Source organism: Schistocerca americana, chromosome 2, assembly GCF_021461395.2.
Source record: "Schistocerca americana isolate TAMUIC-IGC-003095 chromosome 2, iqSchAmer2.1, whole genome shotgun sequence".
In the NCBI taxonomy this organism is placed as follows: Eukaryota; Metazoa; Arthropoda; class Insecta; order Orthoptera; family Acrididae; genus Schistocerca; species Schistocerca americana.
Genome location: NC_060120.1, coordinates 521938145 through 522010233, shown reverse-complemented (window position 1 = coordinate 522010233; position 72089 = coordinate 521938145). Strand labels below are relative to the sequence as shown.

At 40.5% G+C, this 72089-nt stretch overlaps 3 protein-coding genes and 1 long non-coding RNA gene across 4 annotated transcripts in view; all 4 read right to left on the bottom strand.

Moving 5' to 3' along the window:
* Nucleotides 1–75, bottom strand: part of LOC124594144 — a 5435-nt gene extending 5360 nt beyond the window's left edge. Inside the window, exon 1 of the mRNA XM_047132499.1 lies at nt 46–75. Coding sequence (XP_046988455.1) covers nt 46–73 — 28 coding nt within the window. The 5' untranslated portion in view covers nt 74–75. The remainder of the gene's footprint in view (nt 1–45) is intronic.
* Nucleotides 76–17495: 17420 nt separating this feature from the next.
* Nucleotides 17496–21223, bottom strand: LOC124596269. The gene is made up of 3 exons (XR_006978287.1): nt 21166–21223; nt 18357–18581; nt 17496–17690 (listed from the first exon to the last, which is right to left on the bottom strand). It is a non-coding gene; the product is annotated as an uncharacterized LOC124596269 (long non-coding RNA).
* An 18808-nt stretch (nt 21224–40031) lies between these two features.
* LOC124596253 lies at nt 40032–44107 on the bottom strand. The gene is made up of 3 exons (XM_047135325.1): nt 43992–44107; nt 41183–41407; nt 40032–40511 (listed from the first exon to the last, which is right to left on the bottom strand). Exons 1-3 carry the CDS (start codon nt 44017–44019, stop codon nt 40450–40452), a joined length of 315 nt encoding a protein of 104 aa, XP_046991281.1. The 5' UTR covers nt 44020–44107; the 3' UTR covers nt 40032–40449.
* Nucleotides 44108–62154: 18047 nt separating this feature from the next.
* Nucleotides 62155–69605, bottom strand: LOC124596075. Its single transcript, XM_047135059.1, has 3 exons — nt 69548–69605; nt 66731–66955; nt 62155–62634 (listed from the first exon to the last, which is right to left on the bottom strand). The coding sequence occupies exons 1-3, from the start codon at nt 69573–69575 to the stop codon at nt 62573–62575; spliced, it is 315 nt and encodes a 104-aa protein (XP_046991015.1). The 5' UTR covers nt 69576–69605; the 3' UTR covers nt 62155–62572.
* Nucleotides 69606–72089: the final 2484 nt, after the last annotated feature.

Below are 72089 nucleotides of genomic sequence, written 5' to 3'. Positions count from 1 at the left end.
AATGTTTGTGGTAAACGAAAATTTATATATCCTGGCAATACTTACCAGCAACAAAGAACAGAGCAGCCTTCATTGTACTCGATAAAAAAAACTACTGCTCTTGGTCTTACATTTTCATTTATATATGTTTAAACACCCGATGACTTCAACGTATGTTGTCGTACTGTTCCTTTCTGATTTTCCGTTCCAGGAACTGTGTTTGCAGTAGATTGACTTTCCTTGTTTTTGGCAAGATACATTATCGTTCACTCTGTCATATTTATTACCAACGCTATTTCAACAACTACTGTCAAAAAGACGGGTTATCATACTGCACCGGTCACTTTCTTCTTACTCGATGTAGCCGCGCTGGGTAGCCGCGCGATCTGAGTCGCCTTGTCACGGTCCGTGCGGCTCCCCCTGTCGGAGGTTCGAGTCCTCCCTCGGGCATGGGTGTGTGTGTTGTCCATAGCGTAAATTAGTTTAAGCAGTGTGCAGGCTTTGGGACCGATGACACAAGTCGTTTGGTCCAAAAGACGTTACCACAAATTTCCAACTTTCATTCGATGTCATTGTAAGAAGACGGGTATCCTTAACCCTTCTCTTATTCGGTGTCATTCTAGTAGGGCCGAGAAAACAAAAAGAGGTGTGTCCACGTAAGACAACTTCAGCAGTTCACCAACACAGCTGAGTAGATATCTGACACGCATCTTACAGGCAGTACTTGTTAAATGTGCAGTGAGAAGAAAAAGCTCTAGTAAAAAAGTGAGTTCCTACAAATAACTCATAAAGCTTTCTTTTAAATTAATAATACATAGTTTAGGCACAGGCTCGAAACGAAGATTTTTTTCTGTCAACGAAGCTTCTGATAATGCAGTACGGCTCAAATCCTGAAGAAATTAAATGTACAGATGCCACTGATCGTGCACTTTGCGATCAAAACAGCTTTCCATTTTGAAGGTGAGAGCTCTGTACCTAGAGGATAGTACACCTACGACTGCGCTGCGCTACGATATTAAATACGTACAGTAAAGCGCCAAAGAAACTGACGTAGGCTTGCGTATTAAAACACAGAGATATCTTAGCAGGCAGTACGCAGCGCTGTGGTCAGCAACGCATGTATAAGCCAACAAGTGTCTGGTGGAGTTGTCAGATCGGTTACTACTGTAAAATAGCAGGTTAGCAAGATTTAACTGAGTTTGAAAGCGGTGTCATATAGCCGGCGCTTATGCGGTGGGACGCCGCATCTCCGAGGTAGTGATGAAGTGGGGATTTTCCAGTAAGACCATTTCACGAGCGTACTGTGAATATCAGGAATCCGATGAAAGATCAAATCTCCGACATTGCGGCGACCGGAAAACGGAAACTGGAACAACGACTGAAGAGATTCTTTCAGCGTGACGCCACACTTCGGCAAATTGCTACGGATTTCAGTGTAGGACCATGAACAGGTATCAGTGTGCGAAACATTCAACAAAATTCATCGATAAAGCCTTTTGGAGCAGAAGACCCTTTCGCATACCCTTGTGACTGCACGGCACAAAGCTTTACGCTTTGCCTGGGACCGTCAAAGCTGACATTGGAAGGTTTATGAGTGGAAAAATGATGCTTGGACGGACGAGTCTCGTTTCAAATTGTGTGGAGAGAATCTCATGAATCTATGGAAGCTGCATAACAGCAGGGGACGTTCAAATTGGTGTAGGCCGTGTAATGGTATGGTACGTGGGCAGTTGCAGTGATATGGGACGCCTGATACGTCTAGAAACGACTCAGTCTAATGCCGTGTACTAGTCACCTGCATCCATTCATGTCCATTGTGCATTCCGATGGCCTTGGGAAATTCTAGCAGGACAATGCAACTCCCTACACGTCCAGAATTGCTACAGCAACGCTCCTCTGAGTATAAACACTTCCACTGGCCACCAAATGCCCCAGATATGGATATTATTGAGCATATCTGTGATGTCTTGCAACATGCTGATCAGGAAAGATCTGAACCCTCTGGTACTCTTACGGATTTACGGACAGCCCTGAAGGTTTTACGGTGTCACTTCCATGCAGCAGTACTTCAGACATGCCATGTCGAGTTGAGGCACTTTTGCGTGCGGGGGGGGGGGGGGGGGGGTGTCTCCACGATATTAGGCAGAGGTACCAGTTGTTTGGCTCTACACTGTAATATATATATATATATATATATATATATATATAGATTAAATCTGTGAGCACTCTGTCAGAGTGTTAGATTCTGTCAGAGTGTTAGATTCTTTTACACACCTATTTTGCCTGTAACGGGAATGAAACAGACGCTTTCTGTCAACACTAAGCGTCGCATGTAAGTAGAGACGAGTACCACTCGTTTAGGCTGATTCCAAGTAAACAATCAAAAACGTAATTGCAAATATCAGTAGAAAAGCCGTAGATAATACTCTTCGGAGATCAGTTACATACAAATTTTAAGCGGCGAATCGATAGAGCGCTCCTAGATTTAATCTAGTGCGACACCTTTTTTAACAATATGTGTTAACAGGGTCTTTGAAACTTGAAGAACAGCAAGTGCCTGAGCAGCGACAGCATGGCCCTGTCATGCTTGCTGGCCGCGGTGGTCACTGGAATGAACGCTCGTAAGGAGACTAGGTTCCTGACCATCGTGTTTGGCGTATGGCTGGGGTATCGAACTGTATGTGCGTCTGCAGCAGCAATTTGATAGTTGGTAATGCAGTGGTACAACGAACTGTTAAAAATCAATTACTTAAAGAACAGCTTCGAGCTAGACGCCCTCTGACGTACATTCCATTGAACCCAAAACACTGTCATCACCGAAATCAGTGGTGTGAAGCGAGAGATAACTGAAAGCAGGATGCAGGTCTATTACGTTTTCTGACGGTGAATGCCGTTGCCAACCGGTATGCATACTAAACGCACTGGGTCTATACTGGGGGTTATGGTCAGGGGTGCGAGTTCGTGTGATAGCGGATGCACTCTCACGATTAGCCCACGCATCCAGAATGAAAACTTGTAAGTAATTTGTTGATTCGGCCAGTTGTGCTACCATTAATGAACAGCATTCCAGTGTGTGTTTTCCAACAGAATAACGCTCGCCTAGATACCGCTTTTGCACCACAGCATACTATACATACTGTCGTCTAGCCCTGGTCTATCACCATATCCGTCTCCAATCGGGCACCATGAGACACAAACTCCGGCTTCATTCACAGCCAGCATTAACCGTCTCTGTACAGACGAACCAAGAGCATAATGCAAGCACGTTTGCGTATTCGCATTCAACATTCTGGCTGTTACACCGCTTTTTAATGTACCAGCAATGGCATATCTCGCGCTTACGTTAACCTGTGATCATACGAATACAGTCACTTCCATACGTTGTCTATTCAAATGTATTCCAGAATTTTATATACTCTACTTTAAGATTTCGGGGGTTGCGATTTAAGTGTATTCCAGAGTTTTCGATACTCTACTTGAAGATTTATGGGGTTGCGATTTTTTCCCTCACTGTATATTAGATGTTACTCCAATAGTAGATCATTATTTTGTATATAGTTTGGAAAAGCACGGATTTTGTTCATCGCTTATATAAAGGTCTTTCGCATTTCATTTATCGACGGAGCGTAGGCGGATTATTGGTCGTATGAATCTCTGCCAGCAGACACGACCTTCACTTTATGCTCAAAGTATCTGCGGCGATACATATAGGGATGGCAGACATTCACAGATTCTTTTCTATCCCTACATAGGAGTGACTAGGTTTCCACGGAAGTCCTGGCGTCATTTACAGAACATTTGCCAGCGGAGACTAGTGCAGGAGGGTTCTGAAATTCACTGATTATTTACGCCACCTTTCATTTATGTATTATTGACAAAACTCTACCACCTGGTGAGCAAGATGTATGAGACAGGCGAAATACCCTCAGACGTCAAGAAGAATATAATAATTCCAATCACAAAGAATGCAGGTGTTGACAGATGTGAAAATTACCGAACTATCAGTTTAATAAGTCACAGCTGCAAAATACTAACGCGAATTCTTTACAGACGAATGGAAAAACTGGTAGAAGCAGACCTCGGGGAAGATCAGTTTGGATTCCGTAGAAATGTTGGAATATGTGAGGCAATACTGCCCTTACGACTTATTTTAGAAGAAAGATTAAGGAAAGGCAAACCTTCGTTTCTAGCATTTGTAGACTTAGAGAAAGCTTTTGACAATGTTGACTGGAATACTCTCTTTCAAATTCTAAAGGTGGCAGGGGTAAAATACAGGGAGCGAAAGGCTATTTACATTTTGTACAGAAACCAGATAGCAGTTATAAGAGTCGAGGGACATGAAAGAGAAGCAGTGGTTGAGAAGGGAGTGAGACAGGGTTTTGGCCTCTCCCCGATGTTATTCAGTCTGTATATTGACCAATCAGTAAAGGAAACAAAAGAAAAATTCGGAGTAGGTATTAAAGTCCATGGAGAAGAAATAAAAACGTTGAGGTTCGCCGATGACATTGTAATTCTGTCAGAGACAGCAAAGGACTTGGAAGAGCAGTTGAACGGAATGGACAGTGTCTTGAAAGGAGGATGTAAGACGAACATCAACAAAAGCAAAACGAGGATAATGGAATGTAGTCGAATTAAGTCGGCTGATGCTGAGGGAATTAGGTTACGAAATGAGGCACTTAAAGTAGTAGAGGAGTTTTGCTATTTGTGGAGCAAAATACCTGATGATGGTCGAAGTAGAAAGGATATAAAATGTAGACTGGCAATGGCAAGGAAAGCGTTTTTTTAGAAGAGAAATTTGTTAACACCGAGTATAGATTTAAGTGTCAGGAAGTCGTTTCTGAAAGTATTTGTATGGAGTGTAGCCATGTATGGAAATGAAACATTTCGATAAATAGTTTGCACAGTAAGAGAATAGAAGCTTTCGAAATGTGGTGCTACAGAAGAATGCTGAAGATTAGATGGGTACATCACATAACTAATGAGGAGGTATTGAACAGAATTGGGGAGAAGAGGAGTTTGTGGCACAAATTGACAAGAAGAAGGGACCGATTGGTAGGACATGTCCTGTGGCATCAAGGGATCACCAATTTAGCATTGGGGACAGCGTAGAGGGTAAAAATCGTAGAGGGAGACTAAGAGATGAATACACTAAGCAGATTCAGAAGGATGTAGGTTGCAGTAAGTACTGGGAGATGAAGGAGCTTGCACAGGATAGAGTAGCATTGAGAGCTGCATCAAACCAGTTTCAGAGCTGAAGACCACAACAACAACATTTGGTTAGACGTCGTCTGGTAGGACGACCTGATATGAACAAGTGCTCATGCCTATTAAGGTGTGCATTTCATAATCCATGTGCAAAGGAATTTTATTATTGTTTCCTTCCATATAACCATCTCTCAAATATGTGGCAATGACCAATTCTTTTCCCCATTTCCTCCACTTGGGAAATCCCGCAGACTTCCTGTACACCCCTTCACATAGCCCTCTTGTCTCCAATCGGGATATTAGTGGGAAAAAGACTCACTTTGTCCTGAGAGAGGGATGTAAGATAGCGTGTTTATTTGTTTGCTTTATTTTGGGGGTGTTGGGTTGTCCTCCACAATCCTCAGCCCCTCAACCCCATCCTCACATATTCCAATCATTTGTGTATCCGGAACCTCAGATATGAATGCAACACCCCCTTCCACCACCACATGTGAATAGGCGGTAAATTGGATGGAGTGGAAGGTACTGTCTTTACTTTTGGTGGGAAATGTGTTCAGTTAAGATGTTGGTGATGGACAGAGTGGATTTTAATACGTGTATTACCAGTAAGCATACAACTGCATTCTAAAATCTTCTACGGAACGGATGGAAGGAACCGATAATGAATGAATATAGTGGGAATACCTTTCAAGAGGAATAGGACGATAGACTGAGAATGTATTTCGCAACTCATAAAGAATACTGACTGTGCTAGAACTGCTCGTGTTTTTTAAAATGGCCGGTCAGTTCACAGTGTTTAAGACAGATTTGTCCTTTTCCACTACCACAGACTGAATGAAGCTCGGGTGCTCACCTTGGAGTGTGGGCTCAACTGGGGACGCTTGAAACGGATTTTCTCTCAATTTCGTGTGAATATACGTTCACTTTGCTGTGGACTCTAATCCACAATACTAGTCGAAATTGGCGGGGAAGTCAGAATAATTATCTCCAAACGATCTAAAAATGTGTATCGCCTAGGGAAGTTGTATACAGACCCATACATACGTGGTAAGATCGGACAGGACATCAAAAAGCCACTAAAGTGTAGGAGAGTAGCTTCCTACCGATCTACAATTGTATAGCTACTCAGAAACTTGTACACAGACACATGTTAAGAAGGGATAGAATAGCTGACTATCATTGAAGTGTAAGAACGCCAATACACACTACCACAACTCGTAGAAATAGTTCACTTCTCAAATTACTAACAGAAATTGTAATAAAAAAACCGTCACTTGTGAACAATATGTCATAGTGCAACATATGCACTAATTGTTGAGTAAAATCGTTGCAATAACACATCTACTATAATAACTGAGCGTAAAATATATCGCCAGGACAGATACGGTTTAGTTGCACATGTGTTCACCCGAAAGTGAAGATCGACTCTGAGGAAGGCATTGAAAAAAGGTGACATGTTTGTCACGAGACACTGTGCTGTCAATGAAAACTCTGTCACCATTACACTGTCATATTTCTGGCGTAGTAACCATAGAAACATAATAAAGGAGATTAGGCCACGTATAGGGTGACATTTGTAGGCACTCATTCGATATCGATGAATTGTAGGTGCGATGTGTCTGAATTCCTTTGTACAGTCCACATATAATTTACATGGCTGTGACTATCATCCTATAAGACAGTGCAGTAGTTTTCTAGTTGTGGTAGCTTTCTACATAGTCAGTGATGGGCAGAGGACTAGACAGCCTGCTGAAATAATTCAAATGGCTCTGAGCAATATGGGACTTAACTTCTGAGGTCTTCAGTCTCCTAGAACTTGGAATAACTCTTACTCGTTTACTCGTTGAAATCAGGTGGATTCAAACGTTATATATCAAAGACAAGAAGAAACTTGAGCTCGATACCGCTTTATTCGAGGTTTGTGAGTAAACTAATTACAGCCTCTGACATACCTCTCATGAACTGACTGCAGCGAGAAAACTGGAGGTTCACATGACGTTTTCATTGAGAGACGATCTGCAGCAGATGTTCTGTCTTTTGTATTCTTGATAAATAGGAGACAATATATTTCCATTGGTTTCTATTGATCTGACGAAGACTTAGGCAATACTTCCTTAATAGGTTTTACAAACACAGCAGGATGATTTTTTCATGGGTTGTGATAACCTCGAACTGTCGCTGCTTCAATAGACATTCTTCTAACAAAACGGCAACTCCCACCCTGTATGGAACACAGTTATGTGACACATTTATTTCACCACTTTGCATTCTTTCAGACAGCGCCAGACTAATATAGTCACCACGCCCTACTAACTGATGGCGACATGTCATGAACCATTTCTTTGACAGCAGACAATACTAGCTTATATCACTAATTTGAGAAGTGGTATTGAAAAGCCATTCAGGCAACTCTTTACTTAAATTAGCTTTGATTTCATTTAACTTTGACCTGAGTGGTTCATCTGAAGTTCCTCTCTCAGATAACAGATCAGAAGAGGACCTTTGCCCAACAAGCTGTAATTCTTAATATAGTTTTTCATTCACCTGAGTGCCTATATGCAAAATCAGCTTTTAAAAGTACTGTGAATAATTTTTCCCCCTGCATGTGAAACTGTTTCTTTAACTTATAACTTTCCCTCTACTGTTCTAACTGTTTCTTTAACATAACGTCTTTTCCAGAAGTGAACTTATCGGCTTTTCCATTTACCTCCTGAACATATCCTTTTATATAACTTATTCCACCTATTAATTTTCGTGTGGCCTTGGTATTGCCATGGTATTCAAAAATCGTTTTCACCATTGCCTTTAAACTTCGACATATTGCCGTAAATGGGTACTGAGTATGGCTAGCCAATTTGTTCTCTCTCAGCCTTTGACTCCAATTCACGCCCCTGACGAGACAATATTTTTGCCGGTCGCATCAACGAATTCACTACCTTCAGGGTATGATTCTACGTGATTATGTTTTTCAGATTAAATTTTTATTTTTTTTCTATTTTTACCATAATACGGAGATGGCTATAATTACATGGGCAAATTACATATATTAGTGTAATAACAGCACACAAGCGATGTTAATTAAAAATGGGCACCTTTCACTAAGAATTTCAAACAATGTAACAGCACTGTACCATGTTGCATATTCGCTACACATAGTCAGCTAACTTGCACAACATAACTATGTAACAGTGGCAATTAATTCACAAATAACTCAAATAATGCAAGTTTGATTGAAAATGGGCTGTCAATGATTAATTATATAATTAATTATATGCATAAATTAAGTAAATAAATAATGTTGTTCTTACCTCGAACGTTTTGACGTAAAGAAAAACACATAATTTCAAAAAATTATAACATCTTTTTCTTCGACTTCAGTCCGTTTCCGCCAATATTTCAGAGTTTTCGTTCAGTACAAGAAACAGAGAAAAACAAGTTTTAATAACGTAATGGCAATAAAAATTCGTATACATAATATTTATAAACTGTGCTGTAAGACGGTCCACAGTGTAATATATCACCTCTCTTCCCCCCCCCCCCCCCCCTGGGTTTTGTTATTTTAAGATTGTTCATTAGACCTAAATGTTATTAAGAAAAGCATACATCACACTGCGAAGAAGAAAAGAGAACATGTAATTATAAAATTTTGGAAGATGACGTTGATTCTTTCACTTTTTTCTTACTGTCTAATAGATCCTGTAAGATATTGCGAGTTTGATTTCGTTTTCATGAACAATTAGCAGCAGACCAAGAAGTAGTCGTTGGAATGAAAAGAGTTTGATGACAACATATCGTCTTGGTGTTAACTGACAAAGTAAACTGATAGTTTTTGTAATAATAACGAAACTTCGTTTACAAACATAGATTGCAGTTTCAACTTACTATGTTGAGTTCAGAATACGATAGAGCGCTTCCTGGGTCCGATCGTCATGTTACTAAACAGGCTGCCTCAATCTGAACAGAATGCAGGACTATGCACTATACTGCAAAGTAAATAGGAAATAAATCAAGTAGAATTACTGTGTCACAGTATAACTCAAGTTACAGGAATGACACAACCCTCTGGCAGCAAGGAAGAAAGAAACCACTATAATCTATTACTTTAGCAAAACAAAATATCAGAATGTTTTTCTCAGGCAACGTGTGTACAAAGATGACATTTATCATCACCGATTTCACTGTTAGGCTAAATAATTTGCTGCAGATGCTAACAGAAAAAAAAATCAAGGGACAAACCCTCACAAGAGCTTACTACCGAAATTAACTGACGACATTGCAGGACATTCTCAAGACAAAACTTCGCAGGTTGAATTTACATAGGTATCTTCTTTTAGTTAATACAACTTCGCTCTCCTCTGGTAAAATCCTGATATGGTAAGCAGTGTCATGTTTCTCTTCGTTCGGATGAAGAAAGCGTTTTGCTGCAGGCATTTCCAGAGACACGACGAGAGGATTTTCGAGGTGTTACCGTTTCATGAACAGCCAAAATGCAGACTTCTACAACCATACATCCTAGGGCACACTGTGTCGCAGATGTAGAAGACGAACACAAAGTTCGAAATCGCAGCATAACTTGTGCTCTTCTTGTAGCGAAGGATTGTCGCGCTGTCTTGGGAGCCTTGTAACGGTCCATGCGGCTCCACCCGTCGGAGGTTCGAGTCCTCCATCAGGCATGGGTGTGTGTGTTGCCCATAGCGTAAGTTAGTTTAAGTTAGTAGTGTGTGGGCTTAGGGACCGATGACCTCAGCAGTTTGGTCCCATAAGACCTTACTACAAATTGCCAATTTTCGACTTTGTAACTGATAACTGTACTATCGTAGTTGCTGTATCCTGCGTGGAAACCAATAAATATCAGGACAGTTCAATTGCTGTAATATAGGCTATATGCTATTTGTAAGAGTATATGTGGATGCTTTGTTACAGTAAGAAAATATTCCTGTCTTTGTGCCAATACAAACAGAAAGAAGTATGCTAGCAAATGAATGGACAACAGAAGTAGCGTTATATAGTAAGAAATGATATCAAGTGTCAGTTTACATTTCACACATTTTAGATACAGTACATATTCATTCCAAAGACGTATTACAAGTTCTGTTAGCATCCTGTCACAAATCCCACTATAATATTCGATGTTGAACACAACGACACATGTATTTTCACCGTTCCCAACTGGTGGACTGCGTGTCTGAGTGAGACAGTGTTGTCTCCTGGATAGTTAGCCTTGCGGGTCTGTTTCGTAAAGTAGGTCAGTGACTTTGTGTTGTGTTAAGATGCCAAATTACCCATTGGAATATTTGTGCGTTTGTGTACATCACATGCCCATTCAATGAGCACAATTACGTTTTCGGTGCGACTGTAAGGTTATATAATAAAATATTTTCAAATCATTGGAATTTCCTTGCTTTTATGTTCCAGTGTTAACCATTTTACACCGAGCTGTTCTTTGTTACTGGTAGCAATTCATTGCACTTTGATTCAGAAATGATGTACATGTCGCTGAGTTCTTTCTACGATCCACAAGACGCTAATTGTACTGTAAGCAATCATCTCTGTTCTTCTCAGCACACTAGGGCACAATATAAGTCAGTTGTTGTTAATGTAGGTGAGGCACCGCTTTATGTTTTCATATAAAGTCTTGTATTGTAAACTACGATAACAATCTGAATAAAACCTGCCTCGTGCACAAAGCTGAGCTATAGCCGCAGCTACGTATATGTACTTCAAGTAAATTCAGGTGTTTATTGCAACTTGTCGGTTCTGTGCACATCAATTAATTCGTTACCGTGTCCATTATAAATGCGTTGCGCAAAGTGAGTCCCTCTCGTATCAGGTCATGTTTAATTGATGATTAATTGAGGCCACGCTAGCACATAAATTCGTGGGTCTAAGCTTTCTATAAGAGTTTTAGAAGACGAAACTTATACTGTTTAGCAAGTCATCGACTTATCTCTCATATGAGATAATCAAACAAGCCCTAGGCAATGAACATTTTGCCCAGACTGTATTTTCCATAAATGAGAATGAAAATAACTCCAATACTTTGCTTCTGATCGACCGGGTGTTCAGAAGGTTTGCATTTTTCACTACTGGACAACGCTTTGGTACACTTTGTCGTCTCGTGATATTTGTTCTAAGTCAACTCTGCTCCACTGTGTGTTGGATGTCTTACAAACTGCCCACACTACATTGCAGAGAATAAAATCCAAAGGAAAAAAACTACCCTTCCTGGGAGTGAATGAGGCTTTCTTTTTAAAATATGTCTTCCGTCGTTCTAGATCACTAAGGCCTAGGGGTAGAGATTTTCGCTAGAAATCAAAGTATCTTTGGTTCTGGTTTCGAACCCAGTCAGCGAGTAAAATTTTGATGAAAATCATTAGCAGAGACGGCCACAGATTTCCAGTGTAAAAGTCAGCATAGTTCTGCCAACAGCATTATAAAAAGTGGGCGGAGAAGAAAAGTGAGATCTGGGCAACCTCTTGTGTTTTGGGTGGAAGCTGTCCCTAAAAGGCTGAAGAATCAGCGATGAACAACGGCATAAGAATGGAGAAGCCAATAGAAACCACTACGTTATGTACGTCCACAAACACGTCGCCTGGAATTCAAAGAGTGTCATGATAATCTCTCCATCGGCAAGATATTCTAGAGCAGTCGCTTATGAGTCGGAGCGTGGAATATCAGATGTTTGAACATTGTGGATAGGAAGCCTAATTCTAGTTACAGTGAGGATAAGTGAAGAGAACTGCAAACACGAGAACAGTGTCATTTCAGCGGCAGCAGAAAATGTTATCAAGGTAATAGGTTTCATCATGAACAGAAAGGACTATTCTCATCAGAATCAATAGTAATTAAGTGTCAACAAAAATATTTCAGGTATATAAGACGACATCGCAAGAAGAAGAAGGAGAGACAGTAAAAGTATATGAGGGCTTTGAACAGGTAATCCAGTATGTAAAGGGAAATTAAAATGTAATAGTCATGGAGGGCAGCACCGCTGTAGTAGGTAAGGAAAGACAAGAAAGAGTTAAAGGAGAAAATGGGTGTGGTAGTAGGAACGTGTCAAGTGAAAGCCCGTCTGACTTCTGCAATCAATATCAGTTTGTAATAGCTAATACCCCGCTCAAGAATCACAAGTGGATTGACTCTAGTTGAATTACTCATGGTACGTTGAGAAGCTCCAGAAATCAGGTATTAGATTCGAAGTGTACACAGGAGCAGATATACATTCAGGCCGTAATTTAATAATGGTGGATAGCGCATTGTACTTTGAGCGTAATGGTCGCAGAAATCGAGGTTGAAACAAGTGGTCTACTGAAGTACCGGTAGTGAGGAATGGTGTGGGTTTGGAGTCAGTGAGCAATGTATAGTTCTAAAATTGGCAAACGCGGAAGTAGCACCAACACAGATACAAACAAGGGAACTGTAAAGAGACCGTAGGTAAGACAAAAAATCTTCTTCTGATCAATGGAACAACAAAGTACATAAATGATCTGGAAATGGCCACACTGTAGCAAAATTACTGATTTAGCAATGAAAGAAATGGCAAGTGCTGGGGAACTGCGGAGAAACGTCTGCAAGAAATATGTGGAGAAATTGGAAAAGAAAATGTCGTCAGAAGGACAGCTGTCACATCCAAAAAAGTCATAACACCCCTTGTTGTAATTAAATACAATACCAGTAACAATAACATGAAATGGAAATTCTACACTTAAACACAGAGAGAAGAGCAGGTACGTCGAAAGACTACATTTATCCCTCGAGCAGGTGCGCCTGTGTATAAAGTGTGCCAAGAACAAATAATATTGTTTTGTACGACCCATTGTTGTTTTATAATTGAGAGCCAATACTTTTTCCTTCATTATTGCTTCACGTAACACAGTGATAAACTATGTTGTCCTACAACCAAGTGAGGAGTCTTAATATAAAATAACAGCGAGCTAGGCGCGAAAAAAATTACGGTCCGTGCAAGGAAATGTGCCAGGTACACAGCTAACATCACAATACCATAATGAGACAATTTTCTATGAGATAGTAACTGATTAGGCGTTTGGCTGAGATCTGATGCAATAGCATTGTTTAATGCTCAGAGTGGTTTATTAATGTGGGGTAACACATGTACACAGCAACACAATTATAAAATGATAGTTCCTTTTAGTATCGTTAGGCTTAACAGCGATTTGTCTCATATGTTTATTTTATCTTTGTTCAGTGAACTAAAATTAAAAAGTGTTTCTGTTCATACTTGTTAACCTGAATAACATAAAACAGATATTCTACACATGTGTACAAAGTTAGCCAAGCACCCCTTTGTCTAATGAAATACAGCATGCCAGCACGAGGGTTAAGGCCAGTAATTCGAGGCAGGATTGTCTGATGTCATAAAAGAAGAGAGGGTAGTCGAAATGGGAGTCGAAAACAAAGTTACTTGCTAGACTAATGAACTAAAGAACGGAGATAAAAATTGAGGAACTGTTAGACGACAACCAGTTTGGGTGTATGGAAGGTAATGGCACCATTAGAAACGATATAAGGAAAGGGTGCGTTCTTTCTCTCCTACTGTTCAGTCTATACATCAAAGATACAATGACGGAAATAGAAGCAAAGTTCAATAGGAGGATTGAAATTTAAGACGAAAGGAAATCAATGCCAATACTCACTAATTTCATTGCTATCATGAGTGAAAGAGCAGGAGATTCACAAGATCAGTTGAAAGGAATGCACAGTCTACTGCGTGTAGAATATGGATTGAGAGTAAACCGACGAAAGACTAAAGTAATAAGGAGTGGTAGAAATGAGATTTGCGACAATCTTCACATCAAAATTGCAGACTACAATGGAAACAACCTGAATTAAGTCTGCTATGTGGAAGGATATAACAAACGACCGATAAAGCAATTAGGACACAAAATTGAATAGTACAGGTAAGGAGGGCATTCCTGTCCAAAAGAAGTCTACCAGTACGATACAGTGGCATTACTTGGAGAAAAAATTTTATGGAATGTATATCTGGATAACAGCAGTTTATGGAAGTGAATCATGGAAGTTGAGGGAACCGAAAAAGAATCATTTGCGACCTGGTGCTGTAGAAGCATATAGAAAATTAGGTGGGCTGGTAAGATAACGAATGAGGATGTTCTACCCAGAATCAGCAAGGAAAGGAATGTGTGGAGGACGCTGACATGATGGACGGTACGAGGTCTGCTATTACATCAGGAAATAAATCCCACCGATCTAAATACAGAGGGTAAAACCTTTAGGGGAAGACAGAAATTGTAAAATACACTAAATCTAATTGAGAACTTTGTGTGCAAGTAGTACTCCTCAATAAAAATTTTGGCATGGGCTATAGAAGGTGTGCATCAAACCGGTTCTAAGGCTGATGACCACAAAAATATGTGTTTCGTTAACCGCTGTACAATACATGAAAAGGGGTAGTTCCAACTGTTATCGTGTCTGTGGTTTCCTATTACAAGCTAGGGAGAAATGAGAATATTCCCTTATAGGCATCGCCTGTTTTATTTTGCCGTTATGGATCCTACACAGCTTATATGATGGGGGCCAGACGTACTTCATTGTCTACGTTAGATATTAGAACAAAAAATTATAAATCAGTTACGTGGAGTAGTTAGAAACCATATTATGACATTGGCCTGCCTACTGCCAAGTACACCATGTTGTGCTTAAGACAATTTTATGGAGCAGGATCAGGACATCGCTATGAGTTAACCAACAGCAGTTTATGAGTATACCACTGAGATCCTCAAGCGTCCTGGGTATCTGCATATCCTCGGTATAGACTGCCAGGAAATCAAAGACATCCGTTCGTATTTTATACGACAGGCTTCACATGCGCATTCCATTTCATATATAGAAATTATGGTACAAAAACAAGACTAAGATGCCTGAGCCTAGACTTTATAATATGATAGGGCATATTTTTTACCATTACGTTTCCCTTCAGGTATTTATAATTAAGCCGAGATGCCACCAATTGCACAATGTCAATTGTTGTTTATATCGATCTGAAGTTAGTTGTTGTTTATATCGATCTGAAGTTGTTTATACTATTGGTCGGCACAGACAACTGAACACTCAACAGACGCTATGAGAGGGTTCTCCACATTGTCTAAAACATGGTTTATTAATTTTGCATTCAGACCTCAGTCTTTCAAGTGTTTTGATGTTTTCCATAGCTTCATCGCCTCTGACGCTTGTCGCTCGAATCTACCAGACTTTATTAACATTCTACATCATTATTCTTCATATATACGCGTTTACTCCTCAACATAGTCGCCCTAAAGACGAACACAGTTCTCGCAACGAGAAACCAGTATGCTAATACTATCACTGTAGAATGTCTGACATTGTCGACGTTAGTACTACCTTGCCTGCACCACTTCATTGCTATCAAAGTGAAGTCCTCAAAGGTGTTGCTTCGGCTATGGAAGCAGATGATAGCAGACTGGGACAAAGTCGGAATTGAATGTATGATGATGGATGACGATGAACCCGAGGCGTCTGCTTGTTGCAGACGCCGCTACGTTCGTTTCTGGTCTGACTCTGTCACGCTGAAGGGGAGGGTGCTCTGCGTGTGGACGAACACTTCGAATTCGTGATTTAGGTTTTCTGAGTTTTTTCTCAGGCACCGACGAGGTTACGTCAGACAACGCCATGTTACACTTCACAATTCGATGTCTTTTACCGGCAGTTTGAGTGATCGATCCGGAAAAGTCGACTAAATGCGTGATATGTATTTCTTCAGCCGATGTAGACAATAGAATAAAGAATTGTGAAGAATTTCTTTTCAGCAAGCCCTCGTAGCAGAAAATTATTCTGCATCTAGGGAACGGTTACCATTCTGAAATGTTCCGCACTACTCGCGATGAATTTCGTAAATTCATTTTTTTTATCATTTACATCGCCATATTCAATAAAGTCTTAGCATTTTGTCTACTTTGCATGGGTTTCTTGTCTGCTTGATATACCGACTATATCACAACCGCCAATAGTCTGCGCTATATTTTTTTTTCGGTTTTTATCTCCAATAACATTACTGCCCACGTGGTTCAGAACTACCTGAGCATGCGTTTAAGCAGTCTATATCTCCTGATATTCATGGGCTATCAGATGTGTATTTCTATATTCTAAGCCTGTAATTAAGGTCTACTTCATTTTTGTCAGCCTTCAGTTAAGTGTCACTGAGATTACATACAATTTGTTCATATACAGTTACAGTTGTCATAAAATGCCTTCCAAGAGACAGCCAACTGAAGATTGTGATGCAGCTGTGATTGCTTCCGTATTCGTCCAATGGCATTTATTTATATAACAGCTGAAGAGTTCACATAAATCCCTTATAAATACAACAGCATTAAGTTTTCGTTAATTTCATAAACAGTCATTTAAGTATAGTACTTAAATATATGTGAAATGTAAAGAGAGAAATGTAAACTGGACCGCGGTCCCTGCCAAGGATGGGGGATGTGGACAACAGCAGGGGAGGCTCCTGGTGAAGATACAACGACTCTTTGTTAGATTTTTACTAATTCATAGAGCGCAGACATTCTTATATATATACCCTCCATTTTCTGGCACGATGCAGCGTCCCCTACAAATATTACGGCATCGCAACTGCAGGTGTATACGTCTTTAGTTTGCGAGGCGACTTCAGATGGCAGGATGTGGCCGCGTTGCTACCACGGGTGGCAACCAGGGGTTCTGTGACGCTGCAGATGGCGTCGTTCCAGTGGCACGGCGATGGCGTTGCCCAGAGTGCAGGTCTGGCCATCGGTGAGGAGCAGGAGCAGTCGGATGTCCGGCCAGAGAAGACACCATTTTTTCTGGCTTTTAACTATTTCATGTGTTATCCAGGAAAGGCAAGGACAAGCCACTGTGTCAGTCATAAGTCTCCGCAGTGTCCATCGCTGTCATCGTTCCAGTTAAAGTGTTAAGGCAGGAACAGGGTATTTGGATGGTCCATGGTTAGCATGTATGGATGTTGTGTATTTTGTATAATTAATATGCAGTTATACTTTGCCACTATTTATGTAAAGCTACAGATTAGGAAATGTGTTCTACAATTGATATACAACAGTTGAGGATATGAAATAACAGTTTTAAAGTGTCAGAATAAAACTATTACAAGGCCAACAGAAAGATACAACAGGCTAAACCATGTTTAAAAAATAATTCTTCCACTCAGTTTGTAGCCTGATTGTAAAGCTGATTTATTGCATATCTTGAAGCAATCAGAAAGTATCACAAAACAAGATATGTTGATTCCACCAGTTTTTCTTGCTAGTGAAAGAGGTAAGTTCTACACTCTTGGAATTTACTACTTTCTGTGAAAATTGTTGATGTCTTCAGTCAACAGCTCAGCCATCTCGTCTTCACTCAATCCTAGATGAGTCAGCTCCTCCAGGATGAGCCGACACACTTGCAATACTCCTAGTTCTTGGGACAGTCGGACAGGACTGGTTTACAAAGACTCTTTGGTTTCACCACGTAAACTACAATAAATAGAAGAAATATATTTTAATAGAGTTAGAAACTATGAATAGAAATATATACCATTATACATTTACTACTGATAACACAATGATAAGTCATCAACTACTTACATGGCATGAATTTCATTTTTCGCTCTCTTATGGTGCCATAACAGTGAGATTTTGGAAGACCTCTAGGTACCAAACAGGCAACACAGTACTGTCAAAATAAACCCCACAGCACGAATATCAATTGCCTATTAAAATATCTCTTCGCTAAATGTTGAGACCAAAGCCCATGGAGAACTTCATGTAGCTTTATATAATATAATTCGGATAGTAGAACTCAGATTCTACATCGTAGAAAGACAAAAAATGCATCACATTTAAGAGTCTAACAAATAACTGGAAAAAAGGGTTAAATATGCGCTGGAAATTGCTATGAATAGTTTTGGTGAAGAATGTTAATGAGTTGCATTTTCGTAAAGTGCCGTATCTTTCATTGTTCACGGAGAGGTAACATTTTACCGTTAAAGTGTAACGTAAGGATAAACATTTTCCCTTGATGGTTTGATTTAACTCATATTCTCACATTCACTTTGGAACCCTTCAAAAATTTTATAGCCAACAGTTTGTGGTTATCTTGTCAACAATGGATACAAAATCGTGCTATGGAAAGTAACTTACCCTTCGGTAGTAGGTTGTAGCAAGAATACAGCTTCAGTGAATTGGCATACTAGTAGAACTTGTTGTCTGCCTGGACACAAATGGTATCGTCGTCTTCTTCCGCGTACGACGCCGCCACCAATGTTCTCACAGACGGGATGGTGGCGGACGGCTGTTCCTCACCCTGGATGGCGGCAGTGGTCGACTCTTCTGGTCGTCCGTATACCGCCGCAACTGCGACCAATGCTATAGAAAACAATGAACATTATTACAGATTGCAGCTTTGTCTACTGGCTGTTGGTGCAACTTTACCATCTAGCGCTCTGATACTATTGTCAGGTAATCTGATTGCCATGTGCTAGCTTGAATATACGCAGATAAAGTGCAACTCAAATGGCTAGTGCCACAATTCTGCCACTTGCAAATCTATCTCCTCTGGATGGTAATGGTACTCTGCTGTCTGGTAGACTCTATGTTGTACATATATCCTAAGTAACTGTTATTAGGAAAGCCGTAGCAGCAGATTACGGCATATTTGTGACACTTGTGTAGAATGCTAAAAGATGTTTTGTACCACAACACGAGACTGTTTTGGTACCTAATTGCTGATATAACTCAACATGTTGCTCTTAACAGAACAAAACGGATACTGGGAAAGATAATGTCAAGGGTACGACGAGGAAGTGTCACATGCCCACTACTGATCACAATACACTCGATATAAAAGAAGTGCTGCATACTTAGAGAGGTAGTTTGGATCAAGCCATTAGAAATGTCCAGTACAAATGGGCTTAAAACGCTTTCCGTAAGAGCTATGAGCAGTTTGGGAAACTGTAAACCGTATTGATAGTTCTGGGTAGGTGCAGCACATACATTAATTCTAACTGAACCAGTATGTGTTTTGAACAGCTTGTGAAAACCATTTACATTGTGGTTTTTTCTCTACTTTTGCCATAATAATGGTAGCCTCTTATTACAAAGGCCAGTACCAAACACCATATTGAGCATGACCTTTAGCGACGACTCACAAATGCAGGTCATAGGTAATACCCGAAGTCTCATGTATTTTTCAGCTACTTCCTTTCATGAGTTTCTCGTAACTACATCTACTTATGAATTTTGTCATTAATTAAATTTCATCGAAATATAATGTATGCTGCATGAATAAATAAGAAATAATTACATAGATCGTTGTAATAAATAAGCTGCCAGAGACAAAAAAATTATGTTCAACTAACGCAAAGAATATATTTCACGGAAAAATAACATCGTTGTCGCGAACGCACGCAGTCCTAGAACAGAGGGCAGAGATGAGTTGCGAAGCGTCTATGGTGCGGTGGAGACATGTGTGACGGTCCGCAAATGCCAAATGGAGATTGTTATCGAAATGGTGTTACAATATGTATGTGGGCAGGCAAAATATAATTAAGTCAGGACGTGTATGGACACACAACGTGATCGCAAGAAGATGTTGGAATTAATGAAGACTGCTGTACGCATAAATTTTATTCAAGCTGCTGACTAATCAAGAGGAGCCTACCGCCAATAATGAATTTCGTAATAAGCATTACATCAGAAGCAACGCATCGCAAAGTAAGATACAGCCAGTATTTTTATAGCTCCATAACAGGTATGCCAGCGCAATAGTAACTTTTTGGGACATTCTTCAAAGCAAACTTTACAGACCCAGGTCGATCAAACTATCTGACAATAAGATCAAACTTTAAGTGATTCAAATTCAATTCATATTTTATTGACAAAAGTATGCTGGCTAACTGACAGTCAAAGAAAGTTTACGAGTTTATGTTGTGTTCTGTAAATGACTTTATTGCATATGTGTACGTAGCATTAGCATTAGCAAATAACAGTTGGCATAAATGACGGTTTCTATGGCATCATTTTCGGAGTAACCGGTAAAGAACTGTACTCTGTTTTGGCCACGATTTAACATATTTTAAAACAGACAGCATTATCACGAATTACGTAATACAGCATAGCTTCTATGGACCGTTGCTAGTCGTTGCAGAATTATAATTAACATTATTGCATGTTAGATTTCAGTGTTCATGTTACACGTGTCTTCGCATCTAAGCTCACGCGAGTTCACTTCATTTTTTTGCCCCATTACCTTTCTTGCCCGGTACTTTCGTGATTTGCTATTTATCAAATTTAACTTTTGCCCCTTTTTGTTGCTGACTTCCTTTCTACTCAGCAATCTAAATTCGTGCAGACGACATTGGCATACCCAGTTACGGCTAACTAAAGCAAAACTTTATTTATTCCCATTCTTTTAATTTATATCGTTGTTGCACTCAGTAATCACTCGAGTGTTAACGATCAGGTAGTAACTCACTACGATCTATCAGCAAACGTTGATATTCGAATTAGGTGCCTTGTTTCCATTTACTATGGAACAGTAGGTACACCTGTCACAAAAAATATTTTTCTAGTTCAGGGACAATATGAATAGTACATGCTGCTACAAAACAACAAAATAACGACATCTCATTTGATTACTCATTACTTTATTACATTCTGTGGATGATTCGAGATAGCAAACAACTTATGTAGACAGGATGTGTTTCAAAGTAGTCAAGATGGACAAGTGCTCATGCCCATTAAGGTGTGCATTTCATAGTCCATGTGCAAAGGAATTTTTTCTTGTTTTCTTCCATACAAGCATCTCCCAAAATTGTGGCAGTGACCAATTCTTCTCCGAGTGTGTAAAAAGATTTTCAAGCGAATTGCTGTCTCAGAAATCATGTAAAAAGAAGGTAGAAAAAAAAACGTGTATCGTGAAAGAAAATTTATATATTCTGCCAATACTTACCAGCAACAAAGAACAGAGCAGCCTTCATTGCACTCGATAAGAAATACTACTGCTGCCGGTCTTAGATTTTCGTTTATATATGTTTAATCACCCAATGGCATCATCGAATGTTATCGTACCGTTCCTTTCTGATTTTCCGTTCCGGGAACTGTGGTGCAGCAACAAGCAGCAGATTGACTTTCCTTGTTTTTGGCAAGCTGCATTATCGTTCGCTCTGCCTTATTTATTACCAACGCTATTTCAACAACCGGGATAAAAAAGACGGGTTATCATACTGCACCGTTCACTTCTTTCTCATTCGACGTAGCCGCGAGGGGGAGGCCCCCTGTCTGAGTCTCCTTGCAACGGTACCTGCGGATCCCCCCGTCGGAGGTACGAGTTCTCCCTCGGGCATGGGTGTATGTGTTGTCCATAGCGTAAGTTAGTTTAAGTACCGTGTAGGCTTAGGGACAGATGACATCAGTAGTTTGGTCCCATAAGACGTTACCACAAAGAAGGCGGGTATTTGTAACTTCTCTCTCAATTCGGTGTCATTGTAGTAAAACCGAGAAAACAAAAAGGCGTGTTTCCACGTAAGTTAAGTGCCACAGAGCATCAACACAGCTGAGTTGATATGTCACACACGTCTTGTGGGCAGTCCCCGTTAAATGTGGATTGAGAAGAGAAAGCTCTAGTAAAAAAGTTAATCCCTAAATCAGCTCATAACGCTTTTTTTAAAATTAATACAAGACAGATTACGCACAGGCTCTAAATGAAGATTCTTTTTCTATCAACGAAGCCTCTGATAATGCAGTAAGGCTCAAATCCTGAAGAAATAAAATGTATCGATGCCACCGATCGTTCATGCTATGTACTTTGCGATCCAAACAGCTTTCCATTTTGAAGATGAGAGCCCGGTGCCTAGAGGATAGTACACCTACGAAATAAGTGCGGTGCGGTTATAAATATATGCACTGAAGCGCCAAAGAAACTGACGTAGGCATGCGTGTTAAAACACAGAGATATCTTAGGAGGGAGAATGCGGCGTTGCGGACAGCAACGCCTGTATAAGACAACAAGTGTCTAATGCAGTTGTTAGATCGGTTACTACTGTTGAAATGGCAGGTTATCAAGATTTAAATGAATTTTGAAGCGGTGTTGTATAGCCGGCGCTTATGCGGTGGGCCACTGCATCTCCGAGGTAGCGATGAAGAGAGGATTATCCCGTGCGACCATTTCACGATCGTACAGTGAATTTCAGGAATCCGATAAAACATCAAATCACCAACATCGCGACGGCTGGGGAACTGGGACAACAATGACTGAAGAGAATGTTTCAGCGTGACAGAACTGCAACACCTCCGCAAATTGCTGCAGATTTCAGTGTAGGGCCATGAACAAGAATCAGTGTGAGAGTGATTCAACGAAACTTCATCGACTTGGGCTTTCGGAGCCAAAGACCCATTCGTGTACACTTATGACTAAACGGCTCAAAGCTTTGCGCTTCGCCTGGGACCGTCACCACCGACAGTGGAAGGCTTATGAGTGGAAATACGTTGCCTGGTCGGACGAGTCTCGTTTTACATTTTATGGAGTGGATGGACGTGTACGGGTACGGAGAAAATCTCATGAATCAATGGAACCACTATGACAGCAGCGGACGTTCAAATTGATGGAGGCTCTGTAATGGTGTGGGACGTGGGCAGTTGGAGTGATATGGGAGGCGTGATACGTCTAGAAACGTCTCTGACGGGTACCACGTACGTAAGCATCCTGTCAGATCACCTGCATCCATTCATGTCCATTGTGCATTCCGATGGACTTCGGCAATTCTTTGGCTCTCCACTGTAATATATACATGACTAGATGAAATCTGTGAGCGCTCTGTCAGAGGGGCATGTTAGATTCTTTTACACACTCATTTTGCCTGTAACGGGTATGAAACAGACGATTTCTGGCGACACTAAGGGTCGCTTGAAAGTAGAGACGAGTACTACTTTTTTCGGCTGATTCCAAGTAAACAATCAAAAACTTAATTGCAAATATCAGCATAAAAGTCGGAGCAAATGCTCCTCACGACTCTTCGGAGATCAGTTGTATACACATTTTAAGTGGTGAATCGATAGGGCGTTCCCATATTTAATCAAGTGCGACATTCGTTTTAACTAAATGTGTTAACAGGTCAGCGAAACCCGAGCTCCGAGCTAAACGCCCTCTCACCCCAAACCACTGACATTTCGATTTCAGTGGTATGAATCGAGAGCTAATAGGAGGTCAGGAAGTATGTCTTTTATGTTTTCTGATGAAAGTTGGTTGTGCATCACTGACAATGATGGCCGCTGTGGGCCTGCAACCAATTTGTGTGAATGCTATACACCCTGGACCTATACCGGGAGTCATGGTCATGGGTGCGATTTCGTATGTTGGCAGGAGCACTCTCGCGGTTATCCCAAGCAGCCTGAATCAAAATTTGTATGCCGATCTGTTGATTCGCCCTGTTGTCTTGCTATTACTGAATAGCATTCCATGGGTGATTTCCAACAGAATAACGCTAGCCTACACAGCACTATTGCAATATAACATGCTCTACAGAGTGTCGACATGTTGCCTTGGCCTGGTCCACCACCAGATCCGTCTCCAGTCGAGCACCATGAGACGACAACTCCGGATTCATTCACAGCCAGTATTAACCGTCCCTGTACAAACGAACCAAGAGCATAATGCATACACGCTTGCGTATTCACATTCAACATTCTGGCTGTTACACCGGTTTCTAACGTATCAGCAATGGCTTATTTCGCGCTTACGTTAACCTGTGATCGTACGAAGACAGTCACTTGCGTACGTTGTCTAGTCAAATGTATTCCAGAATTTTCAATACTCTACGTCAATAATTTCTGGTGTCGCGACTTTTTTCCTCAGTGTATATTAGATGCTACTCCAATAGTAGATCAGTACTTTGTATATAGTTTGGATAAGCACGGATTTTGTTGATTGCTTATATAGAGGTCATTCCCATTTCATTCATCTATGGAGTGTAGGTGGATTATTGGTCGTATGTATCTCAGCCAGCAGGCATGACCTTCATTTTATGCTCAAAGTATCTACGCCGATATATAAAGGGATGACAGACATTCACAGATTATATTGTATCCGTGCATAGGAATGACTAGGTTTCCACGGAAGATCTGGCGTCATTGACAGAACATTTGCCAGTGGAGACTCGTGGATGAGGTTTTTGGAATTCACTGACTATTTACACCACCTTTCATTTATGTAGTCTATGGATTAGACGTCGTCTGGTAGGACGACCTGATATGAATTCTGCTGGCTTGTGCGGTATTTTAGTACACATTGTACAAGATTTCTGTGAGCAATCAAAAGCATACACAACAATGGACCAATAATTAAAACTCCAGAAATGAGCCAACGAGACAGACCCGCATCAAATTCGTACAGGTCCTACTATTGACATATTTATAGCACATCAGAGAGTCATATTATTGCCCATTAAGGGTGTGTAGTCTAGAATTGCGTTTTGTGAACTGCATTCCCAAGAGGGCTCACAACCCTTTTGTGAAAAAATGATATCCAAACATCGCGACCTGAGCCCTTGCATTACTACCGTTACCTCTGGCAAGCTTCCGTTTGCTCGACAGCCGAGTGTTGTTGTAAGGTTGTTACTTTGATTTGCTATGACAGGGGTACAGATATTCAATAATAGCTGGTTAAAAGCTGTGAGCTGTCTGGGGAAGTTAATCTTGCATTACTAAGCAACTGTTTCACCAGGTATCTAGTCTAGGTTTACCAAATTCCCAAACAGACTAACATTAATTATTATCTTTTAATAGTCATACAACAACCGGTAATATATATATATATATATATATATATATATATATATATATATATATATATATATATATATATATATATATATAAGAGAATTTAAATAAAAAGAAAGAAATCAGTTTATATTTGGAAATTTATTTTAAGATTGATCATTGAAATTTCAGCATATTAAACGTGAGTTATAACTGAGCTGGTGCCTTGTTTAGGACTGTGAAAATGTGAGTTTGTTATCTTATGGAACACATCAAATATAGAGCCAAGATTGGGAGTCTGCATACAACACTGCATTCATAAAACAACACACAAAGAACATTGAAACATATGCAACAGAAAATTAACCACTACCATCAGATTCAAATTTTCGCCCAAAGAAATTACGTTTGTAGCACAATCCTGTCCGTCATGTAATTACCACACACTGGTATACTAAATTCATATTAACTCTTTGTGAAATCTCCGCAAAAAGAATAGCTGAGTGGTACTTTGATGATTACACCACGTGCTTCACGTGGTCAACTTGGTTTACACAAAGAGTGTAACTCCACAATAATTTTGATAATTAAAATAAATTAGATCGAAAAGTAATTTACAAAAGAAAAACCTCGAACTGGTTACTAACGTCTTACTATTAACCTGATGGGTCAAACAGTTATATAAGCACGTGGTACTGGTCTCGCAAAGTACACCCCACGTGGGTTGAACATAAAGAAACGTTGCTATATTGAAAAATATTGTCGAGACGAGACGTTATAATCACACAAGCATTCGCATTTAAGATTGATCTTAGTTAGAGTTACTGATCAACACGTGGTTCCACTTTACGCACAAAGTAGTGACAAAGCAACTACCGGAAAATAATCTGAACTTCACACGAGAATTACACTGCGCAGCAATTTAAGATAACATTAGATATTTTAGAGCTAAACCTGAAATAAAGGTGATTAAATTTTCAGTTAGGCTGAACTTAAGAAATCCATTGTCCTACGGACTTAGCAGACACGCGCTTAGTCGGAGATCTTACCACTTCAGACGCTCGCCACGGACGGACTGCTTAGTCCCTTCCTGAGGGGTGGCTCACAAATACAAACGGAAGTGGCCAGAGGGGCAGCTTCCTATACCAACATGACAACGGACGGACAGGACCATACTAAGAATAGAAACCACTCAGCTTTAAGAAAGCGTAGCTACCTGTTCCGACGTTGGTCCTACTGTTCTCTAGCAGACAGGCATGTCTGCTACCCTCAAGCATGGAACTAGAAATACATTTGCTCATTCATCCTCTCACACAGAAGGAAAGGGGGATGACAGTATCTTATCATATACAGTATATAAAAGAAAGCGGATGTAGGTTCCGTGTGAGACTGTGTGACATGAATTACATATAAACTCTGTTTTAAAGTGTAGTAGTGTGACAGATCGTTCTTGTTTATGCGTAAAAGTAACACGTTCCACTACTCAGTCTCCTCCCAGATAGTCAGAAACGCCACAGTAAATTTAGAAGAGGTATTTATGCCGTAAATGGCAACAGATTTAAGAAATTAAACATGAAAGGAATCCAACAGAGACCTTTCATTGTATACCACACACTAAGCAGACAGCTATTTAACCGCATGGATAGCAAAGTAAATACAAACCTATACAAAAAGTCGATTTAAATATGTCGATGAGGTAGGTGAATGTTGAAGCGAAACATTCGTTGGTGAGCAACAGTGTGGAACTTGTCCATTTCAGTTGCATAACACACACCCAGGTACATTGGGCTCTGCCTATGTGTACTCCGTGTTTTCATATGTATTCTTGGAAACAATGTGGGTCTCGATTTCTCAATCAGCAACACTCCCAGCAGAATGTGAACACCTCAGTGAGTAGAAACATTCAACACAATCGTAAAGTTACACTATACAGTTCTCCTTACCAAGCTTCTCTTAGTGATGGCAACAGGACACGTCCTATAATTCATATAATGTTAACAGCAATAACACGTGAAAATTATCTTTTCTTACACCGTTCTATAGAAGCAACGATTTTGAAGGTCTTCTTATCGTTTATTACACCGTTCTATACAAACAAAGATTTTGAGGATCTTCCTAGTGTACTTAATTAAATTTGTTAACTGACCAAGAGCTGGTCTCTAGCTTAGCGGCAACAAATCAACTGGCAATGAACTTTGAAAGTATTCTGTTAATCGCTACTGGCATTAAAACGTATTTCAAAAAAATGTTTTGTGACGTTTTACATCTTCAGGCAAACTTCATTTGACAGATAGAAACGTGTTTGTTTCCAAACTCCTCTAGAAAGTTTTAATTAGCGTACTGTTTCACAACACAAAGCTGTTAGAAATGCGGAACATCTAGTCTCTCTGTCCATGAACAACCAGGAATGCCTAAGAGAAGAAAATCCAAAAATTTAAAGTAAATTATTCTGTAGCGTAGAATATGCGTAACATAACAACTCGCCTCCAACACGTCATAAGCATCGACCTTCATTAGATCTGCAATGGCCACAAATGCTTCAAATCAAGCAAAGAGGGTTACCTTGCCACGAACACATATCTGTACAAATACAAATGTCAGGTTGCATCTGTTAAAAATCCGGGTAAAACTCTACACTAAGGCAGGGAACTGCGAGATTCGTGAGTCCACGGCTACAGCTCTACCAATCCCCTTCCTATCCCGCCAACTATTCCCCTCAACCCTCCCCAACACCATCGTCACAATACCTGATGATGGTCGAAGTAGAGAGGATATAAAATGTAGACTGGCAATGGCAAGGAAAGCGTTTTTTTAGAAGAGAAATTTGTTAACACCGAGTATAGATTTAAGTGTCAGGAAGTCGTATCTGAAAGTGTTTGTATGGAGTGTAGCCATGTATGGAAGCGAAACATTTCGATAAATAGTTTGCACAGTAAGAGATTAGAAGCTTTCGAAATGTGGTGCTACAGAAGAATGCTGAAGATTAGATGGGTACATCACATAACTAATGAGGAGGTATTGAACAGAATTGGGGAGAAGAGGAGTTTGTGGCACAAATTGACAAGAAGAAGGGACCGATTGGTAGGACATGTCCTGTGGCTTCAAGGGATCACCAATTTAGCATTGGGGACAGCGTAGAGGGTAAAAATCGTAGAGGGAGACTAAGAGATGAATACACTAAGCAGATTCAGAAGGATGTAGGTTGCAGTAAGTACTGGGAGATGAAGGAGCTTGCACAGGATAGAGTAGCATTGAGAGCTGCATCAAACCAGTTTCAGAGCTGAAGACCACAACAACAACGTTGGGTTAGACGTCGTCTGGTAGGACGACCTGATATGAACAAGTGCTCATGCCTATTAAGGCGTGCATTTCATAATCCATGTCCAAAGGAATTTTATTATTGTTTCCTTCCATATAACCATCTCTCAAATATGTGGCAATGACCAATTCTTTTCCCCATTTCCTCCACTTGGGAAATCCCGCAGACTTCCTGTACACCCCTTCACATAGCCCTCTTGTCTCCAATCGGGATATTAGTGGGAAAAAGACTCACTTTGTCCTGAGAGAGGGCTGTAAGATAGCGTGTTTATTTGTTTGCTTTATTTTAGGGGTGTTGGGTTGTCATCCACAATCCTCAGCCCCTCAACCCCATCCTCACATATTCCAATCATTTGTGTATCCGGAACCTCAGATATGAATGCAACACCCCCTTCCACCACCACATGTGAAAAGGCGGTAAATTGGATGGAGTGGAAGGTACTGTCTTTACTTTTGGTGGGAAATGTGTTCAGTTAAGATGTTGGTGATGGACAGAGTGGATTTTAATACGTGTATTACCAGTAAGCATACAACTGCATTCTAAAGTCTTCTACGGAACGGATGGAAGGAACCGATAATGAATGAATATAGTGGGAATACCTTTCAAGAGGAATAGGACGATAGACTGAGAATGTATTTCGCAACTCATAAAGAATACTGACTGTGCTAGAACTGCTCGTGTTTTTTAAAATGGCCGGTCAGTTCACAGTGTTTAAGACAGATTTGTCCTTTTCCACTACCACAGACTGAATGAAGCTCGGGTGCTCACCTTGGAGTGTGGGCTCAACTGGGGACGCTTGAAACGGATTTTCTCTCAATTTCGTGTGAATATACGTTCACTTTGCTGTGGACTCTAATCCACAATACTAGTCGAAATTGGCGGAGAAGTCAGAATAATTATCTCCAAACGATCTAAAAATGTATATCGCCTAGGGAAGTTGTATACAGACCCATACATACGTGGTAAGATCGGACAGGACATCAAAAAGCCACTAAAGTGTAGGAGAGTAGCTTCCTACCGATCTACAATTGTATAGCTACTCAGAAACTTGTACACAGACACATGCTAAGAAGGGATAGAATAGCTGACTATCATTGAAGTGTAAGAACGCCAATACATACTACCACTACTCTTAAAAATAGTTCACTTCTCAAATTACTTACAGAAATTGTAAAAAAAAAACCGTCACTTGTGAACAATATGTCATAGTGCAACATATACGCTAATTGTTTAGTAAAATCGTTGCAATAACACAGCTACTATAATAACTGAGCGTAAAATATATCGCCAGGACAGAGACGGTTTAGCTGCACATGTGTTCACCCGGAAGTGTTCATACAATCCAACCACCTTAGAAAAAAATTTTATCTCCTTCCTCACCTCCCCTCTCCCATCAACTACTCCTCCGATAGCTAGATGTAATGGTTTTCAAGCCTGTGCTACAATTTCCCTGTTGCTGAAGGTACACGAAGATGTTGCAGTGCGACTCTTTATAAATACGTAATGTGTGAATACCCAAGCACAATCCAACACTCTCATTTCGCACGTCAATCGACCGCAAAGCACCAAGTGCCAAATATATTCATGATGTTGTAAGGATTGACATTTGAGAATTGAAGCGCAGTACACACACCACACATACGAGCTTCTGTCGCTGCACAATCAGCATACTTGCTAGATCGCTATTCAGCTATCCAGAGGTCTCTGTGAGCACAGCCGAGAGGATTTGACACCAAAAGTGCACCCAACAGTCGACTAGCTGGATTCTCTCCTTGTACCCGTCTGTTGCACGACATTAAGCACAACTTCCGATCGCATAATACGTGAAGACGACTTTGGTCCTCTGGCCATGGCACACTGCATGACAAGCAGGTGTGTCATGCAGTTACACCCTGGGACAGACCCTCCAGGAGATGCTCTTTTCAAGGAACACTATGGAGAACTGATATTTGAAGATGACTACTAAATGATTCTACTTGTACCAACACATATTTCACGTAACGACCACAAAGACCAGCTACAAGATACTAACGCTCCCATAGAGGTTTATAGCAGTCTTTTTCTCTCTCGCTGTTTTTGCAAGTGGAATCGGAAAGGAAATGCCTAGTAGTGATACAAGCACATCATCTGCCAAGGCTTGCGAAGTATACCGATATAGATGTAAATTTAGCCTACTTATTAAGATGTCGGTCCCACCATTTATAGACAGACAAACCTCATGTTGCCCGTTATTTGTCAAGGAAGCAAAAGAACTTCTCCTGCTGATTGTCTCTCTATAAAAACCTTTGGGTTATAATATTCATAACAATACAGAAACATAGCACCTAAATTTCTTTGCTATCTAATGATTGTCTATACATATTCCCTGCACTTATCCTACACTGCTTTTTCACAGTTCTACGATTACTGTGCTAGAGATACGAAAGTATAAGGGTGTCAGAATCATTTATGACTGCGTAGCGTTCCGTGAGAGAAATGTCACTTTTCTTCAATTTGTGCATAACTCCATAATACGAATCTATCAGTAACACAGAGCTTCCATTAAACTGTTGCACGAAAACTACAGTATCACACATCATACACTGATCAGCCAGAACATTATGACCACCTAGTTAATAGCCAACTTTATCATGGATAACAATTGTTACGTTTCATGGCATGAAAGCAGTAAGGCGTTTGTAGGTAAATGGATAGAGTTGGCACAACTTCTGCCCATACAAGTCACCTAATTCCTGCAAATTCGGGTGATGGGGGCAATGAGCTCTGACGCCTTGTTCAGTCACGTCCCAGACTTGTAAGATTGGTTTCAGACCTGGCACGTCGGTGGGCCGGCACTTCAACTTGATCTCGCCACAGCGTTCCTGAAACCACTCCATCACACTCCTAGCATTGTGACATGGCGTTTTATCTTGTTGAAGTGTGCCAATGCAGTTGTAAAACATGATCGTCATGAAGGACTGTACATGGTCAGCAACCAGTGTGGTTACTCCTAGGCCATCATGGTGCCTAGCACGAGCTCCACTGAACCCATGGATGCCCACGTGAATGTTTCCCAGCATAATGGAGCCGACACGGCTGGGCTCCAGCCCACAGTACAAATGTCAACGAGCTGGTACTCTCGAAGACGACTGATTCGTGTACTTCCATCAACATGATGAAGGTTATCGGGATTCATCAGACCAAGCAACCCTCTGCCACTGCACCAGCGTCAAGTGCCGATGGTCACATGCCCATTTCAGTCGTAGACGCTGATGTAGTGGTGTTAACTCTGGAACATGCATGAGTTGTTGGCTGCAAGGTCCACAGTTAGGAGCTTGTGTACAAGATCGCCAATCTAGGAGATCTCGTGTTCCTTTAACTTTAGCATGCTTTTTTCGTTGTTTCTGCAACAGGGTTCTAATTCGTTATATGTACCAAGCGTTATCGGCACCGTCCTTTGTTAAATTATTTGGCACGAATTTTTAAATTTCTCTCGAACTATTTCTTTGAATTCAAGACACATCTGGTCTACACTTACAATGTTAATTTGGAACAAGTGAAGATCGACTCTGAGGAAGGCATTGAAAAAAGGTGACATATTTGTCATGAGACACCGTGCTGTCTATGAAAACTCTGTCACCATTACACTGTCATATTTCTGGCGTAGTAACCATAGAAACATAATAAAGGAGATTAGGCCACGTACAGGGTGACATTTGCAGGCACTCATTCGATATCGATGAATTGTAGGTGCTATGTGTCTGAATTCCTTTGTGGAGTCCACATATAATTTACATGGCTGTGACTATCATCCTATAAGACAGTGCAGTAGTTTTCTAGTTGTGTTAGCTTTCTACATAGTCAGTGATGGGCAGAGGACTAGACAGCCTGCTGAAATGGTTCAAATGGCTCTGAGCAATGTGGGACTTAACTTCTGAGGTCTTCAGTCTGCTAGAACTTGGAATAACTCTTACTCGTTTACTCGTTGAAATCAGGTGGATTCAAACGTTATATATCAAAGACAAGAAGAAACTTGAGCTCTATACCGCGAGAAAACTGGAGGTTCACATAACGTTTTCATTGAGAGACGATCTGCAGCAGGTGTTCTGTCTTTTGTATTCTTGATAAATAGGAGACAATATATTTCCATTGGTTTCTATTGATCTGACGAAGACTTAGGCAATACTTCCTTAATAGGTTTTACAAACACAGCAGGATGATTTTTTCATGGGTTGTGATAACCTCGAACTGTCGCTGCTTCAATAGACATTCTTCTAACAAAACGGCAACTCCCACCCTGTATGGAACACAGCTATGTGACACATTTATTTCACCACTTTGCATTCTTTCAGACAGCGCCAGACTAATATAGTCACCACGCCCTACTAACTGATAGCGGCATGTCATGAACCATTTCTTTGACAGCAGACAATACTAGCTTATATCACTAATTTGAGAAGTGGTATTGAAAAGCCATTCAGGCAACTCTTTACTTAAATTAGCTTTGATATCATTTAACTTTGACCTGAGTGGTTCATCTGAAGTTCCTCTCTCAGATAACAGATCAGAAGAGGACCTTTGCCCAACAAGCTGTAATTCTTAATATAGTTTTTCATTCATCTGAGTGCCTATATGCAAAATCAACTTTTAAAAGTACTGTGAATAATTTTTCCCTCTGCATGTGAAACTGTTTCTTTAACTTATAACTTTCCCTCTACTGTTCTAACTGTTTCTTTAACATAACGTCTTTTCCAGAAGTGAACTTATCGGCTTTCCATTTACCTCCTGAACATATCCTTTTATATAACTTATTCCACCTATTAATTTTCGTATGGCCTTGGTATTGCCATGGTATTCAAAAATCGTTTTCACCATTGCCTTTAAACTTCGACATATTGCCGTAAATGGGTACTGAGTATGGCTAGCCAATTTGTTCTCTCTCAGCCTTTGACTCCAATTCATGCCCCTGACGAGACAATATTTTTGCCGGTCGCATCAACGAATTCACTTCCTTCAGGGTATGATTCTACGTGATTATGTTTTTCAGATTAAATTTTTATTTTTTTTCTATTTTTACCATAATACGGAGATGGCTATAATTACATGGGCAAATTACATATATTAGTGTAATAACAGCACACAAGAGATGTTAATTAAAAATGGGCACCTTTCACTAAGAATTTCAAACAATGTAACAGCACTGTACCATGTTGCATATTCGCTACACATAGTCAGCTAATTTGCACAACATAACTATGTAACAGTGGCAATTAATTCACAAATAACTCAAATAATGCAAGTTTGATTGAAAATGGGCTGTCAATGATTAATTATATAATTAATTATATGCATAAATTAAGTAAATAAGTAATGTTGTCCTTACCTCGAACGTTTTGACGTAAAGAAAAACACATAATTTCAAAAAATTATAACATCTTTTTCTTCGACTTCAGTACATTTCCGCCAATATTGTAGAGTTTTCGTTCAGTACAAGAAACAGAGAAAAACAAGTTTTAATAACGTAATGGCCATAAAAATTCGTATACATAATATTTTTAAACTGTGCTGTAAGACGGTCGACAGTGTAATATATCACCTCTCTCCCCCCCCCCCCCCCCCCTCCCCCCTTGGGTTTTGTTATTTTAAGATTGTTCATTAGACCTAATGTTATTAAGAAAAGCATACATCACACGGCGAAGAAGAAAAGAGAACATGTAATTATAAAATTTAGGAAGATGACGTTGATTCTTTCACTTTTTTCTTACTGTCTAACAGATCCTGCAAGATATTGCGAGTTTGATTTCATTACGACGAATTTTTCTTCCTGAAATGTTACGCTCGTGGCTTTGTGAATTCAGTGGTCTACAGTGCACGGTACAGAATCACTCTTTTACCCATTGGAATATTTGTGCGTTTGTGTACATCACATGCCCATTCAATGAGCACAATTACGTTTTCGGTGCGACTGTAAGGTTATATAATAAAATATTTTCAAATCATTGGAATTTCCTTGCTTTTATGTTCCAGTGTTAACCATTTTACACCGAGCTGTTCTTTGTTACTGGTAGCAATTCATTCCACTTTGATTCAGAAATGATGTTCATGTCGCTGAGTTCTTTCTACGATCCAAAAGACGCTAATTGTACTGTAAGCGATCATCTCTGTTCTTCTCAGCACACCAGGGCACAATATAAGTCAGTTGTTGTTAATGTAGGTGAGGCACCGCTTTATGTTTTCATATAAAGTCTTGTATTGTAAACTACGATAACAATCTGAATAAAACCTGCCTCGTGCACAAAGATGAGCTATAGCCGCAGTTACGTACATGTACTTCAAGTAAATTCAGGTGTTTATTGCAACTTGTCGGTTCTGTGCATATCAATTAATTCGTTACCGTGTCCATTATAAATGCGTTGCGCAAAGTGAGTCCCTCTCGTATCAGGTCATGTTTAATTGATGATTAATTGAGGCCACGCTAGCACATAAATTCGTGGGTCTAAGCTTTCTATAAGAGTTTTAGAAGACGAAACTTATACTGTTTAGCAAGTCATCTACTTATCTCTCATATGAGATAATCAAACAAGCCCTAGGCAATGAACATTTTGCCCAGACTGTATTTTCCATAAATGAGAATGAAAATAACTCCAATACTTTGCTTCTGACCGACCGGGTGTTCAGAAGGTTTGCATTTTTCACTACTGGACAACGCTTTGGTACACTTTGTCGTCTCGTGATATTTGTTCTAAGTCAACTCTGCTCCACTGTGTGTTGGATGTCTTACAAACTGCCCACACTACATTGCAGAGAATAAAAACCAAAGGAAAAAAACTACCCTTCCTGGGAGTGAATGAGGCTTTCTTTTTAAAATATGTCTTCCGTCGTTCTAGATCACTAAGGCCTAGGGGTAGAGATTTTCGCTAGAAATCAAAGTATCATTGGTTCTGGTTTCGAACCCAGTCAGCGAGTAAAATTTTGATGAAAATCATTAGCAGAGACGGCCACAGATTTCCAGTGTAAAAGTCAGCCTAGTTCTGCCAACAGCATTATAAAAAGTGGGCGGAGAAGAAAAATGAGATCTGGGCAACCTCTTGTATTTTGGGTGGAAGCTGTCCTTAAAAGGCTGAAGAATCAGCGATGAACAACGGCATAAGAATGGAGAAGCCAATAGAAACCACTACGTTATGTACGTCCACAAACACGTCGCCTGGAATTCAAAGAGTGTCATGATAATCTCTCCATCGGCAAGATATTCTAGAGCAGTCGCTTATGAGTCGGAGCGTGGAATATCAGAAGTTTGAACATTGTGAATAGGAAGCCTAATTCTAGTTACAGTGAGGATAAGTGAAGAGAATTGCAAACACGAGAACAGTGTCATTTCAGCGGCAGCAGAAAATGTTATCAAGGTAATAGGTTTCATCATGAACAGAAAGGACTATTCTCATCAGAATCAATAGTAATTCAGTGTCAACAAAAATATTTCAGGTATATAAGACGACATCGCAAGAAGAAGAAGGAGAGACAGTAAAAGTATATGAGGGCTTTGAACAGGTAATCCAGTATGTAAAGGGAAATTAAAATGTAATAGTCATGGAGGGCAGCACCGCTGTAGTAGGTAAGGAAAGACAAGAAAGAGTTAAAGGAGAATATGAGTGTGGTAGTAAAATAACAGCGAGCTCGGCAAGAAAAAAATTACGGTCCGTGCAAGGAAATGTGCCAGGTACGCAGCTAACATCACACTACCATAATGAGACAATTTTCTATGAGATAGTAACTGATTAGGCGTTTGGCTGAGATCTGATGCAATAGCATTGTTTAATGTTCAGAGTGGTTTATTAATGTGGGGTAATTCATGTACACAGCAACACAATTATAAAATGATAGTTCCTTTTAGTATCGTTAGGCTTAACAGCGATTTATCTCATATGTTTATTTTATCTTAGTTCAGTGAACTAAAATTAAAAAGTGTTTCTGTTCATACTTGTTAACCTGAATAACATAAAACAGATATTCTACACATGTGTACAAAGTTAGCCAAGCACCCATTTGTCTAATGAAATACAGCATGCCAGCACGAGGGTTAAGGTCAGTAATTCGAGGCAGGATTGTCTGATGTCATAAAAGAAGAGAGGGTAGTCGAAATGGGAGACGAAAACAAAGTTACTTGCTAGACTAATGAACTAAAGAACGGAGATAAAAATTGAGGAACTGTTAGACGACAACCAGTTTGGGTGTAGGGAAGGTAATGGCACCATTAGAAACGATATAAGGAAAGGGTGCGTTCTTTCTCTCCTACTGTTCAGTCTATACATCAAAGATACAATGACAGAAATAGAAGCAAAGTTCAATAGGAGGATTGAAATTTAAGATGAAAGGAAATCAATGCCAATACTCACTAATTTCATTGCTATCATGAGTGAAAGAGCAGGAGATTCACAAGATCAGTTGAATGGAATGCACAGTCTACTGCGTGTAGAATATGGATTGAGAGTAAACCGACGAAAGACTAAAGTAATAAGGAGTGGTAGAAATGAGATTTGAGACAATCTTCACATCAAAATTGCAGACTACAATGGAAACAACCTGAATTAAGTCTGCTATGTGGAAGGATATAACAAACGACAGATAAAGCAAGGAGGACACAAAATTGAATAGTGCAGGTAAGGAGGGCATTCCTGTCCAAAAGAAGTCTACCAGTACGATACAGTGGCATTACTTGGAGAAAAAATTTTGAAGAATGTATATCTGGATAACAGCAGTTTATGGAAGTGAATCATGGAAGTTGAGGGAACCGAAAAAGAATCATTTGCGACCTGGTGCTGTAGAAGCATATAGAAAAATAGGTGGGCTGGTAAGATAACGAATGAGGATGTTCTACCCAGAATCAGCAAGGAAAGGAATGTGTGGAGGACGCTGACATGATGGACGATACGAGGTCTGCTATTACATCAGGAAATAAATTCCACAGATCTAAATACAGAGGGTAAAACCTTTAGGGGAAGACAGAAATTGTAAAATACACAAAATCTAATTGAGAACTTTGTGTGCAAGTAGTACTCCTCAATAAAGATTTTGGCATGGGCTATGGAAGGTGTGCATCAAACCGGTTCTAAGGCTGATGACCACAAAAATATGTGTTTCGTTAACCGCTGTACAATACATGAAAAGGGGTAGTTCCAACTGTTATCGTGTCTGTGGTTTCCTATTACAAGCTAGGGAGAAATGAGAATATTCCCTTATAGGCATCGCCTGTTTTATTTTGCCGTTATGGATCCTACACAGCTTATATGATGGGGGCCAGACGTACTTCATTGTCTACGTTAGATATTAGAACAAAAAATTATAAATCAGTTACGTGGAGTAGTTAGAAACCATATTATGACATTGGCCTGCCTACTGCCAAGTACACCATGTTGTGCTTAAGACAATTTTATGGAGCAGGATCAGGACATCGCTATGAGTTAACCAACAGCAGTTTATGAGTATACCACTGAGATCCTCAAGCGTCCTGGGTATCTGCATATCCTCGGTATAGACTGCCAGGAAATCAAAGACATCCGTTCGTATTTTATACGACAGGCTTCACATGCGCATTCCATTTCATATATAGAAATTATGGTACAAAAACAAGACTAAGCTGCCTGAGCCTAGACTTTATAATATGATAGGGCATATTTTTTACCATTACGTTTCCCTTCAGGTATTTATAATTAAGCCGAGATGCCACCAATTGCACAATGTCAGTTGTTGTTTATATCGATCTGAAGTTAGTTGTTGTTTATATCGATCTGAAGTTGTTTATACTATTGGTCGGCACATACAACTGAACACTCAACAGACGCTATGAGAGGGTTCTCCACATTGTCTAAAACATGGTTTATTAATTTTGCATTCAGACCTCAGTCTTTCAAGTGTGTTGATGTTTTCCATAGCTTCATCGCCTCTGACGCTTGTCGCTCGAATCTACCAGACTTTATTAACATTCTACATCATTATTCTTCATATATACACGTTTACTCCTCAACATAGTCGCCCTAAAGACGAACACAGTTCTCGCAACGAGAAACCAGTATGCTAATACTATCACTGTAGAATGTCTGACATTGTCGACGTTAGTACTACCTTGCCTGCACCACTTCATTGCTATCAAAGTGAAGTCCTCAAAGGTGTTGCTTCGGCTATGGAAGCAGATGATAGCAGACTGGGACAAAGTCGGAATTGAATGTATGATGATGGATGACGATAAACCCGAGGCGTCTGCTTGTTGCAGACGCCGCTACGTTCGTTTCTGATCTGGCTCTGTCACGCTGAAGGGGAGGGTGCTCTGCGTGCGGACGAATACTTCGAATTCGTGATTTTAGTTTTCTGAGTTTTTTCTCAGGCACCGACGAGGTTAAGTCAGACAACGCCATGTTAGACTTCACAATTCGATGTCTTTTACCGGCAGTTTGAGTGATCGATCCGGAAAAGTCGACTAAATGCGTGATATGTATTTCTTCAGCCGATGTAGACAATAGAATAAAGAATTCTGAAGAATTTCTTTTCAGCAAGCCCTCGTAGCAGAAAATTATTCTGCATCTAGGGAACGGTTACCATTCTGAAATGTTCCGCACTACTCGCGATGAATTTCGTAAATTCATTTTTTTTATCATTTACATCGCCATATTCAATAAAGTCTTAGCATTTTGTCTACTTTGCATGGGTTTCTTGTCTGCTTGATATACCGACTATATCACAACCGCCAATAGTCTGCGTTATATTTTTGTTCGGTTTTTATCTCCAATAACATTACTGCCCACGTGGTTCAGAACTACCTGAGCATGCGTTTAAGCAGTCTATATCTCCTGATATTCATGGGCTATCAGATGTGTATTTCTATATTCTAAGCCTGTAATTAAGGTCTACTTCATTTTTGTCAGCTTTCAGTTAAGTGTCACTGAAATTACATACAATTTGTTCATATACAGTTACAGTTGTCATAAAATGCCTTCCAAGAGACAGCCAACTGAAGATTTTTGATGCAGCTGTGATTGCTTCCGTATTTGTCCAATGGCATTTATTTATATAACAGGTGAAGAGTTCACATAAATCCCTTATAAATACAACAGCATTAAGTTTTCGTTAATTTCATAAACAGTCATTTAAGTATAGTACTTAAATATATGTGAAATGTAAAGAGAGAAATGTAAACTGGACCGCTGTCCCTGCCAAGGATGGGGGATGTGGACAACAGCAGGGGAGGGTCCTGGTGAAGATACAACGACTCTTTGCTAGATTTTTACTAATTCATAGAGCGCAGACATTCTTATATATATACCCTCCATTTTCTGGCACGATGCAGCGTCCCCTACAAATATTACGGCATCGCAACTGCAGGTGTATACGTCTTTAGTTTGCGAGGCGACTTCAGATGGCAGGATGTGGCCGCGTTGCTACCACGGGTGGCAACCAGGGGTTCTGTAACGCTGCAGATGGCGTCGTTCCAGTGGCACGGCGATGGTGTTGCCCAGAGTGCAGGTCTGGCCATCGGTGAGGAGCAGGAGCAGTCGGATGGCCGGCCAGAGAAGACACCATTTTTTCTGGCTTTTAACTATTTCATGTGTTATCCAGGAAAGGCAAGGACAAGCCACTGTGTCAGTCATAAGTCTCCGCAGTGTCCATCGGTGTCATCGTTCCAGTTAAAGTGTTAAGGCAGGAACAGGGTATTTGGATGGTCCATGGTTAGCATGAATGGATGTTGTGTATTTTGTATAATTAATATGCAGTTATACTTTGCCACTATTTATGTAAAGCTACAGATTAGGAAATGTGTTCTACAATTGATATATAACAGTTGAGGACATGAAAGAACAGTTTTATTGTGTCAGAATAAAACTATTAAAAGTCCAACAGAAAGATACAACAGGCTAAACCATGTTTAAAAAATAATTCTTCCACTCAGTTTGTAGCCTGGTTGTAAAGCTGATTTATTGCATATCTTGAAGCAATCAGAAAGTATCACAAAACAAGATATGCTGATTCCACCAGTTTTTCTTGCTAGTGAAAGAGGTAAGTTCTACACTCTTGGAATTTACTTCTTTCTGTGAAAATTGTTGATGTCTTCAGTCAACAGCTCAGCCATCTCGTCTTCACTCAATCCTAGATGAGTCAGCTCCTCCAGGATGAGCCGACACACTTGCAATACTCCTAGTTCTTGGGACAGTCGGACAGGACTGGTTTACAAAGACTCTTTGGTTTCACCACGTAAACTACAATAAATAGAAGAAATATATTTTAATAGAGTTAGAAACTATGAATAGAAATATATACCATTATACATTTACTACTGATAACACAATGATAAGTCATCAACTATTTACATGGCATGAATTTCATTTTTCGCTCTCTTATGGTGCCATAACAGTGAGATTGTGGAAGACCTCTAGGTACCAAACAGGCAACACAGTACTGTCAAAATAAACCCCACAGCACGAATATCTATTGCCTATTAAAATATCTCTTCGCTAAATGTTGAGACCAAAGCCCATGGAGAACTTCATGTACCTTTATATAATATAATTCGGATAGTAGAACTCAGATTCTACATCGTAGAAAGATAAAAAATGCATCACATTTAAGAGTCTAACAAATAACTGGAAAGAAAGGATTAAATATGTGCAGGAAATTCCTCTGAATAGTTTTGGTGAAGAATCTCAATGAGTTGCAATTTCGTAAAGTGCCGTATCTTGCTTGCATTGTTCACAGAGAGGTAACAATTTGCCGTTAAAGTGTAACGTAAGGATAAACATTTTCCCTTGATGGTTTGATCTAACTCATATTCTCACATTCACTTTGGAACCCTTCAAAAATTTTATAGTCAGCAGTTTGTGGTTATCTTGTCAACAATGGATACAAAATCGTGCTATGGAAAGTAACTTACCCTTCGGTAGTAGGTTGTAGCAAGAATACAGCTTCAGTGAATTGGCATACAAGTAGAACTTGTTGTCTGCCTGGACACAAATGGTATCGTCGTCTTCTTCCGCGTACGACGCCGCCACCAATGCTCTCACAGACGGGATGGTGGCGGACGGCTGTTCCTCACCCTGGATGGCGGCAGTGGTCGACTCTTCTGGTCGTCCGTATACCGCCGCAACTGCGACCAATGCTATAGAAAACAATGAACATTATTACAGATTGCAGCTTTGTCTACTGGCTGTTGGTGCAACTTTACCATCTAGCGCTCTGATACTATTGTCAGGTAATCTGATTGCCATGTGCTAGCTTGAATATACGCAGATAAAGTGCAACTCAAATGACTAGTGCCACAATTCTGCCACTTGCAAATCTATCTCCTCTGGATGGTAATGGTACTCTGTTGTCTGGTAGACTCTAAGTTGTACATATATCCTAAGTAATTGTTATTAGGAAAGCTGTAGCAGCAGATTACGGCATATTTGTGACACTTGTGTAGAATGCTAAAAGATGTTTTGTACCACAACACGAGACTGTTTTGGTACCTAATTGCTGATATAACTCAACATGTTGCTCTTAACAGAACAAAACGGATACTGGGAAAGATAATGTCAAGGGTACGACGAGGAAGTGTCACATGCCCACTACTGATCACAATACATTCGGTATAAAAGAAGTGCTGCATACTTAGAGAGGTAGTTTGGATCAAGCCATTAGAAATGTCCAGTACAAATGGGCTCAAAACGCTTTCCGTAAGAGCTATGAGCAGTTTGGGAAACTGTAAACCGTATTGATAGTTCTGGGTAGGTGCAGCACATACATTAATTCTAACTGAACCAGTATGTGTTGTGAACAGCTTGTGAAAACCATTTACATTGTGGTTTTTTCTCTACTTTTGCCATAATAATGGTAGCCTCTTATTACAAAGGCCAGTTCCAAACACCATATTGAGCATGACCTTTAGCGACGACTCACAAATGCAGGTCATATGTAATCCCCGAAGTCTCATGTATTTTTCAGCTACTTCCTTTCATGAGTTTCTCGTAACTACATCTACTTATGAATTTTGTCATTAATTAAATTTCATCGAAATATAATGTATGCTGCATGAATAAATAAGAAATAATTACATAGATCGTTGTAATAAATAAGCTGCCAGAGACAAAAAAATTATGTTCAACTAACGCAAAGAATATATTTCACGGAAAAATAACATCGTTGTCGCGAACGCACGCAGTCCTAGAACAGAGGGCAGAGATGAGTTGCGAAGCGTCTATGGTGCGGTGGAGACATGTGTGACGGTCCGCAAATGCCAAATGGAGATTTTTATCGAAATGGTGTTACAATATGTATGTGGGCGGGCAAAATATAATTAAGTCAGGACGTGTATGGACACACAACATGATCGCAAGAAGATGTTGGAATTAATGAAGACTGCTGTACGCATAAATTTTATTCAAGCTGCTGACTAATCAAGAGGAGCCTACCGCCAATACTGAATTTCGTAATAAGCATTACATCAGAAGCAACGCATCGCAAAGTAAGATATAGCCAGTATTTTTATAGCTCCATAACAGTCATGACAGCGCAATAGTAACTTTTTGGGACATTCTTGAAAGCAAACTTTACAGACCCAGGTTGATCAAACTATCTGACAATAAGATCAAACTGGAAGTGATTCAAATTCAATTCATATTTTATTGACAAAAGTATGCTGGCTAACTGACAGTCAAAGAAAGTTTACGAGTTTATGTTGTGTTCTGTAAATGACTTTATTGCATATGTGTACGTAGCATTAGCATTAGCAAATAACAGTTGGCATAAATGACGGTTTCTATGGCATCATTTTCGGAGTAACCGGTAAAGAACTGTACTCTGTTTTGGCCACGATTTAACATATTTTAAAACAGACAGCATTATAACGAATTACGTAATACAGCATAGCTTCTATGGACCGTTGCTAGTCGTTGCAGAATTATAATTAACATTATTGCATGTTAGATTTCAGTGTTCATGTTACACGTGTCTTCGCATCTAAGCTCACGCGAGTTCACTTCATTTTTTTGCCCCATTACCTTTCTTGCCCGGTACTTTCGTGATTAGCTATTTATCAAATTTAACTTTTGCCCCTTTTTGTTGCTGACGACCTTTCTACTCAGCAATCTAAATTCGTGCAGACGACATTGGCATACCCAGTTACGGCTAACTAAAGCAAAACTTTATTTATTCCCATTCTTTTAATTTATATCGTTGTTGCACTCAGTAATCACTCCAGTGTTAACGATCAGGTAGTAACTCACTACGATCTATCAGCAAACATTGATATTCGAATTAGGTGCCTTGTTTCCATTTACTATGGAACTGTAGGTACACCTGTCACAAAAAATATTTTTCTAGTTCAGGGACAATATGAATAGTACATGCTGCTACAAAACAACAAAATTACGACATCTCATTTGATTACTCATTACTTTATTACATTCTGTGGATGATTCGAGATAGCAAACAACTTATGTAGACATGATGTGTTTCAATTGAGCCAAGATGAACAGGTGCTCATGCCCATTAAGGTGTGCATTTCATAGTCCATGTGCAAAGGAATTTTTTCTTGTTTCCTTCCATACAAGCATCTCTCAAAATTGTGGCAGTGACCAATTCTTCTCCGAGTGTGTAAATAGATTTTCAAGCGAATTGCTGTCTTAGAAATCATGTAAAAAGAAGGTAGAAAAAAAAATGTGTATCGTGAAAGAAAATTTATATATTCTGCCAATACTTACCAGCAACAAAGAACAGAGCAGCCTTCATTGCACTCGATAAGAAATACTACTGCTGCCGGTCTTAGATTTTCGTTTATATATGTTTAAACACCCAATGGCATCATCGAATGTTATCGTACCGTTCCTTTCTGATTTTCCGTTCCGGGAACTGTGGTGCAGCAACAAGCAGCAGATTGACTTTCCTTGTTTTTGGCAAGCTGCATTATCGTTCGCTCTGCCTTATTTATTACCAACGCTATTTCAACAACCGGGATAAAAAAGACGGGTTATCATACTGCACCGTTCACTTCCTTCTCATTCGACGTAGCCGCGCGGGGTAGCCGCGCTGTCTGAGTCTCCTTGTCACGGTCCCTGCGGATCCCCCCGTCGGAGGTACGAGTTCTCCCTCGGGCATGGGTGTATTTGTTGTCCATAGCGTAAGTTAGTTTAAGTACCGTGTAGGCTTAGGGACAGATGACCTCAGTAGTTTGGTCCCATAAGACGTTACCACAAATTTCCTAGTTTCATTCGATGTCATTGGAAGAAGACGGGTATCTGTCACTTCTCTCTCAATTCGGTGTCATTGTAGTAAAACCGAGAAAACAAAAAGACGTGTTTCCACGTAAGTTAAGTGCCACAGAGCATCAACACAGCTGAGTTGATATGTCACACACGTCTTGTGGGCAGTCCCCGTTAAATGTGGATTGAGAAGAGAAAGCTCTAGTAAAAAAGTTAATTCCTAAATCAGCTCATAACGCTTTTTTTTAAATTAATACAAGACAGTTTACGCACAGGCTCTAAATGAAGATTCTTTTTCTATCAACGAAGCCTCTGATAATGCAGTAAGGCTCAAATCCTGAAGAAATGAAATGTATAGATGCCACCGATCGTTCATGCTATGTACTTTGCAATCCAAACAGCTTTCCATTTTGAAGATGAGAGCCCTGTGCCTAGAGGATAGTACACCTACGAAATAAGTGCGGTGCGGTTATAAATATATGCACTGAAGCGCCAAAGAAACTGACGTAGGCATGCGTGTTAAAACACAGAGATATCTTAGGAGGGAGAATGCTGCGTTGCGGACAGCAACGCCTGTATAAGACAACATGTGTCTAATGCAGTTGTTAGATCGGTTACTACTGTTGAAATGGCAGGTTATCAAGATTTAAATGAATTTTAAAGCGGTGTTATATAGCCGGCGCTTATGCGGTGGGCCACTGCATCTCCGAGGTAGCGATGAAGTGAGGATTATCCCGTGCGACCATTTCACGATCGTACAGTGAATTTCAGGAATCCGATAAAACATCAAATCACCAACATCGCGACGGCTGGGGAACTGGGACAACAATGACTGAAGAGAATGTTTCAGCGTGACAGAACTGCAACACCTCCGCAAATTGATGCAGATTTCAGTGTAGGGCCATGAACAAGAGTCAGTGTGAGAGTGATTCAACGAAACTTCATCGACTTGGGCTTTCGGAGCCAAAGATCCATTCGCGTACACTTATGACTAAGCGGCTCAAAGCTTTGCGCTTCGCCTGGGACCGTCACCACCGACAGTGGAAGGCTTATGAGTGGAAATATGTTGCCTGGTCGGACGAGTCTCGTTTTACATTGTATGGAGTGGATGGACGTGTACGGGTACGGAGAAAATCTCATGAATCAATGGAACCAGTATGACCGCAGCGGACGTTCAAATTGATGGAGGCTCTGTAATGGTGTGGGACGTGGGCAGTTGGAGTGATATGGGAGGCGTGATACGTCTAGAAACGACTCTGACGGGTACCACGTACGTAAGCATCCTGTCAGATCACCTGCATCCATTCATGTCCATTGTGCGTTCCGATGGACTTCGGCAATTCTTTGGCTCTCCACTGTAATATATATATGACTAGATGAAATCTGTGAGCGCTCTGTCAGAGGGGCATGTTAGATTCTTTTACACACTCATTTTGCCTGTAACGGGTATGAAACAGACGCTTTCTGGCGACACTAAGGGTCGCTTGAAAGTAGAGACGAGTAATACTTTTTTCGGCTGATTCCAAGTAAACAATCAATAACGTAATTGCAAATATCAGCATAAAAGTCGGAGCAAATGCTCCTCACGACTCTTCGGAGATCAGTTGTATACACATTTTAAGTGGTGAATCGATAGAGCGTTCCCATATTTAATCAAGTGCGACATTCGTTTTAACGAAATGTGTTAACAGGTCAGTGAAACCCGAGCTCCGAGCTAAACGCCCTCTCACCCCAAACCACTGACATTTCGATTTCAGTGGTATGAATCGAGAGCTAATAGGAGGTCAGGAAGTATGTCTTTTATGTTTTCTGATGAAAGTTGGTTGTGCATCACTGACAATGATGGCCGCTGAGGGCCTGCAACCAATTTGTGTGAATGCTATACACCCTGGACCTATACCGGGAGTCATGGTCATGGGTGCGATTTCGTATGTTGGCAGGAGCACTCTCGCGGTTATCCCAAGCAGCCTGAATCAAAATTTGTATGCCGATCTGTTGATTCGCCCTGTTGTCTTGCTATTACTGAATAGCATCCCATGGGTGATTTCCAACAGACTAACGCTAGCCTACACAGCACTATTGCAATATAACATGCTCTACAGAGTGTCGACATGTTGCCTTGGCCTGGTCCACCACCAGATCCGTCTCCAGTCGAGCACCATGAGACGACAACTCCGGATTCATTCACAGCCAGTATTAACCGTCCCTGTACAAACGAACCAAGAGCATAATGCATACACGCTTGCGTATTCACATTCAACATTCTGGCTGTTCCACCGGTTTCTAACGTATCAGCAATGGCTTGTTTCGCGGTTACGTTAACCTGCGATCGTACGAAGACAGACACTTCCGTACGTTGTCTAGTCAAATGTATTCCAGAATTTTCAATCCTCTACGTCAATAATTTCTGGTGTCGCGACTTTTTTCCCCAGTGTATATTAGATGCTACTCCAATAGTAGATCAGTACTTTGTATATAGTTTGGATAAGCACGGATTTTGTTGATTGCTTATATAGAGGTCTTTCCCATTTCATTCATCTATGGAGTGTAGGTGGATTATTGGTCGTATGTATCTCAGCCAGCAGGCATGACCTTCATTTTATGCTCAAAGTATCTACGCCGATATATAAAGGGATGACAGACATTCACAGATTATATTGTATCCGTGCATAGGAATGACTAGGTTTCCACGGAAGATCTGGCGTCATTGACAGAACATTTGCCAGTGGAGACTCGTGGATGAGGTTTTTGGAATTCACTGACTATTTACACCACCTTTCATTTATGTAGTCTATGGATTAGACGTCGTCTGGTAGGACGACCTGATATGAATTCTGCTGGCTTGTGCGGTATTTTAGTACACATTGTACAAGATTTCTGTGAGCAATCAAAAGCATACACAACAATGGACCAATAATTAAAACTCCAGAAATGAGCCAACGAGACAGACCCGCTTCAAATTCGTACAGGTTCTACTATTGACATATTTATAGCACATCAGAGACGCATATTATAGCCCATTAAGTGTGTAGTCTAGAACTGCGTTTTGTGAACTGCATTCCCAAGAGGGCTCACAACCCTTTTGTGAAAAAATGGTATGCAAACATCGCGACCTGAGCCCTTGCAGTACTACCGTTACCTCTGGCAAGCTTCCGTTTGCTCGACAGCCGAGTGTTGTTGTAAGGTTGTTACTTTGATTTGCTATGACAGGTGTACAGATATTCAATAATAGCGGGTTAAAAGCTGTGAGCTGTCTGGGGAAGTTAATCTTGCATTACTAAGCAACTGTTTCACCAGATATCTAGTCTAGGTTTACCAAATTCCCAAACAGACTAACATTAATTATAATCTTTTAATAGTCATACAACAACCGGTAATATATATATATATATATATATATATATATAACACTCCTGGAAATGGAAAAAAGAACACATTGACACCGGTGTGTCAGACCCACCATACTTGCTCCGGACACTGCGAGAGGGCTGTACAAGCAATGATCACACGCAGGGCACAGCGGACACACCAGGAACCGCGGTGTTGGTCGTCGAATGGCCCTAGTTGCGCAGCATTTGTGCACCGCCGCCGTCAGTGTCAGCCAGTTTGCCGTGGCATACGGAGCTCCATCGCAGTCTTTAACACTGGTAGCATGCCGCGACAGCGTGGACGTGAACCGTATGTGCAGTTGACGGACTTTGAGCGAGGGCGTATAGTGGGCATGCGGGAGGCCGGGTGGACGTACCGCCGAATTGCTCAACACGTGGGGCGTGAGGTCTCCACAGTACATCGATGTTGTTGCCAGTGGTCGGCGGAAGGTGCACGTACCCGTCGACCTGGGACCGGACCGCAGCGACGCACGGATGCACGCCAAGACCGTAGGATCCTACGCAGTGCCGTAGGGGACCGCACCGCCACTTCCCAGCAAATTAGGGACACTGTTGCTCCTGGGGTATCGGCGAGGACCTTTCGCAACCGTCTCCATGAAGCTGGGCTACGGTCCCGCACACCGTTAGGCCGTCTTCCGCTCACGCCCCAACATCGTGCAGCCCGCCTCCAGTGGTGTCGCGACAGGCGTGAATGGAGGGACGAATGGAGACGTGTCGTCTTCAGCGATGAGAGTCGCTTCTGCCTTGGTGCCAATGATGGTCGTATGCGTGTTTGGCGCCGTGCAGGTGAGCGCCACAATCAGGACTGCATACGACCGAGGCACACATGGCCAACACTCGGCATCATGGTGTGGGGAGCGATCTCCTACACTGGCCGTACACCACTGGTGATCGTCGAGGGGACACTGAATAGTGCACGGTACATCCAAACCGTCATCGAACCCATCGTTCTACCATTCCTAGACCGGCAAGGGAACTTGCTGTTCCAACAGGACAATGCACGTCCGCATGTATCCCGTACCACCCAACGTGCTCTAGAAGGTGTAAGTCAACTACCCTGGCCAGCAAGATCTCCGGATCTGTCCCCCATTGAGCATGTTTGGGACTGGATGAAGCGTCGTCTCACGCGGTCTGCACGTCCAGCACGAACGCTGGTCCAACTGAGGCGCCAGGTGGAAATGGCATGGCAAGCCGTTCCACAGGACTACATCCAGCATCTCTACGATCGTCTCCATGGGAGAATAGCAGCCTGCATTGCTGCGAAAGGTGGATATACACTGTACTAGTGCCGACATTGTACATGCTCTGTTGCCTGTGTCTATGTGCCTGTGGTTCTGTCAGTGTGATCATGTGATGTATCTGACCCCAGGAATGTGTCAATAAAGTTTCCCCTTCCTGGGACAATGACATCACGGTGTTCTTATTTCAATTTCCAGGAGTGTATATTCATGATGTTGTAAGGATTGACATTTGAGAATTGAAGCGCAGTACACACACCACACATACGAGCTTCTGTCGCTGCACAATGAGCATACTTGCTAGATCGCTATTCAGCTATCCAGAGGTCTCTGTGAGCACAGCCGAGAGGATTTGACACCAAAATTGCACCCAACAGCCGACTAGCTGGATTCTCTCCTTGTACCCGTCTGTTGCACGACATTAAGCACAACTTCCGATCGCATAATACGTGAAGACGACTTTGGTCCTCTGGCCATGGCACACTGCATGACAAGCAGGTGTGTCATGCAGTTACACCCTGGGACAGACCCTCCAGGAGATGCTCTTTTCAAGGAACACTATGGAGAACTGATATTTGAAGATGACTACTAAATGATTCTACTTGTACCAACACATATTTCACGTAACGACCACAAAGACCAGCTACAAGATACTAACGCTCCCATAGAGGTTTATAGCAGTCTTTTTCTCTCTCGCTGTTTTTGCAAGTGGGATCGGAAAGGAAATGCCTAGTAGTGATACAAGCACATCATCTGCCAAATCTCGCGAAGTATACCGATATAGATGTAAATTTAGCCTACTTATAAAGATGTCGGTCCCACCATTTATAGACAGACAAACCTCATGTTGCCCGTTATTTGTCAAGGAAGCAAAAGAACTTCTCCTGCTGATTGTCTCTCTATAAAAACCTTTGGGTTATACTATTCATAACAATACAGAAACATAGCACCTAAATTTCTTTGCTATCTAATGATTGTCTATACATATTCCCTGCACTTGTCCTACACTGCTTTTTCACAGTTCTACGATTACTGTGCTAGAGATACGAAAGCATAAGGGTGTCAGAATCATTTATGACTGCGTAGTGTTCCGTGAGAGAAATGTCACTTTTCTTCAATTTGTGCATAACTCCATAATACGAATCTATCAGTAACACAGAGCTTCCATTAAACTGTTGCACGAAAACTACAGTATCACACATCATACACTGATCAGCCAGAACATTATGACCACCTAGTTAATAGCCAACTTTATCATGGATAACAATTGTTACGTTTCATGGCATGAAAGCAGTAAGGCGTTTGTAGGTAAATGGATAGGGTTGGCACAACTTCTGCCCATACAAGTCACCTAATTCCTGCAAATTCGGGTGATGGGGGCAATGAGCTCTGACGCCATGTTCAGTCACGTCCCAGACTTGTAAGATTGGTTTCAGACCTGGCACGTCGGTGGGCCGGCACTTCAACTTGATCTCGCCACAGCGTTCCTGAAACCACTCCATCACACTCCTAGCATTGTGACATGGCGTTTTATCTTGTTGGAGTGTGCCAATGCAGTTGTAAAACATGATCGTCATGAAGGACTGTACATGGTCAGCAACCAGCGTGGTTACTCCTAGGCCATCATGGTGCCTTGCACGAGCTCCACTGAACCCATGGATGCCCACGTGAGTGTTTCCCAGCATAATGGAGCCGACACGGCTGGGCTCCAGCCCTCAGTACAAATGTCAACGAGCTGGTACTCTCGAAGACGACTGATTCGTGTACTTCCATCAACATGATGAAGGTTATCGGGATTCATCAGACCAAGCAACCCTCTGCCACTGCACCAGCGTCAAGTGCCGATGGTCACATGCCCATTTCAGTCGTAGACGCTGATGTAGTGGTGTTAACTGTGGACCATGCATGAGTTGTTGGCTGCAGAGGTCCACAGTTAGGAGCTTGTGTACAAGATCGCCAATCTAGGAGATCTCGTGTTCCTTTAACTTTAGCATGCCTTTTTCGTTGTTTCTGCAACACGGTTCTAATTCGTTTTATGTACCAAGCGTTATCAGCACCGTCCTTTGTTAAATTATTTGGCACGAATTTTTAAATTTCTCTCGAACTATTTCTTTGAATTCAAGACACATCTGGTCTACACTTACAATGTTAATTTGGAACAAATGAAGATCGACTCTGAGGAAGGCATTGAAAAAAGGTGACATATTTGTCACGAGACACTATGCTGTCAATGAAAACTCTGTCACCATTACACTGTCATATTTCTGGCGTAGTAACCATAGAAACATAATAAAGGAGATTAGGCCACGTACAGGGTGACATTTGTAGGCACTCATTCGATATCGATGAATTGTAGGTGCTATGTGTCTGAATTCCTTTGTGGAGTCCACATATAATTTACATGGCTGTGACTATCATCCTATAAGACAGTGCAGTAGTTTTCTAGTTGTGTTACCTTTCTACATAGTCAGTGATGGGCAGAGGACTAGACAGCCTGCTGAAATGGTTCAAATGGCTCTGAGCAATGTGGGACTTAACTTCTGAGGTCTTCAGTCTCCTAGAACTTGGAATAACTATTACTCGTTTACTCGTTGAAATCAGGTGGATTCAAACGTTATATATCAAAGACAAGAAGAAACTTGAGAATATAGTATGTATGTTATACTCTGACGAAAGGAGAAAATTGAGCTCTATACCGCTTTATTCGAGGTTTGTGAGTAAACTAATTACAGCCTCTGACATACCTCTCTTGAACTGACTGCAGCGAGAAAACTGGAGGTTCACATGACGTTTTCATTGAGAGACGATCTGCAGCAGGTGTTCTGTCTTTTGTATTCTTGATAAATAGGAGACAATATATTTCCATTGGTTTCTATTGATCTGACGAAGACTTAGGCAATACTTCCTTAATAGGTTTTACAAACACAGCAGGATGATTTTTTCATGGGTTGTGATAACCTCGAACTGTCGCTGCTTCAATAGACATTCATCTAACAAAACGGCAACTCCCACCCTGTATGGAACACAGTTATGTGACACATTTATTTCACCACTTTGCATTCTTTCAGACAGCGCCAGACTAATATAGTCACCACGCCCTACTAACTGATGGCGGCATGTCATGAACCATTTCTTTGACAGCAGACAATACTAGCTTATATCACTAATTTGAGAAGTGGTATTGAAAAGCCTTTCAGGCAACTCTTTACTTAAATTAGCTTTGATTTCATTTAACTTTGACCTGAGTGGTTCATCTGAAGTTCCTCTCTCAGATAACAGATCAGAAGAGGACCTTTGCCCAACAAGCTGTAAGTCTTAATATAGTTTTTCATTCATCTGAGTGCCTATATGCAAAATCAACTTTTAAAAGTACTGTGAATAATTTTTCCCTCTGCATGTGAAACTGTTTCTTTAACTTATAACTTTCCCTCTACTGTTCAAACTGTTTCTTTAACATAACGTCTTTTCCAGAAGTGAACTTATCGGCTTTTCCATTTACCTCCTGAACATATCCTTTTATATAACTTATTCCACCTATTAATTTTCGTATGGCCTTGGTATTGCCATGGTATTCAAAAATCGTTTTCACCATTGCCTTTAAACTTCGACATATTGCCGTAAATGGGTACTGAGTATGGCTAGCCAATTTGTTCACTCTCAGCCTTTGACTCCAATTCACGCCCCTGACGAGACAATATTTTTGCCGGTCGCATCAACGAATTCTCTACCTTCAGGGTACGATTCTACGTGATTATGTTTTTCAGATTAAATTTTTATTTTTTTTCTATTTTTGCCATAATACGGAGATGGCTATAATTACATGGGCAAATTACATATATTAGTGTAATAACAGCACACAAGCAATGTTAATTAAAAATGGGCACCTTTCACTAAGAATTTCAAACAATGTAACAGCACTGTACCATGTTGCATATTCGCTACACATAGTCAGCTAACTTGCACAACATAACTATGTAACAGTGGCAATTAATTCACAAATAACTCAAATAATCCAAGTTTGATTGAATATGGGCTGTCAATGATTAATTATATAATTAATTATATGCATAAATTAAGTAAATAAGTAATGTTGTCCTTACCTCGAACGTTTTGACGTAAAGAAAAACACACAATTTCAAAAAATTATAACATCTTTTTCTTCGGCTTCAGTCCGTTTCCGCCAATATTGTAGAGTTTTCGTTCAGTACAAGAAACAGAGAAAAACAAGTTTTAATAACGTAATGGCAATAAAAATTCGTATACATAATATTTATAAACTGTGCTGTAAGACGGTCGACAGTGTAATATATCACCTCTCTCCCCCCCCCCCCTCCGCCCTTGGGTTTTGTTATTTTAAGATTGTTCATTAGACCTAATGTTATTAAGAAAAGCATACATCACACTGCGAAGAAGAAAAGAGAACATGTAATTATAAAATTTAGGAAGATGACGTTGATTCTTTCACTTTTTTCTTACTGTCTAACAGATCCTGCAAGATATTGCGAGTTTGATTTCATTTTAATGAACAATTAGCAGCAGTCCAAGAAGTAGTCGTTGGAATGAAAAGAGTTTGATGACAACATATCGTCTTGGTGTTAACTGACAAAGTAAACTGATAGTGTTTGTAATAATAACGAAACTTCGTTTACAAACATTGATTGCAGTTTCAACTTACTATGTTGAGTTCAGAATACGATAGAGCGCTTACTGGGTCCGATCGTCACGTTACTAAACAGGCTGCTTCAATCTGAACAGAATGCAGGACTATGCACTATACTGCAAAGTAAATAGGAAATAAATCAAGTTGAATTACTGTGTCACAGTATAACTCAAGTTACAGGAATGACACAACCCTCTGGCAGCAAGGAAGAAAGAAACCACTATAATCTATTACTCTAGAAAAACAAAATATCAGAATGTTTTTCTCAGGCAAAGTGTGTACAAAGATGACATTTATCATCACCGATTTCACTGTTAGGTTAAATAATTTGCTGCAGATGCTAACAGAAAAAAAAATCAAGGGACAAACCCTCACAAGATCTTACTACCGAAATTAACTGACGACATTGCAGGACATTCTCAAGACAAAACTTCGCGGGGTGGATTTACATAGGAATCTTCTTTTAGTTAATACAACTTCGCTCTCCTCTGGTAAAATCCTGATATGGTAAGCAGTGTCATGTTTCTCTTCGTTCGGATGAAGAATCCGTTTTGCTGCAGGCATTTCCAGAGACACGAGAGGATTTTCGAGGTGCTACCGTTTCATGAAAAGCCAAAATGCAGACTTCTACAACCATACATCCTAGGGCACACTGTGTCGCAGATGTAGAAGACGAACACAAAGTTCGAAATCGCAGCATGACTTGTGCTCTTCTTGTAGCGAAAGATTGTCGCGCTGTCTTGGGAGCCTTGTCACGGTCCATGCGGCTCCACCCGTCGGAGGTTCGAGTCCTCCATCAGGCATGGGTGTGTGTGTTGCCCATAGCGTAAGTTAGTTTAACTTAGTAGTGTGTGGGCTTAGGGACCGATGACCTCAGCAGTTTGGTCCCATAAGACCTTACTACAAATTGCCAGTTTTCGACTTTGTATCTGATAACTGTACTATCGTAGTTGCTGTATCCTGCGTGGAAACCAATAAATATCAGGACAGTTCAATTGCTGTAATATAGGCTATATGCTATTTGTAAGAGTATATGTGGATGCTTTGTTACAGTAAGAAAATATTCCTGTCTTTGTGCCAATACAAACAGAAAGAAGTATGCTAGCAAATGAATGGACAACAGAAGTCGCGTTATATAGTAAGAAATGATATCAAGTGTCAGTTTACATTTCACACATTTTAGATACAGTACATATTCATTCCAAATACGTATTACAAATTCTGTTAGCATCCTGTCACAAATCCCACTATAATATTCGATGTTGCACACAACGACACATGTATTTTCACCGTTCCCAACTGGTGGACTGCGTGTCTGAGTGAGACAGTGTTGTCTCCTGGATAGTTAGCCTTGCGGGTCTGTTTCGTAGAGTAGGTCAGTGACTTTGTGTTGTGTTAAGATGCCAAATGGTTGTGCAAACATCAAGTACAATTGATATCAGGGTCTCCTCAACATTCGGAAACGGTGTAAGGATCACGAGAGTCTATTTTAATGTTTTGAGCTACAAGGCTTTGTAGTCGTGAATTTCAAAACAGTTTGAGAACTTTACGACGAATTTTTCTTCCTGAAATGTTACGCTCGTGGCTTTGTGAATTCAGTGGTCTACAGTGCACGGTACAGAATCACTCTTTTACCCATTGGAATATTTGTGCGTTTGTGTACATCACATGCCCATTCAATGAGCACAATTACGTTTTCGGTGCGACTGTAAGGTTATATAATAAAATATTTTCAAATCATTGGAATTTCCTTGCTTTTATGTTCCAGTGTTAACCATTTGTCACCGAGCTGTTCTTTGTTACTGGTAGCAATTCATTCCACTTTGATTCAGAAATGATGTTCATGTCGCTGAGTTCTTTCTACGATCCACAAGACGCTAATTGTACTGTAACCAATCATCTCTGTTCTTCTCAGCACACCAGGGCACAATATAAGTCAGTTGTTGTTAATGTAGGTGAGGCACCGCTTTATGTTTTCATATAAAGTCTTGTATTGTAAACTACGATAAGAATCTGAATAAAACCTGCCTCGTGCACAAAGCTGAGCTATAGCCGCAGTTCCATACATGTACTTCAAGTAAATTCAGGTGTTTATTGCAACTTGTCGGTTCTGTGCATATCAATTAATTCGTTACCGTGTCCATTATAAACGCGTTGCGCAAAGTGAGTCCCTCTCGTATCAGGTCATGTTTAATTGATGATTAATTGAGGCCACGCTAGCACATAAATTCGTGGGTCTAAGCTTTCTATAAGAATTTTAGAAGACGAAACTTATACTGTTTAGCAAGTCATCGACTTATCTCTCATATGAGATAATCAAACTAGCCCTAGGCAATGAACATTTTGCCCAGACTGTATTTTCCATAAATGAGAATGAAAATACCTCCAATACTTTGCTTCTGACCGACCGGGTGTTCAGAAGGTTTGCATTTTTCACTACTGAACAACGCTTGGGTACACTTTGTCGTCTCGTGATATTTGTTCTAAGTCAACTCTGCTCCACTGTGTGTTGGATGTCTTACAAACTGCCCACACTACATTGCAGAGAATAAAAACCAAAGGAAAAAAACTACCCTTCCTGGGAGTGAATGAGGCTTTCTTTTTAAAATATGTCTTCCGTCGTTTTAGATCACTAAGGCCTAGGGGTAGAGATTTTCGCTAGAAATCAAAGTGTCTTTGGTTCTGGTTTCGAACCCAGTCAGCGAGTAAAATTTTGATGAAAATCATTAGCAGAGATGGCCACAGATTTCCAGTGTAAAAGTCAGCCTAGTTCTGCCAACAGCATTATAAAAAGTGGGCGGAGAAGAAAAGTGAGATCTGGGCAACCTCTTGTGTTTTGGGTGGAAGCTGTCCCTAAAAGGCTGAAGAATCAGCGATGAACAACGGCATAAGAATGGAGAAGCCAATAGAAACCACTACGTTATGTACGTCCACAAACACGTCGCCTGTAATTCAAAGAGTGTCATGATAATCTCTCCATCGGCAAGATATTCTAGAGCAGTCGCTTATGAGTCGGAGCGTGGAATATCAGATGTTTGAACATTGTGGATAGGAAGCCTAATTCTAGTTACAGTGAGGATAAGTGAAGAGAATTGCAAACACGAGAACAGTGTCATTTCAGCGGCAGCAGAAAATGTTATCAAGGTAATAGTTTTCATCATGAACAGAAAGGACTATTCTCATCTGAATCAATAGTAATTAAGTGTCAACAAAAATATTTCAGGTATATAAGACGACATCGCAAGAAGAAGAAGGAGAGACAGTAAAAGTATACGAGGACTTTGAACAGGTAATCCAGTATGTAAAGGGAAATTAAAATGTAATAGTCATGGAGGGCAGCACCGCTGTAGTAGGTAAGGAAAGACAAGAAAGAGTTAAAGGAGAAAATGGGTGTGGTAGTAGGAACGTGTCAAGTGAAAGCCCGTCTGACTTCTGCAATCAATATCAGTTTGTAATAGCTAATACCCCGCTCAAGAATCACAAGTGGATTGACTCTAGTTGAATTACTCATGGTACGTTGAGATGCTCCAGAAATCAGGTATTAGATTCGAAGTGTACACAGGAGCAGATATACATTCAGGCCGTAATTTAATAATGGTGGATAGCGCATTGTACTTTAAGCGTATTGGTCGCAGAAATCGAGGTTGAAACAAGTGGGCTACTGAAGTACCGGTAGTGAGGAATGGTGTGGGTTTGGAGTCAGTGAGCAATGTATAGTTCTAAAGTTGGCAAACGCGGAAGTAGCACCAACATAGATACAAACAAGGGAACTGTAAAGAGACCGTAGGTAAGACAAAAAAAACTTCTTCTGATCAACGGAAAAACAAAGTACATAAATGATCTGGGAATGGCCACACTGTAGCAAAATTACTGATTTAGCAATGAAAGAAATGGCAAGTGCCGGGGAACTGCGGAGAAATGTCTGCAAGAAATATGTGGAGAAATTGGAAAAGAAAATGTCGTCAGAAGGACAGCTGCCACATCCAAAAAACTCATAACACCCCTTGTTGTAATTAAATACAATACCAGTAACAATAACATGAAATGGAAATTCTACACTTAAACACAGAGAGAAGAGCATGTACGTCGAAAGACTACATTTATCCCTCGAGCAGGTGCGCCTGTGTATAAAGTGTGCCAAGGACAAATAATATTGTTTTGTACGACCCATTGTTGTTTTGTAATTGAGAGACAATACTTTTTCCTTCATTATTGCTTCACGTAACACAGTGATAAACTATGTTGTCCTACAACCAAGTGAGGAGTATTAATAAAAAATAACAGCGAGCTAGGCGAGAAAAAAATTACGATCCGTGCAAGGAAATGTGCCAGATACACAGCTAACATCACAATACCATAATGAGACAATTTTCTATGAGATAGTAACTGATTAGGCGTTTGGCTGAGATCTGATGCAATAGCATTGTTTAATGCTCAGAGTGGTTTATTAATGTGGGGTAATACATGTATGCAGCAACACAATTATAAAATGATAGTTCCTTTTAGTATCGTTAGGCTTAACAGCGATTTAACTCATATGTTTATTTTATCTTTGTTCAGTGAACTAAAATTAAAAAGTGTTTCTGTTCATACTTGTTAACCTGAATAACATAAGACAGATATTCTACACATGTGTACAAAGTTAGCAAAGCACCCCTTTGTCTAATGAAATACAGCATACCAGCACGATGGTTAAGGCCAGTAGTTCGAGGCAGGATTGTCTGATGTTATAAAAGAAGAGAGGGTAGTCGAAATGGGAGACGAAAACAAAGTTACTTGCTAGACTAATGAACCTAAGAACGGAGATAAAAATTGAGGGACTGTTAGACGACAACCAGTTTGGGTGTAGGGAAGGTAATGGCACCATTAGAAACGATATAAGGAAAGGGTGCGTTCTTTCTCTCCTACTGTTCAGTCTATACATCAAAGATACAATGACGGAAATAGAAGCAAAGTTCAATAGGAGGATTGAAATTTAAGATGAAAGGAAATCAATGCCAATACTCACTAATTTCATTGCTATCATGAGTGAAAGAGCAGGAGATTCACAAGATCAGTTGAATGGAATGCACAGTCTACTGCGTGTAGAATATGGATTGAGAGTAAACCGACGAAAGACTAAAGTAATAAGGAGTGGTAGAAATGAGATTTGCGACAATCTTCACATCAAAATTGCAGACTACAATGGAAACAACCTGAATTAAGTCTGCTATGTGGAAGGATATAACAAACGACAGATAAAGCAAGGAGGACACAAAATTGAATAGTACAGGTAAGGAGGGCATTCCTGTCCAAAAGAAGTCTACCAGTACGATACAGTGGCATTACTTGGAGAAAAAATTTTAAAGAATGTATATCTGGATAACAGCAGTTTATGGAAGTGAATCATGGAAGTTGAGGGAACCGAAAAAGAATCATTTGAGACCTGGTGCTGTAGAAGCATATAGAAAATTAGGTGGGCTGGTAAGATAACGAATGTGGATGTTCTACCAAGAATCACCAAGGAAAGGAATGTGTGGAGGACGCTGACATGATGGACGATACGAGGTCTGCTATTACATCAGGAAATAAATTCCACAGATCTAAATACAGAGGGTAAAACCTTTAGGGGAAAACAGAAATTGTAAAATACACAAAATCTAATTGAGAACTTTGTGTGCAAGTAGTACTCCTCAATAAAGATTTTGGCATGGGCTATAGAAGGTGTGCATCAAACCGGTTCTAAGGCTGATGACCACAAAAATATGTGTTTCGTTAACCGCTGTACAATACATGAAAAGGGGTAGTTCCAACTGTTATCGTGTCTGTGGTTTCCTATTACAAGCTAGGGAGAAATGAGAATATTCCCTTATAGGCATCGCCTGTTTTATTTTGCCGTTATGGATCCTACACAGCTTATATGATGGGGGCCAGACGTACTTCATTGTCTACGTTAGATATTAGAACAAAAAATTATAAATCAGTTACGTGGAGTAGTTAGAAACCATATTATGACATTGGCCTGCCTACTGCCAAGTAGACCATGTTGTGCTTAAGACAATTTTATGGAGCAGGATCAGGACATCGCTATGAGTTAACCAACAGCAGTTTATGAGTATACCACTGAGATCCTCCAGCGTCCTGGGTATCTGCATATCCTCGGTATAGACTGCCAGGAAATCAAAGACACCCGTTCGTATTTGATACGAAAGGCTTCACATGCGCATTCCATTTCATATATAGAAATTATGGTACAAAAACAAGACTAAGATGCCTGAGCCTAGACTTTATAATATGATAGGGCATATTTTTTACCATTACGTTTCCCTTCAGGTATTTATAATTAAGCCGAGATGCCACCAATTGCACAATGTCAGTTGTTGTTTATATCGATCTGAAGTTAGTTGTTGTTTATATCGATATGAAGTTGTTTACACTATTGTTCGGCACAGACAACTGAACACTCAACAGACCCTATGAGAGGGTTCTCCACATTGTCTAAAACATGGTTTATTAATTTTGCATTCAGACCTCAGTCTTTCAAGTGTGTTGATGTTTTCCATAGCTTCATCGCCTCTGACGCTTGTCGCTCGAATCTACCAGACTTTATTAACATTCTACATCATTATTCTTCATATATACACGTTTACTCCTCAACATAGTCGCCCTAAAGACGAACACAGTTCTCGCAACGAGAAACCAGTCTGCTAATACTATCACTGTAGAATGTCTGACATTGTCGACGTTAGTACTACCTTGCCTGCACCACTTCATTGCTATCAAAGTGAAGTCCTCAAAGGTGTTCCTTCGCCTATGGAAGCAGATGATAGCAGACTGGGACAAAGTCGGAATTGAATGTATGATGATGAATGACGATGAACCCGAGGCGTCTGCTTGTTGCAGACGCCGCTACGTTCGTTTCTGGTCTGGCTCTGTCACGCTGAAGGGGAGGGTGCTCTGCGTGTGGGCGAACACTTCGAATTCGTGATTTTAGTTTTCTGAGTTTTTTCTCAGGCACCGACGAGGTTACGTCAGACAACGCCATGTTACACTTCACAATTCGATGTCTTTTACCGGCAGTTTGAGTGATCGATCGGGAAAAGTCGACTAAATGCGTGATATGTATTTCTTCAGCCGATGTAGACAATAGAATAAAGAATTGTGAAGAATTTCTTTTCAGCAAGCCCTCGTAGCAGAAAATTATTCTGCATCTAGGGAACGGTTACCATTCTGAAATGTTCCGCACTACTCGCGATGAATTTCGTAAATTCATTTTTTTTATCATTTACATCGCCATATTCAATAAAGTCTTAGCATTTTGTCTACTTTGCATGGGTTTCTTGTCTGCTTGATATACCGACTATATCACAACCGCCAATAGTCTGCGTTATATTTTCTTCGGTTTTTACCTCCAATAACATTACTGCCCACGTGGTTCAGAACTACCTGAGCATGCGTTTAAGCAGTCTATATCTCCTGATATTTATGGGCTATCAGATGTGTATTTCTATATTCTAAGCCTGTAATTAAGGTCTACTTCATTTTTATCAGTTTTCAGTTAAGTGTCACTGAAATTACTTACAATTTGTTCATATACAGTTACAGTTGTCATAAAATGCCTTCCAAGAGACAGCCAACTGAAGATTGTGATGCAGCTGTGATTGCTTCCGTATTTGTCCAATGGCATTTATTTATATAACAGCTGAAGAGTTCACATAAATCCCTTATAAATACAACAGCATTAAGTTTTCGTTAATTTCATAAACAGTCATTTAAGTATAGTACTTAAATATATGTGAAATGTAAAGAGAGAAATGTAAACTGGACCGCTGTCCCTGCCAAGGATGGGGGATGTGGACAACAGCAGGGGAGGGTCCTGGTGAAGATACAACGACTCTTTGCTAGATTTTTACTAATTCATAGAGCGCAGACATTCTTATATATATGCCCTCTATTTCCTGGCACGATGCAGCGTCCCCTACAAATATTACGGCATCGCAACTGCAGGTGTATACGTCTTTAGTTTGCGAGGCGACTTCAGATGGCAGGATGTGGCCGCGTTGCTACCACGGGTGGCAACCAGGGGTTCTGTGACGCTGCAGATGGCGTCGTTCCAGTGGCACGGCGATGGCGTTGCCCAGAGTGCAGGTCTGGCCATCGGTGAGGAGCAGGAGCAGTCGGATGGCCGGCCAGAGAAGACACCATTTTTTCTGGCTTTTAACTATTTCATGTGTTATCCAGGAAAGGCAAGGACAAGCCACTGTGTCAGTCATAAGTCTCCTCAGCGTCCATCGGTGTCATCGTTCCAGTTAAAGTGTTGAGGCAAGAACAGGGTATTTGGATGGTTCATGGTTAGCATGAATGGATGTTGTGTATTTTGTATAATTAATACGCAGTTATACTTTGCCACTATTTATGTAAAGCTACAGATTAGGAAATGTGTTCTACAATTGATATATAACAGTTGAGGACATGAAAGAACAGTTTTATTGTGTCAGAATAAAACTATTAAAAGTCCAACAGAAAGATACAACAGGCTAAACCATGTTTAAAAAATAATTCTTCCACTCAGTTTGTAGCCTGGTTGTAAAGCTGATTTATTGCATATCTTGAAGCAATCAGAAAGTATCACAAAACAAGATATGTTGATTCCACCAGTTTTTCTTGCTAGTGAAAGAGGTAAGTTCTACACTCTTGGAATTTACTTCTTTCTGTGAAAATTGTTGATGTCCTCAGTCATCAGCTCAGCCATCTCGTCTTCACTCAATCCTAGATGAGTCAGCTCCTCCAGGATGAGCCGACACACTTGCAATACTCCTAGTTCTTGGGACAGTCAGACAGGACTGGTTTACACAGACTCTTTGGTTTCACCACGTAAACTACAATAAATAGAAGAAATATATTTTAATAGAGTTAGAAACTATGAATAGAAATATATACCATTATACATTTACTACTGATAACACAATGATAAGTCATCAACTATTTACATGGCATGAATTTCATTTTTCGCTCTCTTATGGTGCCATAACAGTGAGATTGTGGAAGACCTCTAGGTACCAAACAGGCAACACAGTACTGTCAAAATAAACCCCACAGCACGAATATCTATTGCCTATTAAAATATCTCTTCGCTAAATGTTGAGACCAAAGCCCATGGAGAACTTCATGTAGCTTTATATAATATAATTTGGACCTACTACGGTGATACTCCGACGTGGCGCGTCCCAGGTGGCGGATAGGGGGGTCCTCACCGGCTTGCCGGCGGACTTGAGCGAAATAAAATAGCTCTCGCGGACCAAACACGCAACATCAAGAAATCCATTAGTGTCTGTTCTGGTATCCAGCGACTAGTGGTCTGCGTCTGTTTACCTAGTTGGTGCGGCTGTGAAATATGGCTTGATCTCAACAATCAAGTCTGCAATTACCGTGATCTTGTTGAAGGTCACCACAACCAACTTCAACTTGAAGTAATCATGATGGAACAAATGGAAAGAAATCCGCTACCCCAGGCCCCAGTCAACGGACTGGACTTTCCTGGTCATCGGATTCTGGGGGACCAGGAACATCATGAGGAGAAGAGTCGGAGCTTCTCAAAACCTCTTCGCAAGCACTACCTTGGCACTCTCAATGCAAACACTCTGTTCAAACTTGGAAAACTAAAACAACTGACAGACATGCTAGATAAATTTCACATCAAAATTCTTGCCATCCAAGAGACGCGCTTCGTAGATGAAAACCATTTCGACACAGAACATTACAGGATTTACAAAGGTAAACCTGCTGTCAGAAGAGGAACACCATTATTGTTTGGTACAGGGTTTGCAGTACACAAATCAGTCATGGATAACATCATAGACTTCAATTCAATATCAGAACGTATCTCGACACTGTCCTTCAAATCAGGTAATAAAGCATACACAATTATCAACGCACATGCACCTACAAATGACCATAACAGAAAGAAGCCACAAGAAATTGAAGACTTCTGGGAAGACGTGGAGGAAGTAACTAACAACGTACCAGAAAGACATGTGAAAATTGTAATGGGTGATTTCAATGCGCAGCTTGGTAAGGAGAGAAAATTCAGAGAAATAACAGGCCCATACTCAGCACATATTCGCACGAACAGAAATGGGGAACACCTCATAAAATATTGTCAAAACTTTAACCTCAAAATCATGTCAACACAATTTCAAAAACCGAGACGAAAACTTACAACATGGAAAGCACCCAACACAGTGTGGGGAGAATTTCAGATTGATCATGTGGCCATATCCAAGAAAAATTCGCGGGAAATTCTAAATGTCAGAACACGTAAAGGAGTCTTCGAGTCTGATCATTATTTGCTACAAGTTAAGATTAGGCCAATCCCAAGACTGAAACAGACAGCGCAAAACAAAATAGTCAAACCTGGTCCGGAATACTTGAAGATAAACAGGGATAAAATCGTTGAAGAAATTAATAGGCACTCAATAGACACATGGACAGATGTGGCGAAGGCAGTTCAGAAGACTATGTGCTGGGGACAACCACTTAGAAAACGCAAACATAGGTGGTGGAACGCAAAGTGTGATGAAGCCATTGAGAGAAGAAAGCAAGCATGGGACAAGTTCAGTAGCTACAGAAATTCAGAAACATGGAAAGAATTTCACGAAGTTCAGAAACTAGCATCGAAGGAAATCAGAAGGGAAAAACGAGCATATGACAATAACAGACTAAAAGAAATTGAGGAAGATTTCAAAAGAAATAACACAAGAAATTTTTACAGAACTTTCAAAGAAAATATTAAGGGCTATCAACCCCCTAGCCTCTGCTTCCGAAGAACAGATGGATCCCTGGAAACAAACACAAAAGAAAACTGTAAAATTCTCAAACATTACTTTGATAAACTTCTTAATTGCAAAAAACCTACAGGAAAATTAACATTCCAAAAGACCACATCTAATGCCGATTCTGATCCACCCACAATAGAAGAGATAGAGGAAATCATAAAACAAATGAAAAATAACAGAGCTGCCGGAGAAGATGGTATTATCGCCGAGATCTGGAAACTCCAAGATGAAAACATCACCAAAAAAATCCATAAGATTATCTCCGAAATTTGGATCACAGAGAAAGTGCCAGAGGAATGGAAATGTGCATTGATCCATCCATTACATAAAAAGGGTGATAAGTCAGATCCAAACAATTACAGAGGCATTTCGCTAGTACCAGTTACATACAAAATTTTCTCTAAGGTGCTATTAAACAGACTAGAACCACAAGCAGATCTGCAAATTGGGGAATACCAGGTAGGCTTCAGAAAAGGGAGATCATGCATCGAACAGATCTGGAACTTGAGAACACTTTTGAAAGTCAGACAGGCAAGAAACACTGTAGTTACCTTTGTGGACTTTAAAAAAGCATATGATTCCATAGACAGACAGACACTCTTTGACGTACTGGAAGAATATGGTATCGACAGAAAAACCAGGGCACTTATACAACAGACGCTTACAGACACTACCTCCAAGATTAAGTTCATGGGAGAAATTTCGGAACCCTTCCACATACACGCAGGTGTCCGACAAGGAGACGGGCTCTCACCAATCCTGTTCAACATGGTGTTAGACAAAATTATCAAGCAGTGGGAGGAACAAGTTAAAGGAATACAGCTGGGAAGAACACGTGAAACCAAAACAATCATAAAATGTCTGGCATTTGCAGATGATTTAGCCATACGCAGCAATAATACACAGGAGGCAAAGGAAGCATTGGAATGCTTGCATGAAATAGCTGCCAAAACAGGTCTGCAGGTATTTTACGAGAAGACACAATATATGGAACGACAGACCAACAAAATACACACCATGCATACGGTATATGGATCCGTAGAAAGAGTCGAAAAATTTAAGTATTTAGGGGAGTACATACAAATGGGAGGATCAAACAAGGCGGCTAACATGGAACGAACGAAGAAACTCCAGAAGGCATACAAACTCACATGGTCACATTATAATAAGAAAAGCATATCGAGGCAGGCCAAACTTAGGCACTACAAAACAGTTGTATTACCAGAAGCATTGTACGTGTCAGAAACAACCACAATTGGAGCATCAGGCATCATGGACACAGAAAAAATAGGACGCAAAATTCTCAGAAAAATATTTGGACCAATTCACAGAGATGGCATATGGATGAAGCGACCTACCAAAGAGCTGTACCAGCACACTGACAGACTAACAGACGCGATCAGAAAACGCAGATTAACTTTCTATGGGCACATACAGAGAATGGACAACAACCGACTTACAAAGAAAATTTTTGATGTAGTAAACAGCTCAAGCAAGAAAACAAATTGGTGTCATGAAATAGACGAAGACTTAAGGCAGATAGGGATCAACAGGCAAATGATAGGAGACAGGAAATACTTCAAAAACAAAGTTAGGAGTGCAAAATTTATTGTAAAGGAGAGAAAGAAGAAAGGAACATTATGGACAGAGCAAAGGAAACAGGAGCACAGCCAAAGGATGAAGAGATTTTGGGAAGAGAAGAGGAAGAAAGGAAAGAAGTGAAAATTGTGTCATCATGTGATTTTCGAGTTCAAACACTGTCCATAAGGGCAACAATGAAATGAATGAATGAATGAATAATTCGGATGGTAGAACTCAGATTCTACATCGTAGAAAGATAAAAAATGCATCACATTTAAGAGTCTAACAAATAACTGGAAAAAAGGATTAAATATGTGCTGGAAATTGCTCTGAATAGTTTTGGTGAAGAATGTTAATGAGTTGCATTTTCGTAAAGTGCCGTATCTTTCATTGTTCACGGAGAGGTAACATTTTACCGTTAAAGTGTAACGTAAGGATAAACATTTTCCCTTGATGGTTTGATTTAACTCATATTCTCACATTCACTTTGGAACCCTTCAAAAATTGTGGTTATCTTGTCAACAATGGATACAAAATCGTGCTATGGAAAGTAACTTACCCTTCGGTAGTAGGTTGTAGCAAGAATACAGCTTCAGTGAATTGGCATACAAGTAGAACTTGTTGTCTGCCTGGACACAAATGGTATCGTCGTCTTCTTCCGCGTACGACGCCGCCACCAATGTTCTCACAGACGGGATGGTGGCGGACGGCTGTTCCTCACCCTGGATGGCGGCAGTGGTCGACTCTTCTGGTCGTCCGTATACCGCCGCAACTGCGACCAATGCTATAGAAAACAATGAACATTACTGCAGATTGCAGCTTTGTCTACTGGCTGTTGGTGCAACTTTACCATCTAGCGCTCTGATACTATTGTCAGGTAATCTGATTGCCAAGTGCTAGCTTGAATATACGGAGATAAGGTGCAACTCAAATGATTAGTGCCACAATTCTGCCACTTGCAAATCTATCTCCTCTGGATGGTAATGGTACTCTGTTGTCTGGTAGACTCTAAGTTGTACATATATCCTAAGTAACTGTTATTAGGAAAGCTGTAGCAGCAGATTACGGCATATTTGTGACACTTGTGTAGAATGCTAAAAGATGTTTTGTACCACAACACGAGACTGTTTTGGTACCTAATTGCTGATATAACTCAACATGTTGCTCTTAACAGAACAAAACGGATACTGGGAAAGATAACGTCAATGGTACGACGAGGAAGTGTCACATGCGCACTACTGATCACAATTCACTCAGTATAAAAGAAGTGCTGCATACTTAGAGAGGTAGTTTGGATCAAACCATTAGAAATGTCCAGTACAAATGGGCTCAAAACGCTTTCCGTAAGAGCTATGAGCAGTTTGGAAAACTGTAAACCGTATTCATAGTTCTGGGTAGGTGCAGCACATACATTAATTCTAACTGAACCAGTATGTGTTGTGAACAGCTTGTGAAAACCATTTACATTGTGGTTTTTTCTCTACTTTTGCCATAATAATGGTAGCCTCTTATTACAAAGGCCAGTACCAAACACCATATTGAGCATGACCTTTAGCGACGACTCACAAATGCAGGTCATATGTAATACCCGAAGTCTCATGTATTTTTCAGCTACTGCCTTTCATGAGTTTATAACCATTTCTCGTAACTACATCTACTTATGAATTTTGTCATTAATTAAATTTCATCGAAATATAATGTATGCTGCATGAATAAATAAGAAATAATTACATAGATCGTTGTAATAAATAAGCTGCCAGAGACAAAAAAATTATTTCAACTAACGCAAAGAATATATTTCACGGAAAAATAACATCGTTGTCGCGAACGCACGCAGTCCTAGAACAGAGGGCAGAGATGAGTTGCGAAGCGTCTATGGTGCGGTGGAGACATGTATGACGGTCCGCAAATGCCAAATGGAGATTGTTATCGAAATGGTGTTACAATATGTATGTGGGCAGGCAAAATATAATTAAGTCAGGACGTGTATGGGCACACAACATGATCGCAAGAAGATGTTGGAATTAATAAAGACTGCTGTACGCATAAATTTTATTCAAGCTGCTGACTAATCAAGAGGAGCCTACCGCCAATAATGAATTTCGTAATAAGCATTACATCAGAAGCAACGCATCGCAAAGTAAGATACAGCCAGTATTTTTATAGCTCCATAGCAGGCATGCCAGCGCAATAGTAACTTTTTGGGACATTCTTCAAAGCAAACTTTACAGACCCAGGTCGATCAAACTATCTGACAATAAGACCAAACTGGAAGTGATTCAAATTCAATTCATATTTTATTGACAAAAGTATGCTGGCTAACTGACAGTCAAAGAAAGTTTACGAGTTTATGTTGTGTTCTGTCAATGACTTTATTGGATATGTGTACGTAGCATTAGCATTAGCAAATAACAGTTGGCATAAATGACGGTTTCTATGGCATCATTTTCGGAGTAACCGGTAAAGAACTGTACTCTGTTTTGGCCACGATTTAACATATTTTAAAACAGACAGCATTATCACGAATTACGTAATACAGCATAGCTTCTATGGACCGTTGCTAGTCGTTGCAGAATTATAATTAACATTATTGCATGTTAGATTTCAGTGTTCATGTTACACGTGTCTTCGCATCTGAGCTCACGCGAGTTCACTTCATTTTTTTACCCCATTACCTTTCTTGCCCGGTACTTTCGTGATTAGCTATTTATCAAATTTGACTTTTGCCCCTTTTTGTTGCTGACGACCTTTCTACTCAGCAATCTAAATTCGTGCAGACGACATTGGCATACCCAGTTACGGCTAACTAAACCAAAACTTTATTTATTCCCATTCTTTTAATTTATATCATTGTTGCACTCAGTAATCACTCGAGTGTTAACGATCAGGTAGTAACTCACTACGATCTATCAGCAAACATTGATATTCGAATTAGGTGCCTTGTTTCCAATTACTATGGAACAGTAGGTACACCTGTCACAAAAAATATTTTTCTAGTTCAGGGACAATATGAATAGTACATGCTGCTACAAAACAACAAAATAACGCCATCTCATTTGATTACTCATTACTTTATTACATTCTGTGGATGATTCGAGATAGCAAACAACTTATGTAGACATGATGTGTTTCAAAGTAGTCAAGATGGACAAGTGCTCATGCCCACTAAGGTGTGCATTTCATAGTCCACGTGCAAAGGAATTTTTTCTTGTTTCCTTCCATACAAGCATCTCTCAAAATTGTGGCAGTGACCAATTCTTCTCCGAGTGTGTAAATAGATTTTCAAGCGAATTGCTGTCTCAGAAATCATGTAAAAAGAAGGTAGAAAAAAAATGTGTATCGTGAAAGAAAATTTATATATTCTGCCAATACTTACCAGCAACAAAGAACAGAGCAGCCTTCATTGCACTCGATAAGAAATACTACTGCTGCCGGTCTTAGATTTTCGTTTATATGTGTTTAAACACCCAATCGCATCATCGAATGTTATCGTACCGTTCCTTTCTGATTTTCCGTTCCGGGAACTGTGGTGCAGCAACAAGCAGCAGATTGACTTTCCTTGTTTTTGGCAAGCTGCATTATCGTTCGCTCTGCCTTATTTATTACCGACGCCATTTCAACAATCGGGATAAAAAAGACGGGTTATCATACTGCACCGTTCACTTCCTTCTCATTCGACGTAGCCGCGCGGGGTAACCGCGCTGTCTGACTCTCCTTGTCACGGTCCCTGCGGATCCCCCCGTCGGAGGTACGAGTTCTCCCTCGGGCATGGGTGTATGTGTTGTCCATAGCGTAAGTTAGTTTAAGTACCGTGTAGGCTTAGGGACAGATGACCTCAGTAGTTTGGTCCCATAAGACGTTACCACAAATTTCCTAGTTTCATTCGATGTCATTGGAAGAAGACGGGTATCTGTCACTTCTCTCTCAATTCGGTGTCATTGTAGTAAAACCGAGAAAACAAAAAGACGTGTTTCCACGTAAGTTAAGTGCCACAGAGCATCAACACAGCTGAGTTGATATGTCACACACGTCTTGTGGGCAGTCCCCGTTAAATGTGGATTGAGAAGAGAAAGCTCTAGCAAAAAAGTTAATTCCTAAATCAGCTCATAACGCTTTTTTTTTTAATTAATACAAGACAGTTTACGCACAGGCTCTAAATGAAGATTCTTTTTCTATCAACGAAGCCTCTGATAATGCAGTAAGGCTCAAATCCTGAAGAAATGAAATGTATAGATGCCACCGATCGTTCATGCTATGTACTTTGCAATCCAAACAGCTTTCCATTTTGAAGATGAGAGCCCTGTGCCTAGAGGATAGTACACCTACGAAATAAGTGCGGTGCGGTTATAAATATATGCACTGAAGCGCCAAAGAAACTGACGTAGGCATGCGTGTTAAAACACAGAGATATCTTAGGAGGGAGAATGCGGCGTTGCGGACAGCAACGCCTGTATAAGACAACAAGTGTCTAATGCAGTTGTTAGATCGGTTACTACTGTTGAAATGGCAGGTTATCATGATTTAAATGAATTTTAAAGCGGTGTTATATAGCCGGCGCTTATGCGGTGGGCCACTGCATCTCCGAGGTACCGATGAAGTGTGGATTATCCCGTGCGACCATTTCACGATCGTACAGTGAATTTCAGGAATCCGATAAAACATCAAATCACCAACATCGCGACGGCTGGGGAACTGGGACAACAATGACTGAAGAGAATGTTTCAGCGTGACAGAACTGCAACACCTCCGCAAATTGCTGCAGGTTTCAGTGTAGGGCCATGAACAAGAGTCAGTGTGAGAGTGATTCAACGAAACTTCATCGACTTGGGCTTTCGGAGCCAAAGACCCATTCGCGTACACTTATGACTAAACGGCTCAAAGCTTTGCGCTTCGCCTGGGACCGTCACCACCGACAGTGGAAGGCTTATGAGTGGAAATATGTTGCCTGGTCGGACGAGTCTCGTTTTACATTGTATGGAGTGGATGGACGTGTACGGGTACGGAGAAAATCTCATGAATCAATGGAACCAGTATGACCGCAGCGGACGTTCAAATTGATGGAGGCTCTGTAATGGTGTGGGACGCGGGCAGTTGGAGTGATATGGGAGGCGTGATACGTCTAGAAACGACTCTGACGGGTACCACGTACGTAAGCATCCTGTCAGATCACCTGCATCCATTCATGTCCATTGTGCGTTCCGATGGACTTCGGCAATTCTTTGGCTCTACACTGTAATATATATATGACTGGATGAAATCTGTGAGCGCTCTGTCAGAGGGGCATGTTAGAATCTTTTACACACTCATTTTGCCTGTAACGGGTATGAAACAGACGATTTCTGGCGACACTAAGGGTCGCTTGAAAGTAGAGACGAGTACTACTTTTTTCGGCTGATTCCAAGTAAACAATCAAAAACGTAATTGCAAATATCAGCATAAAAGTCGGAGCAAATGCTAATCACGACTCTTCGGAGATCAGTTGTATACACATTTTAAGTGGTGAATCGATAGAGCGTTCCCATATTTAATCACGTGCGACATTCGTTTTAACTAAATGTGTTAACAGGTCAGCGAAACCCGAGCTCCGAGCTAAACGCCCTCTCACCCCAAACCACTGACATTTCGATTTCAGTGGTATGAATCGAGAGCTAATAGGAGGTCAGGAAGTATGTCTTTTATGTTTTCTGATGAAAGTTGGTTGTGCATCACTGACAATGATGGCCACTGAGGGCCTGCAACCAATTTGTGTGAATGCTATACACCCTGGACCTATACCGGGAGTCATGGTCATGGGTGCGATTTCGTATGTTGGCAGGAGCACTCTCGCGGTTATCCCAAGCAGCCTGAATCAAAATTTGTATGTCAATCTGTTGATTCGCCCTGTTGTCTTGCTATTACTGAATCGCATCCCATGGGTG

Bases quoted from the DNA above. Each gene is read 5' to 3' on its own strand.
- LOC124596075 (XM_047135059.1), bottom strand. From the start codon at position 69,575: ATGAAGGCTGCTCTGTTCTTTGTTGCTG. The intron at 66,956-69,547 runs GTAAGTATTGGC...TGTTTTCTATAG, and splicing joins TGCTCTGTTCTTTGTTGCTG to CATTGGTCGCAGTTGCGGCG. The intron at 62,635-66,730 runs GTAAGTTACTTT...TATTTATTGTAG, and splicing joins CTACAACCTACTACCGAAGG to TTTACGTGGTGAAACCAAAG.
- LOC124596253 (XM_047135325.1), bottom strand. From the start codon at position 44,019: ATGAAGGCTGCTCTGTTCTTTGTTGCTG. The intron at 41,408-43,991 runs GTAAGTATTGGC...TGTTTTCTATAG, and splicing joins TGCTCTGTTCTTTGTTGCTG to CATTGGTCGCAGTTGCGGCG. The intron at 40,512-41,182 runs GTAAGTTACTTT...TATTTATTGTAG, and splicing joins CTACAACCTACTACCGAAGG to TTTACGTGGTGAAACCAAAG.